This window comes from Gigantopelta aegis, chromosome 8 (assembly GCF_016097555.1).
Source record: "Gigantopelta aegis isolate Gae_Host chromosome 8, Gae_host_genome, whole genome shotgun sequence".
In the NCBI taxonomy this organism is placed as follows: domain Eukaryota; kingdom Metazoa; phylum Mollusca; class Gastropoda; order Neomphalida; family Peltospiridae; genus Gigantopelta; species Gigantopelta aegis.
The window spans coordinates 64,317,613-64,389,701 of NC_054706.1; the positions used below are offsets into that span (position 1 = coordinate 64,317,613).

General features: G+C 40.0%; 3 protein-coding genes across 5 annotated transcripts in view; 2 read left to right on the plus strand and 1 right to left on the minus strand.

Annotated features, from left to right (window-relative positions):
* Window positions 1-15,992: 15,992 nt before the first annotated feature.
* On the minus strand, window positions 15,993-40,981 carry LOC121380175 (protein singed-like). Its single transcript, XM_041508979.1, has 4 exons — window positions 39,974-40,981; window positions 22,122-22,281; window positions 20,737-21,035; window positions 15,993-19,167 (listed from the first exon to the last, which is right to left on the minus strand). The coding sequence occupies exons 1-4, from the start codon at window positions 40,824-40,826 to the stop codon at window positions 18,941-18,943; spliced, it is 1,539 nt and encodes a 512-aa protein (XP_041364913.1). The 5' UTR covers window positions 40,827-40,981; the 3' UTR covers window positions 15,993-18,940.
* Window positions 40,982-48,753: 7,772 nt separating this feature from the next.
* LOC121380212 (RNA demethylase ALKBH5-like) lies at window positions 48,754-54,555 on the plus strand. The gene is made up of 3 exons (XM_041509030.1): window positions 48,754-49,451; window positions 51,220-51,300; window positions 52,235-54,555. The coding sequence occupies exons 1-3, from the start codon at window positions 48,754-48,756 to the stop codon at window positions 52,488-52,490; spliced, it is 1,035 nt and encodes a 344-aa protein (XP_041364964.1). The 3' UTR covers window positions 52,491-54,555.
* An 8,950-nt stretch (window positions 54,556-63,505) lies between these two features.
* Window positions 63,506-72,089, plus strand: part of LOC121378300 — an 11,286-nt gene continuing 2,702 nt past the window's right edge. For 2 of the 3 annotated variants that reach the window (XM_041506408.1, XM_041506409.1), the window contains exons 1-2: window positions 64,430-65,120; window positions 69,662-69,989. In XM_041506408.1, the coding sequence (XP_041362342.1) occupies window positions 65,082-65,120; window positions 69,662-69,989 (367 nt within the window). In that variant the 5' untranslated portion in view covers window positions 64,430-65,081. Of the gene's footprint in view, window positions 63,630-64,429; window positions 65,121-69,661 lie in introns of those variants that run through there. The other variant, XR_005958702.1, reaches the window with a different exon arrangement.

Below are 72,089 nucleotides of genomic sequence, written 5' to 3' on the forward strand. Positions count from 1 at the left end.
ATGGGTGGTCTTCGTTTGGATTTGCCCCCTCTGTCGTTTGTCTTGTATAAACAGGCTTATAACGACCTTTTCTGGTGATTATACTCCTTCGTTTCAAAATATTGTTTTCTTGTCTGGCGCCTTATTGTCTCATCCCTTCTAACAGGCAGGGGGCTGGGGGCTCTAGTCTACCCCCACCCACAATAATTCTGAATACTATTGGTAATAAATCTTAAGGCAGAGATGAATTTCACTTGTAGAATGCAGGACATTGCACTTCAGGACATCTAGTTTCTAAAATTTTACGGGGGACAATACCCCCGAACCCAATAGAAACTTTTCTTTGTGCCCTCGGTCTCAATCAGCATCCACCCCACCCAGTGTCTACTTGATTCCACCGTGCCTGTCTAACACTAACATTTATTGTAAATGGGTTGAAAAGAAAAAAAACACTAGTCATTGGAGAGGTTTTGTTGTCCAGACCGAGAACCCATCTAACGAGAAATAACCGACTTTGGTGGTCTACGTCATCAGTTCAGACGTACTGATTTTCGTTCTCGTAGTCGGCTTACGAAAAGGCCACAGACCACGATTATATATGCTATATTTAGTTCTATATGAAATAATCAGTCAAACAGCAGACTACTTGTGCGGATATATTTCCGAATTTTGGTCAACTAAATTGGAAGATAACTCTGATCTTTAGCCAGAATCGGGATCTGGATCTCGGTTGAGTCTCAGAATTTCATTCTGACACGATGTTCAACATTTTATTACAACTAAGCTTATTTATTTAGTATTCCATGCGAACTCGACCACCAGACCTACTATCGTTTTTAGGGCTTACGGATTGTATTTGAAATGGGGGTGGGGGTGGGGGGGTGGGGGTGGGGGTGGGGGGGGGTGGGGGTGGGGGTGGGGGGTAGAGAGAGCCATTATTGAAATTTAAGGACTCAAAGACGTACTTCCCTGAGAAAATATTGGATTTCAAATTTTCAAATAAGGCATTTCCAGCATTATAAGTACAACAAATGGGAAAATGGGGTGGGAATTTGGCCCCGCAGTCTCCTTGTTCCGCGGCCTCTGGGTTTTTAAAAGCATTCTTCGACGGTCCTTTCGCCGTTGACATTGCACTTGGTTCTGGTTCCCAATCTAAAGTGCTTCGAAACAACCTTCTGTACTACGAGTGCGAGAACCGAAACGGATAAGTTCTCAGGCGGGATAACGAAACCCGTCTAATATGAGAGTGAACAAGAGTTTGATTGAATATAACCAGAGGCGGATCTAGGGGGTGGGGGGGGGGGCGGGCCCCCCTAAATTTTGCGACAGTTATAATTTTATTATATATTAATTTTCATTTTTTTACGATCCCCTCCAAACTTCTCCCAAAGTTCCATTGGCAGTCCGCCTCATGTCATTGAGGACCCCCCTAAATGGATTTTCTGGATCCGCCACTGATAATGCACGCTACAGTCACATAGTTGAGAGTTTCTAAGCATACATCATATGCATAACATAAATACGAATTGATTAGTGACATACACATATTTTTCATACTAGGCTAATTCGCAAGCTCATTTATCGGGTCAAACCTAGTTGTGGGCTTAAAACCTTTCTAGAGCGAAAACACAGATTGAAACAACCCAGTATTTATAGTATGCACCATATAGATTTTGACCATGCACCTGAAAGTAAAAAAAAAGAAGAGAAAATAGTACATTTTCGTTCTCAAATGGGTGGGAGTGGGGGGGGGGGAGACTACCCTGATTCCTACGGGCCTGGGTTCTACAAATCTGATTAAAATTAGCTCTACTGCTTTCGCCAGTAGATCTAACAGCATTGCATGGAGTCCCATGTCCAGGTGACATTTCATCTATAAATAACAATTTAAATATCGACCAATTACACTTCGCCTTTTATAACGTTGTTCGGGAGCATACAAATTCTAAAAATATCGGTCGAGACTATTTATGCAATAGGCGAACTTGTTGGTCTATTTCAACATTGAAAAACCTGGGGGAAAAGTGCAGTAATAAACTCTGGATTGTATACTAGTATAAACAGATTTTATGGCTATACCATCACGGGGTTTTTGTTCGTCTTGAAACGAATTTTATATAAAATTTTATATTGAAATTCACCCGAATCATTTCGTATACCCTCGGCATAAACCCGAATGTTTTCAAATTCTTTTCAAATCACTGGCATGATTTTGCAAGTAAGATTTTGATTGGTCGAATGAAAGGTCAACTGGACATGAGCTCCAACGGGCTGCTGTTAGATCCACATGTAATAGTGGAGCTAATTTTAATTAGATTGAGGTTCTACCAGATAACATTAGCTAGTGAGGCTTTATTTGACGTAGTTGGGGAATGGAGGAGTGTGCAAAAATATTGGTGGCCTAGGGTCGCCAAATACTCCAATACGTCTCTGACGATAGTACGTTCAACCATAACTTGCTGGTTTATTTTATGAAGGTATTTCTACTAAATGACTATTTTGAAGAAAAGATAACAACTGTTAAAATAACAACAAGCAAGACGTCGCCATGAAGTATGGCGTGAGGACTATTTGCTGTCGTATTCTAACAGTTCCCAAATGAACAACTTGGAACCAAATAAAGTTAATTGGATCTACAAATGCACAAACACACCGATGTATAAATAATCCAGTATTTCTGACGACTATTTAGCAATAAGTATTGTACAAATATGACTTTACTGCATATCCCTTGTGGCTGGTAGCCAGCTATTGGAAATGACCTACGGTAATTATTCTACCGTGTGGAAATTGTTTTTATGTGTTTTGACCTTTTGTGGAAGATATGGGTGGTCTTCGTTTGGATTTGCCCCCTCTGTCGTTTGTCTTGTATAAACAGGCTTATAACGACCTTTTCTGGTGATTATACTCCTTCATTTCAAAATATTGTTTTCTTGTCTGGCGCCTTATTGTCTCATCCCTTCTAACAGGCAGGGGGCTGGGGGCTCTAGTCTACCCCCACCCACAATAATTCTGAATACTATTGGTAATAAATCTTAAGGCAGAGATGAATTTCACTTGTAGAATGCAGGACATTGCACTTCAGGACATCTAGTTTCTAAAATTTTACGGGGGACAATACCCCCCGAACCCAATAGAAACTTTTCTTTGTGCCCTCGGTCTCAATCAGCATCCACCCCACCCAGTGTCTACTTGATTCCACCGTGCCTGTCTAACATTAACATTTATTGTAAATGGGTTGAAAAGAAAAAAAACACTAGTCATTGGAGAGGTTTTGTTGTCCAGACCGAGAACCCATCTAACGAGAAATAACCGACTTTGGTGGTCTACGTCATCAGTTCAGACGTACTGATTTTCGTTCTCGTAGTCGGCTTACGAAAAGGCCACAGACCACGATTATATATGCTATATTTAGTTCTATATGAAATAATCAGTCAAACAGCAGACTACTTGTGCGGATATATTTCCGAATTTTGGTCAACTAAATTGAAAGATAACTCTGATCTTTAGCCAGAATCGGGATCTGGATCTCGGTTGAGTCTCAGAATTTCATTCTGACACGATGTTCAACATTTTATCACAACTAAGCTTATTTATTTAGTATTCCATGCGAACTCGACCACCAGACCTACTATCGTTTTTAGGGCTTACGGAGTGTATTTGAAATGGGGGTGGGGGGTGGGGGGGGTGGGGGGTAGAGAGAGCCATTATTGAAATTTAAGGACTCAAAGACGTACTTCCCTGAGAAAATATTGGATTTCAAATTTTCAAATAAGGCATTTCCAGCATTATAAGTACAACAAATGGGAAAATGGGGTGGGAATTTGGCCCCGCAGTCTCCTTGTTCCGCGGCCTCTGGGTTTTTAAAAGCATTCTTCGACGGTCCTTTCGCCGTTGACATTGCACTTGGTTCTGGTTCCCAATCTAAAGTGCTTCGAAACAACCTTCTGTACTACGAGTGCGAGAACCGAAACGGATAAGTTCTCAGGCGGGATAACGAAACCCGTCTAATATGAGAGTGAACAAGAGTTTGATTGAATATAACCAGAGGCGGATCTAGGGGGTGGGGGGGGGGGGGGCGGGCCCCCCTAAATTTTGCGACAGTTATAATTTTATTATATATTAATTTTCATTTTTTTACGATCCCCTCCAAACTTCTCCCAAAGTTCCATTGGCAGTCCGCCTCATGTCATTGAGGACCCCCCTAAATGGATTTTCTGGATCCGCCACTGATAATGCACGCTACAGTCACATAGTTGAGAGTTTCTAAGCATACATCATATGCATAACATAAATACGAATTGATTAGTGACATACACATATTTTTCATACTAGGCTAATTCGCAAGCTCATTTATCGGGTCAAACCTAGTTGTGGGCTTAAAACCTTTCTAAAGCGAAAACACAGATTGAAACAACCCAGTATTTATAGTATGCACCATATAGATTTTGACCATGCACCTGAAAGTAAAAAAAAAGAAGAGAAAATAGTACATTTTCGTTCTCAAATGGGTGGGGTGGTGGTGGGAGTGTGGGGGGGGGGGGGAGACTACCCTGATTCTTACGGGCCTGGGTTCTACAAATCTGATTAAAATTAGCTCTACTGCTTTCGCCAGTAGATCTAACAGCATTGCATGGAGTCCCATGTCTAGTGACATTTCATCTATAAATAACAATTTAAATATCGACCAATTACACTTCGCCTTTTATAACGTTGTTCGGGAGCATACAAATTCTAAAAATATCGGTCGAGACTATTTATGCAATAGGCGAACTTGTTGGTCTATTTCAACATTGAAAAACCTGGGGGAAAAGTGCAGTAATAAACTCTGGATTGTATACTAGTATAAACAGATTTTATGGCTATACCATCACGGGGTTTTTGTTCGTCTTGAAACGAATTTTATATAAAATTTTATATTGAAATTCACCCGAATCATTTCGTATACCCTCGGCATAAACCCGAATGTTTTCAAATTCTTTTCAAATCACTGGCATGATTTTGCAAGTAAGATTTTGATTGGTCGAATGAAAGGTCAACTGGACATGAGCTCCAACGGGCTGCTGTTAGATCCACATGTAATAGTGGAGCTAATTTTAATTAGATTGAGGTTCTACCAGATAACATTAGCTAGTGAGGCTTTATTTTCAAGATGTTTAAAAATGCATTGTCGCCAGAGCTATTTTTACTTTATTGTTCTCATCGGAAAGGCTTTGCTGCTTCCCTTTCCGCCGTTGAATATAATAATATATACCCGGCTATCAACACCTATTACACACGGGTTTGATCTGCACCTCTACAAAGGTGTTATAATGAGTAATGAACGGATGAATCAGAAGAAGAAAATAGTGTTTGAACCCCATTCTTATGTCTTTCCTGTGAGACTCGCCTAATAACGGGAGTCATGCGCAACAGACCACGATGTTTTTTCAGCTTATTGTCCCGGGTAATCCGAGGGTGACGCTATCGTGATGTCTGAATCGGATACACGGAGTTAATGGGGGTGATACATTCTCTCTCGAAAATAGCATCCCATTAATCTGAGACCATGATCGCTTGAGCCTACAAATTAAGCCATGTCAAGGACTTCTTTGTCGGACATGACCGCGAAGAAATTACGATTCTCTGTAACTGATTATTCAAAGGCAAGGGTTCGGAACATCAAGTGTACGCGACGTACGGGGTGGGGAACTGAAGCAAATCCTCGAATTCGGCCAAAAACGATGGATATATTCGGGGAAAAACCTTTTTTTATCATGTATTTCCATAATTCTACTCACAATACGTGATTCGTTTGCAACCCTATACAGCCGTTTGATAGTAATCCTAATATTAATAAACGTTGTTATCCAGATTCAGGCATTTTCGTTTAATTCGTTTAATTCGGGCAAAAATCAGCCTACCTTCCCTTCCATATAAAAATGGAAGCCCGTACGCCCGTGGTTCTGAGAGTCCCAGTTGCCACACCATACACCGAATGTATTATCTGTTCGCCAAATAGTAACGGCCCTTTTTAGCAGCACCAATTTTTTTCAGAAATAAAAATTAAAGTTTGTTTTGTTTAACAACACCACTAGAGCACATTGTCTATGGCATGTCACATATTTGAATGCGTCCCCCGATGGGGATCGATCCCAGAACGACCGTACATCAGACGAGTGCTTTCATAAATAAATACTTGTTCAGGGTTAATATAAGCACCGGATCAGCCAGAGCCTTATGATGACCATAGTTTGAGTGAGGGAAGCATATTCCAGAATTTACATAAGAGCATTGTAACATGTTTACGACTAATAGATACTTTTTAATGACTAACGTGGCATATTAAAGATATATTCTCGCTCCAGCCAGTGCACCACGACTGGTACACCAAAGGCCGTGGTATGTGCTATCCTGTCTACGGGATGGTGCATATAAAAGATCCCTTGCCGCTAATCGAAAAGAGTAGCCCATGAAGTGGCGACAGCAAGTTTCCTCTCTCAATATCTGTGTGGTCCTTAACCATATGTCTGACGCCATATAACCATAAACAAAATGTGTTGAGTATGTCGGTAAATAAAACATGTCTTATATCTTGTTGAAGAAGTGGCTGAAGATTCAAAAACCAATTATAGTCAGGTTGTTGTCCTTGTAAGGCGTGTATTAGGCCTATCTCAAACCATGTTGTATTGCTAGTCTGAGCACTCTTTCAACTCGATTCTCGTCGTATGCAACTCCTACCACCGATCAGTTGTAATTCTGAGTGCACACGTCGTAAGTTGGGGGAATTACAACGCAACCAGCGAGTTGGCCAATTTCGTAGTGGTAGTTCACAGTCTGAGCCTAGCATTTCAAAAACGAAAATTAACATAAGCCGTTAAATTTTCACAAGTTGTAAAATTTGGAATTCATACAAGTTCAATCTCCGTGAATTCAGCTTTAAAGAAATCGTTGTTATTGTTCTTGTGTAGAAAACAGCTGACTTTCAAATGTTTTCCCCAAGTCGATGGACCGAGAAGTTAAAAAAGTATACAGTTACACAAACAACATACTTGGCCAGAAACTGATATTAAAATGATGAATTTCAGGTGTTCAAATAAGGCATTCCCAGCATTGTGAGTACAACTGCCTGGAAAAGCGGGATGATGGGGTAGGCTGTCATGTATTTGACAATTGATTGATTTCACCAAATATCCGATTATTTAGCGACGAGATTTCATCGTTCCAAGAAATGAAATGTCGACTGTTGAGTACTCACGCGCCCCATCTTCCGAAGAAGCGACAGGGTTAATTTTTGGTTGAAATATTGTATTCAAATACACTGTATGTAAAGTTTATTTTGTATAACGACACCACTAGAGCGCATTAAGTTATTAATCATCGGCTATTGGATGTCAAAAATTTAGTAATTTAGACATAGTCTTAGAGAGGAAACCCGCTACATTTTTCCATTAGTAGCAAGGGATGGGTTATATGCACCATCCCATAGACAAGATAGCACATGCCACGGCCTTTGATATACCAGTCGTGCTGCATTGGCTGAATCGAGAAATAGCCCAATGACGAGGGTTGATCCCAAATAGACTGCGTTAGTCTTGGGAGATAACCTGCTTCATTTTTCTGTTAGCAGCAATTGATCTTTCTCAGAAAAGATAGCACAAATCATGGCCATTGATATATCAGTGCATTGGTCGATCCCAGACAAACCGTGAATCAAGCGACCGCTTTACCACTGGGCTACGTCCCGCCCCCACAACATATGTAACCTAGAATAATATTGTGCAGCAAATGTCTGGCAGAAAATATATTATCTTCACAAAAGCCTTACATTATATTATTGCCTGGACAACGCACGCACGCACACACGCACGCACGCATATGCACAGATCTGCACGAATACGGACGTACAATGTATCATTGTATGTCGTGAATCTTGTCAACTTTATATTAAATCTTACCCACCTATTATTGGACATTTCCATACTGATTTTAGATTGCACAGATATGTTTTTGTTGTTTTAAAATTTCCTCCTCAACTCTTATATCAAATATAAGCAATAGCATCTTGGGAATAGAAGGGTGGATGCGTATGTGATACCCCTTTCAACATTAAATATACTTTGCACATGTCAAACATCGATTCCGTATTGACCGCCCCAGGCAGTAGAAGCCGGGGTGGAGGTGGGGGGGGGGGGGGGGGGGGGGGGGGGGGAGTTGTCTTACTATATATAAATAATGGTAAAATATGGCTTGTGTCCCCTCCCACTAGATTGTGCCCACTCCCCCTACTCCAGATATCGTTCCTACGTGTCTGCTACCTGCGTACAAGTAATGACGTGAAGCTACCTAATGTTTTAATAATTGTTTTACACTTCATTTCACCACGACTAGTAGATTAAAGGCCATGGTATATAGTGTATCCTGCCTGTGGGAAAGTACTGATAAAAATATCCCTTAATAGAAAGATGTGGCGGGAAGAACATGTTTTATTTAAAGACGCACTCAACACATTTTATTTACGGTTATATGGCTTCAGACATATGGTTAAGGACCACACAGATATTGAGAGATGAAACCCGCTTTCGCCACTTCATGGGCTACTCTTTTCGATTAGCATCCAGGGATCTTTTATATGCACCATCCCACACAGGATAGTATATACCACGGCCTTTGCTACACCAATTGTGGAGCACTGGCTGGAACGAGAAATAGCCCAATGGGGCTACCGACGGGGATCGATCCTAAACCGACCCCTACGTCCCGCCCCCGTTGTGGTGGGTATCCTCTGAAGACTGTAAACATTACCAAATGTCTGACATCCAATACCCTATGGTTAATAAATCAGTATGTTCTAGTGGTGTCGTTAATCAAACTTTTACACTGCATGTTCCCAGTCTGGTGTTCCTCTCTATAACTGAACTAATTCCCATAGGTCCCCACTACTTGCAAGGGGCCAGGACGTAGCCCAGTGGTAAAACGCTCATCTAGGATTGAATCCCGTCGGTGGACCCATTTCTGGTTCCAGCTAGTGCGCCTTACCTGGTGTAACAAAGGTCGTAGTACGAGTATGTACTACCCTATTTACGGGATTTAGAAAATTTGTTTCTAATTTTCATTATTATTCATACTACCTAGTACTAGCACAACAACTATGCTATACAACCTGAGTCATCTCCTCCACTGCAGAATTGTCTTCCCCTGCCGGATGTATATCCATATCCGCGCATGGGCAGACCATCGTCCGTAATGACCGAATTCAGGGAAGACCTCCTAGGGGCGGGTGGGAGGTTACCGTTGTTGTGCTAGTACTAGGTAAGTATGAATAATAATGAAAATTAGAAACAAATGTTCTAATAGTCTTATTCAACTTACTGTACTAGCACAACAACTAAGCTATAACGGATGTGATTTAACACCGTTAGAGCACGTTTATTCAGCATTAATGGGAGGAGGTAAGAAACATGAGGACTTACCCATTCGACCAACGTGAATCGTCTCAAGTAATGACAAGTTGTAAGACAACCAAGACATACGAGGTATAAAAGTCTAAGTGACTATTAAATATCAATACCCGAATTGATAAACATCTTCCACCCCCCGCGTGAGGCAAAACCATCTCACAAGTGAAAGGAAACCACTAGACTGCCCCAGATAGCAACCACACCCTTTCCCCAAAAAGGTGGCTCAACTATCTCCCGACACGACCTGTACGAGCTGCCTACCGGAATAGAGGTCTCCCTCGTCTCGTGGCTCGTTGTACAGAAATAACCTGCTGACCAGCAATCACCGACTGGATACGTCTAGTACTATCGGGACCAACTGCCATGTCCCGAAAATAGAAGCGGTCGAACGTATGTCGACCCTTCCACACTCCTGCATTCATCACCTTGATAATATCCAAGGAATCGTGAAAATTCAGGGAAGCCGAGATCGCTCGAATCTCATGAGGCCGAACTGAGAAGTTCCGCAGAACATGCTCTCCTGCCGTCTCATACGCCAGCTTGATAGTTGCAGCAATCCATCGAGACAATGCATTCTTAGTAATATCTCCCGGCTGTTTAGTGTAAGAAATAAACAGCCTCTTCTTCCCACCACGAAGAAGTGTAGTACGATGCAAATAATACTTTAATGCCCTGACCGGACAAAGAAGACGGTCAGAATTATCAGAAGGCAACGTACGAGACAAACTTTGAATGATTGCCGGAGGAAACTCCTCTCCTGGCACCTGGTTCTTAGCCACAAAGATGGGATCAGTTCGCAACGTAACCGACCCATCAGAGTTATAATCGACCAAGAAAAGAAATGTTTTTATTTAACGACGCACTCAACACATTTTATTTACGGTTATATGGCGTCAGACATATGGTTAAGGACCACACAAATTTTGAGAGGAAACCCGCTGTCGCCACTACATGGGCTACTCTTTCCGATTAGCAGCAAGGGATCTTTTATTTGCGCTTCCCACAGGCAGGATAGCACAAACCATGGCCTTTGTTGAACCAGTTATGGATCACTGGTCGGTGCAAGTGGTTTACACCTACCCATTGAGCCTTACGGAGCACTCACTCAGGGTTTGGAGTCGGTATCTGGATTAAAAATCCCATGCCTCGACTGGGATCCGAACCCAGTACCTACCAGCCTGTAGACCGATGGCCTACCACGACGCCACCAAGGCCGGTATATAATCGACCAAATCATGCAAGAAAGCATGAATCTCACTAATACGGCGACAAACCGCAAGAGAGACCAGGAAAAGTGTCTTCCAAGTCAAAAGTCGAAAAGTGGCAAACCGCAATGGCTCATAAGGCGGACCCTTGAGCGCATGAAGAACCAGAAAGACGTCACATTTTGGCAAAATGGAAGGCCTCTCAACCGTGGATTGCAAAGATTTGAGTAAATCATGCAATACGAGATTCGTGGAAAAGTCTGTCCGACCACACTGCCTGAGAGTAGTGAAGATGGAAGAACGATGAATTTTGACTGTCTGAACTTTAAGCTTCCTTTCCTGGACCAAGGCCAAAAAGTATTCAGCTAAGTCATTGACAGTAGGTGATAAGGGATCGAAATCCCGTTCACCTGCCCAACGAACCCAAGCACTCCCAGTGGCATTGGTAAACTCGCTCAGTTGACCGGCGCTTCGAAGAGGAGACGAGTTCAGCAATTCGTTCCGAAAAGCCTCTGCCTCGCAGGGAAAACTCGACAACCTCCACGCGTGAAGCCGGAAGACCTCCGACTTCCGGTGCCACACCGGCTGCTGCAGCCGCTGGCTGAGCAGATCCGGAAGGGGTGGCAAGAGCACCGGCTTCTGCACTAACAGTGACAGAAGCTGAGGAAACCATGGTTGGGCCGCCCAACCCGGCGCCACGAGCGTCACTCGACACGGTTGCATTCCGACCTTGGCCAGAACCTTGCTGAGTATGACTGGGGGCGGGAAGGCATACAGATCCAACCCCGTCCAGTCCATGCTCAACGCATCGTACTCCAGAGCCAGAGTATCGGGAACCGGTGACACAAACACCGGTAACTGGTGGTTCAGCCTGGTCGCGAACATATCCACTTGTGGACTCCCCCACAAAAGCAGAATCCTGCCCACAACCACCTTGTGCAACATCCACTCTGTTTGGACAGGTGAACGACGACTCAAGGCGTCCGCCAAGACGTTGACTGAAGAGGGAACGTGTTTTGCCGTCAACACAATCCCCCACTGATCGCACCATTCCTGGATCTCCAAGGCCCTGCGACTCACTGACTCGGACTTGGTGCCACCCCAACGATGTCGAATAATGCTCCGAAACTGGAGGCAAGCCCGGCGAACGGCTTCCATCTCCAGCAGATTGATATGGAGGCTCCTTTCGTAGGCACTCCACACACCTGACAGATGTTGATCCCCAAGATGCGCACAGTACCCCTCTAGGGAAGCATCGGTGAACAGGACCAACTCCGGAGCAAGAGGGTGAAAGGGAATGACCTGGGACAAGCTCTTGTCGACAAGACACTCTTGGATCGTCTGCACGAACCAAGGCCCCACCGGAATCAACGTATCTCAACAGCGGCCGTCCCACACACGTGAGAGATGCCACTGGAGAGGTCTCTTTAATCATCTGAACTGCACATTCAATGCAGCCAATGACTCGAGATTTCCCAACAACCCGTGCAGCGTGCGCACCGAAATACGCTGCTTCCGAGCAAGACGCTGAGCCAGCGCCGTGAATTTGTGGAGGCGTGCATCCGTCGGTCGAACGGATGCCTCCACAAAGTTGAAGACAACTCCGAGATACGTGAAAACCTGAGCTGGCACCAGCTCCGACTTCACCCAATTGGGAATAAATCCCAAGCGAAGTATCATGTCGATGACCAGACTCACGCCCGTCAGACATGCCTGCTGAGACGAAGCTGGAATCGACCAGTCGTCTAGGTAGTTGTGCATGCGAATGCCCAACAAATGTACACGGGCTACCACAGCCTTGACTACACGAGTAAAGGCATGAGGACTCGTGGCCAATCCGAACGGCAGCACTCGAAACTCGTAAGCTTTGCCGTCGAATAGGAAGCGCAGGAACTTCCAAAAATCCCGATGAATCGGAACATGCAGGTAGGCGTCTTTCAGGTCGATTGACGCCGCCCACTCCCCAACCTGGAGTAAAGCCCGGACAGACTACACCGTCTCCATTTTCATGGAAGGAACGACCACGAATGCATTTAGCGGCTTGAGGTTGAGAATCGGTCTCCACTCGCCATTTTTCTTTTTGGGCAAAGAACAAATGGGAGTAAAAACCCCGGGAGTCCAAATCCACCTGGTGGATGGCACCCTTGCCGAGAAACTCGGCAATCATCGTTTCCACCAGAACTCGCCTGTCGGAAGACGGCATCGGAGGCATCTGGGGAGAAGAAGTGAGAGGGGAGCCGAAGAAAAGGGAATCCGATATTCCTCCTTGACGACCGACAAAACCCATGGGTCCAGGTCTGGCAAGAGACGCCATTGTGGCAGAAAATGACGTAACCTGCCGCCCACGGGAACGTCTGCTAACGGCACCTCCGTTAACAGTTGCCGGTCGTCGCAACACCCTCACCCCGGCGGCTTACCACTCTTAGGTGCCGTGCCCTTAGCGGTAGCCCGAAAACGTGCTGCCCTCAGACGAGCATGATTCTGTTTGACGGGGGGTGGCGCCGTCCCAGATTGCCAAGTAGGAGCAGAAACCTTAGGATTCTGAACCCCCTCAAGAAAAGCTGGTTTCTTGGAGGAAAGCGGGCGAAACGCAGCAGCACCGGAACGGCGCTTCCGAGCGTTACCAGGCTTGGGCAGGGGAACGAACTTGATAGACTCCTTATCCATGACAAGGCTGAAGTCCGACCCAAACAGCAAGGCCTCCTTCACTGACCGGCTGCGAAAATACGTCTTCACAACACCGGTAGCCCGTAGCCCAGACAAGTAATGATCGCGTCGCAACAAAAGATTGTCTGCCCACAAACGCCCAGACATCTGGGCAATGTGATCCGACGCCTTCGCGGCAGCCGCCAAACAACCTCGAGCCATCGGAGGAAGACTCTCCACAGCCTTATCCAACCCAAAAAGGAAGGTACCTAGATGGTTGTTCACCTGAAAGAGAAGTTTCGATAACTTCTCCATCATCTCTAGGTCTCCGATGGCGACACGTACGAAAGACGCCGGACGACAATCAGTCTTAACCCAAGCAGAAACAACCGCAGCATGGTTCAGGAAAGATGCGCCCAACGTTTGGTACGAAGTGGGGGCCACCAGCTTCGTACCGGGTAAGAGTTTCCCGATGGCTAAAGCCGCCGGAAACTCTTCCACCACCGCTCCCATGATACGATCGGTGCCAGCGATCAAAGTATCATCTCCAGTAAGGATTCGTGTGCCTCCTGGGCAAGCGGAAAACCAAGCTCCGGCCGCGGAGCCTTCACCACCAGCGATCGATTTCCAAAAGAAACGCCCTGAATAGTGGGAACAGCCACCTCCGCTGGGAAAGCGTCAGCGCATACAAGTCGGACTTCGTTACTTACGAATTGCAGAACCGTTGCATAATCGAAATCTTCTGCAGGCGGGACAGAGGCATCGACTCCCGCCGCTCGGCAATCCGGATCATCCGAAACCTCTTCCGACTCCAAACCGGAACCAGAAGGCAAATCTTCCTCGGAAGAGACCTCCTCAAAACCGGCGGCACCGAAGACCGCGGCTGACCCTGAAGGGAAGGGACGGGAACAAACCTCCGTCCATGCGTCACCCCCGCATCGCCAAAACGATCATGGGTGGAAACAGGCACCGACCGCGCTGGAAAACCAGGCGGCGGCGGCGGAACAGCCGACACGGCTGGAGTCGAAGGCTGAGACACAAGTCCCACCTGCGGCGTAGCGCGGAGCCACAAGAGAAAGTTTTCAAACAAACTTTCTTGAAAACCTCTGGGCCGACCCTGAGAATCTACAGGAACCAAAGGCTCCTGCCACCTCTGCGAAGGGTACCGCCGTGAACCTCTACCTCGGCCGACGAGGTAGGCAAAGCAGCGCCTAAAAAAGCCGCCGTCTTCCGCACACCCGGCGTAGCCGATGGCGGAACCTCCGGAGCCGGAGGAACCAGCCCCTCCGGGTAAACATACACATAGGGAGGACTCAACGAGTCCTGCACCCAGTGTGCAACGTGAGGATCCGCCGCCCCCGACAGCATCCCGACGGCTTCACCCTGCAACGGGCGGAACGTCGGATTTCGTAAAAAAAACCGAACCGACCGAGGCTGACACGGCGCTAGCCAACGCAGGCCCCGTCAACCGAACACCCCCGTCCGAAACAGACGGGAGGGACGGCGCCCTCGAACCACTCGACTCACCAAACTGGAGCCGCTCCAGTCGGCTTCCATCCACAGGATGGGGAAAAAGGGAAACCGCGGCGGCAAAAGCCACCACAGCCTCCTTGCGCACAACCCGTGTTAACGCCACCTCCGCCGTCGGAGATACAGGTGCCTCCGTCGGAGCAGCCTCCCCGACAGGTAACCGATTCTCTGCTTCAGCCGAAACAGAGAACTTTAGTGAACCAGTGGCGCCGGCCGGCGTCACTGAACCACTAGCAACGCCATCCGAATGGCGGTGTGAAGAGGAAGCGTTCTTACGCCTACCACCCTTCTTCGCACGAACAGTGCCCCCGGACTTCACGGAAGCCGGCGGCACCTCCGATTGGAGGACAACCCCCGAGGTTGCCTCCTCGCTCTTCGCTCCCTTTCATTTACGTACATCCCTCTTCCTGTCCGCCTCCCGGACCTGGCGACGAAATTTCGTCCAAATGGATGAAGGCCATGTCGCGAAAACCTCGCACTGTTGGTTAAATGAACAGGCCCTACAGGACCGACACAACAAGTGCGAGTCGAACCGGGGAAGCCGCTTGGCACAGCCGGCTTCGGCACACACGGTGAGGCCGTGTCAGACATTATGAAAAATACGTAACCCCAATTATCCCAAAAACAACGTATGTCTTGGTAAGGGCTAAGGAAAATAAATAAACAAAAAAACACTTTAATGAAACGTTTCACATGAGACAATTAACGAAAAACCGAGCTCGTTAACAGAACATCCACAATGGAGGACTGCAGAATTGAGAACGATGGTCTGCCCATGCGCGGATATAGATATACATCCGGCAGGGGAAGACAATTCTGCAGTGGAGGAGATGACTCAGGTTGTATAGCATAGTTGTTGTGCTAGTACAGTAAGTCGAATAAGACTAAGTGCATATAAAAGATCCCTTTTTGCTAATAAACAAAGAAAAAAAAAAAAAAAAAAAAAAAAAAAAAAAAAAAAAAAAAAAAGAGTAGCCCATGAAGTGGCGGCAGTGGACTTCCTCTCTCATTATTTATGTGGTCCTTAACCGTATGTCCGACGCCATAATTTTATAAACTTAATTTAAAATGTGTTGAGTGCGTCTTTAAATAAAACGTCTCTTCATTGCTTTGCTTGAAGTGTTTCACTGTCATATATTGTAGTTGATCCAGTATTATTTACCGAATTAAAAAAAACTACAAACTCACTACAAATATTTAAGCAGTTTATTCACAAAATTATTTTAAACATGTACATGTATAATATTAATTGGTTTGGTATCACTGTAAAAAAAACTGACATCAAACTTGAGCAGCTAAGATACGTCACTTATCATTGGTCGTCTACATCCTAATCAGGATGTCAACCGCACGCTAATTGGACATCGAGTTCTCTATCATCATATTCCGCTTGATGACGATTCCGGAAATATCCGTCAAAACCCCGAAACAATTGTTTGAATTTATTATAATATAAAATACTGAAACATGAAGCAACTTCACACATCTCATTTTGCACATACTTAGCGATTTGAGTAAGCTACACTTTTAAATCTAATTGACAATAATTTCATATGGCAATATATACATGCAGAGCTACTTGTCACGTTAAATCATCTTAATTGGACATAGACGAACTGTGTGCTAACATTAGTTACGCCGATGGATTATGGCCCAGAGTGGAAGAACTAATATTGCCACAAGCAACTATGGCTTACGTATTTCACGAATGTAAATTTAAACACTTTAAGTTGTTAACCTGTCTAAGCCAGAAATTGCCGACCTGTGATATTCAAACACGACGAACAAAAGACATGGGATGGGGACGGTGAAATAATGGCTGGAAATGACGTCATTTCCTTTTTTTTAAAAGGAATTTCGGTCATCACTTTAAATCCCCGCCTTGGACAAATACTCTGGCAATGTGAGAGGTTGTGCCCACGACAGGCCTGCTTGAACAGTTCTCATATAAAAGCAAGTAAAAAATCACCCACAGCACTTTAAATACACTCTACAACCTGGTCCCTACTACACCTTTCTTTTGGATCCAAGGGGGTGGGGGGGGGGGGGTCACTGAGGTCCTTTGAGGCCCCCTTCTGCCAGTTTGAAGTGACCTTTTAATGACTAACTTCATAATCCAAAACTGATATACAGCACTAAATTTCCCTAATAATGAGTCTCTGGGAATCTTTCTTTCAACATTTCACTGGAAGCATGCTTCACCCCCACCCTTTTTAGAATGTTGTGACCCCACCCTTTACAAAATCCTCGATCCGTCCCTGTTCTGGCTTTGTGACAGCTATGTCACATATCGATCGATTCTCCCACATGAAAACTTTTAATAAACAGACTTAATAATAATAATAATAATAATAATAATAATATAATAATAAGACGGATCCCCGAAACAAAAATATATAACTCTGATATGACTGATTACTTTGAGAAGTAAGGAACACCAATAGAACTAAACATAATGAATATCAAACAAAAAAAATGGAACTAATGATAATGAAATATTGGAATTGTGTTTGCTCACTCAGTACAATAATTTTATAACTACTGTAGCTGTGGACATTGTTTCGTTTAGGACGAGCCCATATCTTAATAAATCATTATTCACTCAGTAGCCATTAGCACGTGTACACAGATTATGCTACTGCCTCTAACATCAATTCATCATTCAAAACCGAAGCACAACTTTAAGACAATCGTAGTAGGCAGTGTATGTTGCGCTTAAAAAGGCCAGTGATTGATCAATAATAATAATAATAATAATAATAAAAAAAAAAAAAAAAAAAAAAATAATAATAAACAAAATAATAATTTTAAAAAAAATATAGGTCACATTTTAATAATCATGATGCTGCAAAAATATCAAATCGTTTAGCACATACACCCCATACTATTTATCCTTGCAGTACAGTAATCTCATTTCGAAATGCATAGGTTCAAACGTGGTATTAGTTGGTCCACATCGATTACTATATGTTACGGTAATATAAACAATTTTCAAAATAACACATGTATTTCATGTATTGGTCCACTACATGATGAAAGAAGAAGAAAAAATATATATGGGTGACGTACTTTCGGGATTCATAATAAGCACCAATGAAGTAATTGCTAGCCCTGTCACGGGCGCGTGATCTAGATAGCAGACGTAACTGTCGTCATGCGTGGTCGAGGTAAGAACCAAGGACTCTGTTACTGAAAACATATTAATGACCTATAATATCATACAACCCTGTATAGTAACATCTATGGTGACAATGACACACGCTTTGAACATGTAATACAACAATGATTTACCATTTAGGATATACTGTGTATATATATTATATATGCATTTAGTCCTGGTATAATACTGCAGTGGTTGCGCGTGAACAACATGGCCGCTGGAATGTACAAATCGCCACCACTGATATCGGGTACATTCGAAATTATGCAACAGGAACACACAAGAAACCAATGTTTGACAAACATGTGGCCGGCTTATTACAGTAGCAGAGTCCTTAATACTATTCCCCTACACATCTTAACAAACGATGTGCATGTATCAAGAAATCAAACATACAAAAACAAAATCAGTAAATAAGAAAAATCATGTTCTGTATGCAAGTTCAAGGCTGGACATTTGCAGCAATCAAAGTCCATTCTTTATGAATGAGACCAATTTCGACCCATACGTACACCATTTTTTTTAAAGTCTGGACGACTCAAAAACTCTTGATTTATATGACATGAAAAATTCACATAGCGTTTTAGAGTCTCGACCTAACTCTTAACCCATAACGACATGACAAAATCGCAAGACATTTAAAAGTCTTGGCTCAAAACTTCTGAATCAGACGATGATGAAAATTCCCATAGCAATTACAGTCCTAACTCAAAACTCTAAAGTCTTGACCCAAAACTTAAAAGTTCTTACTCAAAACTCGAAGACCTGACTCAAACCTTAAAAGTTCTGACTCAAAACTTTAAGAGACATGATAAAAAAATTCCCATGACTCAAGTAGAGTTATTGACTCAAGTTAAGTATGATTCCAGACTGTAGGGTTATTGTTTTTTTGTTCTTTTTCTTTTCTTTTTGTTTTTTTCTTTCATAAACACATATATAGAGTGTGCAGTAAAAGCTTGACCAATGGCGGCTGGGACGGCTTAGTACTCCCAGATGAGTGACGAGTCCAGTTTGCCCGTCTCCTCGTCCACTTTACCGATAGCCTTGCACAGCCCGTTCTGGTGACTCTTGAGGTAACATCCGTTGGACGCCATGATGGTCATGACGGACAGGCCGCGGAATTCTAGAAGAAACCGCGTGTTTGGCTTGGCGCTGTCGGCCACTATCGAACTGTCGTCTGTTACGGACCAGTACTTCCCGTTCAGACCTGGCGAAAAGAAAAAAGAGAGAGAGAAATAAACGACACTCCAGTGTAATTATACCACAGCAGTAGGCTATTTGTGCAGAGTAATGCGTAGGTGTTATACACATAAATGTAAGAAGAATTGTTGCGCAAAAACCGGTGGAGAAAAGGTACTAAATCTAAAGCAATGTCCCGTGACTTGCAGAATAAAAAAATCAAAAAAATCCCACAGGATTGTTACAGGATACGATTTATGGTGCGTCTAAGTGCAACTCATAAACAACATCTTTCTATCAAGGAGTGGCGTCTGGGGGGTTTATCAGCGCTAGTTTGTCTATCTGTATCAATCCGTAAAAATTCGTGAGACCATAACGAACGGCGTTCAAATGACATATTTGCCCACGGGGACAGTTTTGCTTATGGGTTAACAAGATTTGCTCCAAACCAAGACTTGGGGAAAACTGCCTCCAAGGGGCTAATTTTCCCCCGGAAAAGGGCGATATTTAGCTCAGTCGGTTGAGCGCTCACTTCAAGTGCTTGCACCTCAGTGGATCCGTCCAAATGATTGTTTTTTTGTTTTTTTTCAACCAGTGCACCACAACTGGCCAAAGGCCGTGGTATGTGCTTTCCTGTCTGTGGGAAAGTGCATATAAAAGATCCCTTGTTGCATTAAGAAAATGTAGCGGGTTTCCTCTATTGACTACGAGTCAGAATTACCAAATGTTTGACACCCAATAGCCGATGATTAATATATCAATGTGCTCTAGTGGTGTCGTTAAACAAAACACCAAACTTTTCCCTCGGTGTAAATGCGATTACATGACAAATTTTACCTCCTAGGGGTACGTTTGCTCCAAAGGGTAAAGTTGCCCCAGAGGTAAATATGAGAACATGGCTTGTGAGACCCTCTCATTTCTCTTCCGCTCCGTCTACTACACCTAAAGCGCGGACATAGAGACGTTTGACAGTCATATGGATTGGTTGTTTATTGTTCAACAACGCCTAAACACACACACAAACACACACACACACACACACACACACACACACACACACACACAGGCTGCCAAATATAATGACATTCAACCCACATGAATGACATTGTTTACAATTGTCCCATATGAAAAGAATGATAATTATAATGGATGACAAAAAGAATATCCCCTCGTGTCTTGTGATATAATTTATCAGCACGAGTATAAGAATTTCATACTTTTATCAACTCGTGCTAATAAATTATGATATCACAAGACACTCGGGGAGTATCCTCTATTGCTCTAATGGTGTCGTTAAACAAAACAAACGTTTTAAATGTATCGGCCTGCCTGCCTACCTCTCTCTCTCTGTCTCTGTCTCTGCATCTCTCTCTGTCTCTGCATCTCTCTCTCTGTCTCTGCATCTCTCTCTCTGTCTCTGTCTCTACATCTCTCTCTCTGTATCTCTCTCTCTGTCTCTGCATATCTCGCTCTCTCTGTCTCTGTCTCTCTCTCTCTGTCTCTCTCTCTCTCTCTCTCTCTCTCTCTCTCTCTCTCTCTCTCTCTCTCTCTCTCTCTCTCTCTCTCTCTCACATATATATTTCCAAAACCCAGTTACCTCTGAGATGGTAATATCCGGTGTCGGTTCCCTCGAGGAATATCACCTGGTAGACGGACTTGTTGCACACGTACTCGCTGGAGCTGTTCGACTTGAAGCCGAGGAAGCCGTGCTCGCACCTGAGGATGAGGATGGGGCGGTTGACGATGCGCACGTAGAACGCCTCCTTGTCCGACACAGCGTCGCTCTTGGCCTCCAGGTGGCCCGTCTGTCTGTTCGCCAGGTACTTGCCGTTCGCAGCCTTCATCGTCATCGTGCCATCCCCGCACCATTGCACTTCAAACATCGTATTCTTTGAACTGTAGGTTGTAGAGTAGAGGATAATACAAATAATTATTTTTTTCATTATAAATGAGAAGTATACTAATACATTGCACAAATAAAATTTACTTTTTTTTTTTTAAGAATGAAATATTTCAACTATTTTAGTTAAACATGCAGTGTAGATATTTTATATTTTTTATATTTAAATTGTGATTTTTGGGGTAAAATATCAGTAGCACGGGTTACAAAATACATTTTTTAATTATTACATAGGTTGTTCTTAATGGAAAACGCATGTGCCATGTCATCCAATAATTAACTTGATTACAATAATTGATTGTCACTTATTAATCATTATTTGTCAGAGAACTATCGAACTTCGAAACCAATCTGATTTTAAAAAAACATGAGAGAGAGAGAGAGAGAGTAGAGAGAGAGAGAGAGAGAGGAGAGAGAGAGAGAGAGAGAGAGAGAGAGAGAGAGAGAGAGAGAGAGATGGAGAGAGAGAGAGGAGGAGGAGTAGTAGAGGGAGGGAGAGACAGACGGGGGAGAGAGAGAGAGAGAGAGGAAGAGGAGAGAGAAGGGGGGAGAGAGAGAGAGAGAGAGAGAGAGAGGAGAGGAGAGACAGACAGACACAGACGGGGAGAGAGAGAGAGAGAGAGAGAGAGAGAGAGAGAGAGAGAGAGAGTAGAGGGAGGGAGAGACAGACAGTAGGGAGGTGAGAGAGAGGAGAGTGGAGGAAGAGAGAGAGAGAAGGGGGGGAGGGAGGCGGGGCGGGACGGGGAGGGAGAGGAGAGAAGAGGGAGAGAGGGGGGGAGAGGAGAGAGAGAGATAGTAGAGGAGAAGAGGGAGATACAGAGAGAGACAGAGGGGGATTTAGAGAGAGAGGTAGAGAGGGAGAGAGAGAGAAAGAGAGAGAGAGATAGAGAGGAGGGAGAGGGAGTGGGAGGAAGGGAGGGAAGAGGACAAACAAAGAGAGAGAGAGATAGAGAGAGAGAGAGAGAGGGGGAGGGAGGGAGGATTGGAGAGAGACAGACAAAGAGAGAGAGAGAGAGAGAGAGAGAGAGAGAGAGAGAGAGAGAGAGAGAGAGAGAGAGAGAGAGGTAAGAGCTAATACATACAGCTCCTTGGCTCCCGCCTGTATCCCGCCGACTGCCTCCAGTCCCCACAGCGTGTTGTCAACACAGCGAATGGACCAGAGATCCATCTTCTTGTGGTACTCCAGCTGGAACACCTCCTTGTCGCCCTCCTCCTCCGTCTGGTTCGCCGACACGTCCTTCCCTGCAACGACAAGACAGTCAGCACGTGAGAAACAGCGACAAGCAGCTCAGCGGTAGTTTATTACGTAAACTGCAGACTGCACAAAACAAGAAAGACGTGGTTGAACAGTTCTTTGATGGAAGCATGCCAAACATTATCCAAACCAACCCCTACAAAATAAGATTTCTTGGAGCAGCCGAGTTGAGTACCTAGGATAGCGTGCTTGAACCTCATTACAATCATAAAGACCAAACTCGGGCTACATATTCATTACAGGTTGATTAATATAATAAAAGAGAGAAAAAAAGAGCGTACGGTATAACTATATACAATCAGCCTATTGTCCACCTAAACAAAACGGACATTTATTAAGTTAAAAGGAGCATAAGGCCCCTCCGCTAGGTACAACCCTGCATTAATGGTTCTCTGTACTCCGCATCAGTTTTGTTTTATTTAACGACACCACTAGAGCACATTGATTTATTTTTCATCGGCTATTTGATGTCAAACATGGTCATTTCTTTTTAATACAGTTATAGAGAGGAAACCTGCTACATTTTCCCCATTAGTAGCAAGGGATCTTTTATATGCACTATAATCACACACAGGACAGCACATACCACGGCCTTTGATATACCAGTCGTGGTGCACTGGCTGGAACGAGAAATAGCCCAATGGGCCCACCGACGGGGATCGATCCTAGACCGACTGCGCATCAGGCGTGCGCCTTACCACTGGGTTACGTCCCGCACCAAAGCGTTTAACGAACGCATGTTCTTAAAAAATAGACATAAAACCCCCCCCCCCCAAAAAAAAAAACCCCTAAACAAAAGAAGACTCATTAATTACTGTTCTGAGTGTTCAATAACTGCAAGAACTGGTCTTTGTAGTACGTCATTACCGATCTCTGGCCAATAACATTTCGAGCACCTGTAGGCCCGTGGAGATAAATATGATGGGGATGGTCTAAACCCAACGCAAACGCCCGAGCAAATCATGTGTATGGGATTACCATGGGATTAGCGTGACCGCACGATACGGCTACGTTCAAGGGTAGTGTCAAGCGCGTGTCGGGAATGGTGGGGATGCGTTCATATTGAACAAACACATTGGGTCATCACCGAAATGAAAGTTACCAACGGGAACACGTTAACCGGACTTAGAGATTCCCCTTGGGCTCTGTCCTGGCATGTGCAGCGAGAGATGGTGTCAACGAGTACAGTTATTATTGGAGAGTAGTTAGGTTCTTGGACTCATCTAGGTGTCGGATATCTGAGATGAATCGGTAAATATGGTAGTCCATATACAACAAGAACGTGATCATAGTGGCGTTAGAATACGTCCTACGTGTGTTTGCATCAGTGTCATTAATTACAATATTATGAGCATGCATATCATCACTTCAACACACTACTACCTGTAATGTACAATTACAGATTTCAGTAAGTTACTGTGCGTTTCAGACTGCCAAAGATTGGTCGCTAGAACCAAACGCACAAAATTATCTACTTTAGAATTTGAAGCTTGAATTTGGCTTTCAAAAGTTTATAGACTAGGGTTAGGCCTACTCAGGGTAACGCCATAAAATTCAGACTTTATATTCATTGTAACGCCATGCAGTTCAGACTTTAGGTCAACTCATGGTAACGCAATACATTTCAGACTTTAGTTCAACTCAAGGTAACGCAATACATTTCAGACTTTAGTTCAACTCATGGTAACGCAATACATTTCAGACTTTAATTCAACTCAAGGTAACGCAATACAGTTCAGATTTTAGTTCAACTCATGGTAACGCAATACAGTTCAGACTTTAGTTCAACTCATGGTAACGCAATACAGTTCAGACTTTAGGTCAACTCGTCGTAACGCAATACAGTTCAGACTTTAGTTCAGCTCATGGTAACGCAATACAGTTCAGACTTTAGTTCAACTCATGGTAACGCAATACAGTTCAGACTTTAGGTCAACTCGTCGTAACGCAATACAGTTCAGACTTTAGTTCAGCTCATGGTAACGCAATACAGTTCAGACTTTAGTTCAACTCATGGTAACGCAATACAGTTCAGACTTTAGGTCAACTCGTCGTAACGCAATACAGTTCAGACTTTAGTTCAGCTCATGGTAACGCAATACAGTTCAGACTTTAGGTCAACTCGTCGTAACGCAATACAGTTCAGACTTTAGTTCAGCTCATGGTAACGCAATACGTTTGGTCTATTCATGGTAAAGCAACACAGTTCAGACTTTAGGCCTACTCATAGAATCATGGTAATGCAATGCAGTTCAGACTTTAACCCTACCCACGGGCTATTATGCAACTAATAATCTTTAAACTTGACATTCTGCCATTGCTATGTTCTCCACATTCTACGAAATCGCAGTTAAGACCACCAAAAGGTGTAAATATCGCAATGAATACCTGTAACCTGTAAACAACCTCTGTTTTCCCCATTTCAAATATCTTTCCTTTTGTGGCCCTGCTACACTGAATACAGCTATTCACTACAGGGGTCCATGGCCCTTATGGGATACAATAACATGACGTCTTGTTAGGAGGTAGCCTACTTGACATATATCCGGAGTAGCAAAAGGAATAACAGGTGTGCATAGAATGCCATTATGTCAATGAGAAGAAGTAAATCGACAGATTAAGGTGCTAAATTATTCATCAAGTCGTAGCAACACGGATATGTTCAGGAGGGCGAGTGTTCGCAGTCGCTCGCTAGACTGGGTTTTTTGTGCGTAATCGAGATATGATGATAGAAGACTATGGTGTCAGTCAAACTGTCCGCGTGCGCTTGCCCTCTTTAGCACGCTACTGGACAACTCTGTGCGAGAATTATGTGGGTCAGTAAATGGTTTCCACACGTTTAGAACCATAGTAGTAGCTTGAGGTATAACAATAAGGCGATATAGTACCGTATCGCGATACAGTGTCCACGATACGATACATCGGTTTATGGCAGCTGTATAGCGATGCATACGATATATGCATGTCTTAAAGTTACCGACCTTGTTTTTGCATAAAATGAATTCTGAGCACTACAGATATCAGGAAAACAGTTTGTTTAGTTTAACGACACCACTGGAGCACATTGATTTATTAATCATCGGCTATTGGATGTCAAACATTTGATAATTTTGACGTCTAGTCTTACAGAGGAAACCCGCCACATTTTCTTAATTAGTAGCAAGGAATTCTTTTATATGCACCATCCCACGGGCTGGATACCATGGCCTTTGATATATCAGTCATGGTGAACTGGCTGGAACGAGAAATAGTCCAATGGGCCCACCGACGAGGATCGGTCCTAGGCAGACCACGCATCAAGCGAACGCTTTACCACTGGGCTCCGGCAGTACGACCAGAAACACATTGGCTTTGTTAAAACTGATAACTTAAAAGCCACAGATCCTGGTTTTCAGGCCGTGAATTCTCAGAGGTACAGTCTGCGTTTTTGGAATTATGGAAAAGCATTTCGCGATATTACAAAGACCACGATAACCAGAAACACTAGGATATACGGAAATGGATAATCTAAACAATAAAATATAAATAATGTCAGTTATCAAAAACGGATCTAACGGTGAAAAAATACGCAGTAATGTTTTTAAAAATAGGGTCTGTCACTTTAAACTAGACGTTGTAAGTACTATAGTAATTTAGTGGTAATATTTTTTGTATAATTATTTTATTATAAATATTTTACACTGCCCAATAACCAGGCTCAGTGTCATTAAAGGGACAGACCCTAGTTTCAACCCGTGAAAATTAACACTAAGTTTAGTTAATCTACACATCTGTAACGCATTTGGATAAAGTTACAACTGAGCGAAACGTGAGTCTGTGACTTTGAAATGGTGAAATACCCTCTAAAAATAGACTAAAACACGACTCCATAACTGTTACTTCTCAGACGCACGTGCGTTTTTAAAAATATGAGAAATGCATTTTGTGATATTAAAAACAACAGGATGACCAAAAAAACTTCGAATGTACGGAAATTGATAATCTAAACCATAACATCTTAGTAAAGTATGATTTTAGTTATCAAAAACAGCTATAATAGTCAAACATATGCCTTAGTGTTAAAAAACTAGGGTATGTCCCTTTAAGTATGACAATACGTACGTATCGCATTGTAACCCACGTATCGAAGTGCGTATCACATCACGACATATCCGTATCATTACACCTTTAGTTGACGCTATGAAAAAAAAGGTCGTTAGGTTCGTTGCAATTTTTTGAATGCATCTCTTGCATCAACATCCGTATACTTGTACTAGTATGAAGTGCTCGTTTGTCCGTGTTTTTGACCGAAAACCCCCCAACAACAACAACAACCCCAGAACGACCATTCGTGCGTATCAGAAATCCTACTGTAAATCTCGCTTCGTCAGGAATGTCAGACGACTTCATTTCATACCACCAAAACTAACTTCCATCACCCATGCAGATTTACACCGCAAATATTGTTTTATATCTTGATGGGTGTTCAAAGACGAAAGTTGGCAAAATGTTCCGAAAATCATATTGGCACAGCACGGACGAACATGGAGATCATAGGAGAGGTAATATGAGAGAAAGGGCGCACGTGTGAAATATGTGAAAGCGAACCATTGTAGATGTGGCGGCGGATTATCATTCTTCGGATTATCCGACACGCCATTTTTATTTAAAGTGAATGCTCCGTGCCTTTTTAACGCGCATGCGCCACAACTCCTTCACAAAGCATCCATGTTCAAACGTGTAAATGCCGCAGCGGCTTACGTGATTATATCTTTAAATATGTACATAAATAGGTATATATGACAGGATATATACTTATTTTAAATGCAATATTTGTTTTTCTCTCTTAATACCTCACAGAACGTGATTTTCAAGGGAAATATATATTAAATATCTTTGACGATTGGAGGCTTACAGTCAGGTTTTATAAAAACAAACGAGGATTTATTAAAATAAATATGCAATTTCCACATATGCAATATAAATATTGTTTTACATTTTTCTAAACCTGGCATAATGTTTACAATATGCCAACTTAAACATATGGACCGACATTTAACTCTTTTTGGGGGGGGGGGGGGGGGGGGGGGGGGGGGGGGGGGGGGGGGGGGGGGTCCTACTACAATATAAATCTTTGAAACAGTGTCACCCAAAGATTAAAATGTCGTACGGAAGCAATCAACTGCGTCCCCAAAACTATCTGTTACTACTATTAAAAATCTTCTAGATTTCATCACGGCCTTTCGCTTTCCCAATGATAATGCAGACTCGTGTATAGGAAATTGTGCAGAGAGGTTTGGTTTAGACTGGCGAGAAAATGTTTAGGGGGTGTGGGATGGGGGAGAGTGCAGCGCGGATCATGCTCGGCCGGAAAATATTTTTATTAAAAAGTGTTGCTTGGAGCAGGGAATTTCGACCCACCACCCCACCACCCTCTGCGCACGCTCCTGTAATGATAGACTGCCTGGGTGTATTTTATCTTATTTTTGTGCTTATATCCAATTACAGTTCAGGTACGCTGTCCTGTGCACACACCTCAGCTATTTCGGCTGTCTGTCCAGGACAGTGGGTTAGTGGTTACCGATACAGAAGTCGGTGTAATGACCGTACATCTACCCACCGAGACGTTAAACTCACTCTGTGTGGGAGAGCCTGTACCGGGATACGAACCCAGTAGACTACCAAATTTAAATCGAGTGATGCAACCCAGGATTTTATATTGGGGGAGGCGGGAGGGGTGGGGTGTGTGTGTGACGCACACTATATACATGTATGTATGACATTTAGTACAGTAAAAAAAAAAACAAAAAAACGCGCCCCGCCCGCCTCCTCGCTACGCCGATGGCTTAAAACCACAACAGCACCGAGGGCTGTTGCCTGAGTGTAATGGTGTGCTGGACGTATTTTAAATAATCATCGATCGTTGCGAAGAAAAGACTTCAGGACGGAATACAGCGCCTCCTGGGCGACGGGGCAGACGTACGTGTTTGCCGTAACCTCTGGTGTTTTGAAATAACAAACATCTCGCGAGATTTGCAGACGTCGTTTTTGGAAACACATTCGACTTTATTCTGCCCTCTTTATTTCTCGATCTGCCCGACTCCGCTGTTGATATACGCAGGGTGAAGGTACACAGCGGGCGTGATCGAATTTTCACTTTGGACGTTCGCCTCCTCGCATTGATTGACATTTCGAAAGGAAACATTGGAACGGGAGTGTGAAGTGACCGTGGCAAGCGCGTGGCTTGACCATTGGCCCACACCAAAAGAAATATTTCACAGAGATCAATAGATCATGGAAAATGCAAATGCAACCAGTGTGCGGGACCGGCGTAGGGTGTCCTGTTAAGACATAATCGGGGATTATAACACGGTTATATGGCGTCAGACATATGGTTAAGGACGACACAGATATTGAGAGAGGAAACCCGCTGTCGCCACTTCATAGGCTACTCTTTCCGATTAGCAGCAAGGGATCTTTTATATGCACCATCCCACATGTACATACCACGGCCTTTGATATACCAGTCGTGGTGCACTGGCTGGAACGAGAAATAGGCCAATGGGCCCACCGACGGGGATCGATCCCACACCGACCGCGCATCTAGCGAACGCTGTACCACTGGGCTACGTCCCGCCCATTTTTTATATTTTTTTTTGTCTATAAAGGCAACTTCTAGTATACAGTAGCCACTGGTAGGAAGGCACACATTAAGCTGTATTTCGACCTCTATATAATAGTCACCTCGGCATAAAATATGTTTTTAATATTACAGTGGCGGATCCAGAAAATCCATTGGGGGGGGGGGGGGGGGGGGGGGGGGGGGGGGGGGGGGGGGGGGGTCGAATGACATGAGGCCAAAGGCTACAAACGTTCCCGAAGGGATTCCTCGGATACTCAAACGTATATATACATGTATGTATATATTTTAAATACAACAAAAATATAAATGTCGTAAAATTTGATGGAGGGGGGCGGGGGCGGTCCCCTGGGGCTCCCCTTAAATCCGCCATTGGACTAGACTCCAAAAAATCCATATTGTGAGGTTGTGGTGTAGCTTATGGTGAATGTAGTCGGTATCTGAACTTTTCAGACAAAGCACTGACAAAAATGTTCATGTTTATGTTAGATCCGCATAAAACAAATACCGAAGAATTTCTGAAACTTATCGGGGATTTACCTTTTCCTACAAAAGGCCCCCCCTCGTCGCAAATCTCGAAAATAACAGGACTAACTAAACACGGAGTAACCACTCGCCGACATACTTCCTTTAAAAGATCAACCGGATTCCGGTCTTGTAGTCTACATTTCGCCACCAATGTAACATGACCCGTTCGTCGTGACCTGAGCCCGTCAATGTTGCTTATTGTAGAACGAGAATCGCCGATGTGTTTTCCAGAAGCGACCGACGAGCTGAACTTCCAGAAGGCATAACAATCTGACATCTGTCATATTATGTTACCTACAGTAGCCAGCAATACATACAGTGGCATGAAAACACATAGTCCTCCCCAGCCTCCGTGAACGTTATACTTTTGTAAATGATTTCACTTTGATTGACAGAAGAAAAGTAAAAGTGTTTTGAAAATAACAAAAATACACTACAGTGGCGGATACAGAAATTCCATTTGGGGGGGGAGGGGGGGCAATGACATGAGGCGGAACGACAAAGGAACTTTGGGGGAGGTTTGGAAGGGGATCGTAAAAAATGCTTAAATTAATATATAACAAAATTATAACTGTCGCAAAATTTAGGGGGGGGGGGACACGGCCCCCCTCCCTAGATCCGCCTCTGCACTATTTCTGTGTGCAATTTAGAAAACAATCGGTCCATAAATAAATAACTTGTGGTACATACTATATGAACTATAGGTTGTTTTCTTGTTTTGTAAAATAAGAAGACGCGTGTGTGTGTGGGTGAGTTTTGTCTGAGGGTTGAAAACCCGCTCCAAACGAATATTAAAAAAGAAGAAGTTTCTTCCAGAGGAGTATGACCTGAACCTTCCTAGAAACTCCGCTCGCCAGTCAAGACCCACCACCATTTGCACAATTTCTTGCAGCACACTCCTAATGAGACACAAACGCCCGTCAATGTCAAACTGTATTGCTGTTATTTGCTAATAGTACCATTTGTAAATCGACGTTTTGTGAAGAAAAAAAAAATCAGTAAATTATTTTAGGTGCATTCTCCTGTCAGCTGAGGTATGATTTGCCCATTACGGAGGATCCATCTTAGGTATCCAGGGTATCAGCTCTTGTTTATTTTATTTATTTGTTTATGTTCTGGTTCATGTCGTAAAAGAAACATACCCAGATGCGTGTAGGAATTTTAACAAGGTGGGGTCTAGACTGTGGCAACCAAAGTTTATAGGGGTTCGATCATGCTCCGTCGAAAAATACATTGAGAAAAAAGAAAATATGCTTGACCAGGGAGAATTTTCGACCACCGAAACACCAGCATGCCCTTCCTTCCCTTTACACTTCATTCGGTGTACATACCGATTACAAACTAGATGTGTTAGAAAGTTGCCGTTGCATTCACTGATCCACTAGTATATCAAAAGCTTTCTCGAGTACAGCCCTGTTTGGAAGGAAATTACACTTAAAACCACCCATGCTTGTAACACGCGTCGTGATGGTGTGTTCTTCTCTCATTCTCTAAGCCACGATTACCTTGTGAAAACAGCTACATATTCATACTAAGATTTCTACCTTGCATTTAATCTGCATTTATGGAAGTGTGAAGACTCTGGTTTTAAGATATCTTTGGATGCTTGTGTTAAGTCTAATACATAGCACTGGCATCCAGAAGCTTATCGGTATGTAACTGTACCATTGGCTATTTCAATTTGTGCAAAATGTCCATTACATATCCATTCAAGTATACAAATATGTTATACAAAACTTCTTGGCGACTAGTGTTGGAAATCAGTTGGAAATCAGTTGGAATTTCATTATCGGTCAAATGCCGATTACACAATGGGTTAGAATTATGTGAACAGAAGGATTTGAGTTATAAGGATCATGCACCATTTTCACCACGATCTACACCTTAAAAATGGTTACGTTTACCTGTTATAACTATTTAATATTTTCTCCTCTTTTTTTTTTATGTCCACATGAAAACAAACTCCAGGCCCAATATATTTACATCAATTCCTCATCTAAACTTGTTTAATTAGTTAACAGTTTCCCACACAATCAATTATTGCTTTTTGTAATTGATCATCACATCAGCAGAGCTAAACTGATCAATGTTCGATTATAATCGATCATTTGAACATAACTATTGGCGACTACAAATATTTTTTCTTAAAACTGAAACAAACATTCCACGATCCTGTCATTCGCAATACCATCGCATTTGTGTTGTTCAGTTCATGAAATATTCATGTGATCGTTATGTACATAATCTGTTATTAAATTGTTAATTTTACTTGATAGAAAACTCCCACTTTAAAAAAAAATTATAATAATTTTTAAAATCAACAAACACTTCATAATCCTTGTCAGTCATCAATGACAACATAGTGATATTTTTATTGTTCTTGAAAGTCGCGACTCTAGCAAACGAATTCGAGACATTTCTTTGTGAAATAATTCTTGCGACAATATGGCGTCCAAACGCGGCAAAAGCGTCGGATTGTCCGAATTAGTGCGCGAGCCTTTGGTGCACAAAGCGGTGATTAGAGCGTTTGGCGAACAAACCGTTCAAGTTTACAGTGACATTCGGCACCATAGTGCTTTGTGTCTGTCCTGCGTGGTGTACACAAGTCACCCAGTCCGCATCGCGAGTCTAAACAACAAAATTGCCAATCCATCTGCCAGTTTCGGCAATTACCGCCAATTACATGCACCGCGAAACAGTATTGGTCAACTACGGTAATTTCCGTTAATTGCAACGCAAAACGCTATTGGTCAGATCATCTGACGCTACATGCCGTAATAACGGTCAGCTAAAACGCGAACATATACTTGTCTTAAATCACCATCAAAAGTCTATAGAAGAAAACAAAAGTGTTGAGCAACTTAATAACCTAACTGATTGGTTGTATTCTAGCACGATATTCCAGCATAAATTACTAGTTTGCCTTTTGAAAATAAACAGGCTATATACACGCAAATATGCACTGATCAGTTCACAAAATGAAAAACAACAACATATGCAGCATATTTCTGACAAAAGTGTTCACGGTGAGCTAAATACTGACGCACAGTTATTAGTCAACCATTACGTTATTTTGCTGAATAAATAGCACGAGATTTCAGCATAAAATACTGGTGGGTATTTTGGAAATAAGCAAATAAAAGTTAAGGCTTATTTGAACAAATATAAAACTAGCCCCATTCCAGAAAAAGTGAACTATAAAACCAATAGCATATTGAAGCTCGAACCTTTACACAAGACAGAGTCCAAATAGTGTTTTGACAAGACCACTTTTCTGCTCCCTCAATACACCTCCAAACTCTTCAAGAAGACTACCAGTCCCAGGACAATATACATTCTTACCACTTCGTCTGGAGGAGATTTGTCACCACAAGAGAGGTTTGATAAATTTTAATCTAGACGAAGAATATGGAACGTGTATCAAGGCTTATTTCCAAGTGGCCGTCTTCATGTTGGTGTGACTGATGCAAAACTGATCCAAGAGTTAATACCGCGCTATCTGTTACATATCTGGGTTCGTTTAACAAATCAGTCTTAGCGCTAAGGTCATCTTAAGTGCATAATAACTACCTAATGAACTTAAGATGATCTCGGCGTTAAGATCATCTCGTAAAAAAGGGCCTTTATGATCTGAAACTTGTTTTATGATCTGTAACATTTTTATGATCAGTAACATTTTTATGATCTGTAACATATGGCTTACGTATTCACAAATGCCGTTTACAGGCCTCACACACTGGTGCGATGTTTGGTTTAGCCAATTTTGAAGTATCTGATGTATTTCCTTGAACATTATTGAAATGTGGTTAATTTTATTAGCCAAATACTAAATAGTGTAGCCATTTTGTTTTAAAATTAGCAATTAGCTAATTTTGCAATGGACACAATCAGCCTTTCAATTGAATACAATTCGACAACTGAAGGAGGACCAGGGGGTGGGATGGGTGGGGTGGTGTGGCGGGTAATCCCAGCTTGAAACCATGAATTCGTACTATAAGTCTCGCATGGTGAAATATTTCGCCCAACGCGTAATTATACCAGAAAGCCACAGAATAACCTTTAAGCCTGACCTTTTCTCCTAATCGAGAGTAACTTTTCTAAAATGATTACTTGCGTTTAGGAACAGCCAAATAAACTATAGGCTACTGGAAGTCAACATCCCGCAACCACTTTCTTTCGCTTATTGATTGGTTCATTTACTGCCTGACATCCTTAAGGTAGAACCCCCCCCCCCAAAAAAAAAAACCCAAAAAAACCCAAACCATAAATAAATTTAAAAAAAGTAATTGACCTCTTAACATTTTAATACTGTAAACAAACAATTTTTATTTATTTTTTATCAAGTTATTGAAATTCTTTGCCACACTGTAAAAACAAGTAATTAGCAGGAACAACAAAATAATGAAAACCATCTAGGAAAATTCGGCTATACTTCCTGCTTGCTGTGAGTCTGAAGAAAAAAAAATAACCCCACACAAATACATACAATTGCACAGCATATGCTAAACTAAGAAACCCGAATGAAGTGCAAAGAATTAAAATTCTTTGTCAGTATTTACTCGTATTCCTGGAAAATACTCAGATTGCCAATGGACAATCAAACAAAGCAGTATAATGCGTATTTGATATCGTTTTGTGTGTGTGGATAGGTGGGTTTTTTAAAAGAAAATAAATACGGTAACCTAAATATCGAAAGTATTGTTTGTCATTCAATCAAAGGTAGTTGCTTTAACAACATTATTTTATTTAATCAATAAGACGTACATCTTTAACAAATAGCTGCCAAGAGAATTAAAAAAAACCCAACCCAACATTACATCAATCGTTATATGCCATCTTCTCGTATTAGGTTTATCATCCAATAGCCGACAGATTTTTCATGCTAGTGTTAATTTATCCATTTACCCATTCGCCCAATTCTTTCAGTCTCGAATTTAAAATACAGTATTATTTATACCTATACATATTTATAAATAAAAAAAAAAAAAAATCGAGTTTTAGGCCATCTGCGAGTGTACATAGAATGACGTAGCCCACTGGTAAAGCGCTCGACTGATGAACGGTCGGTTTAATATCGAACCCCGTCGGCCCATTGACATTATTCTCGTTCTAGCCAGTGCACCCCGACTGGTTTTTATATCATAGGCCGTGGTATGTGCTATCTATCCTGCATGTGGGATAGTGCATATAAAAGATCCTTTGCTACTAATGAAAATGTTTTTTTTTTACCGGGTTTCTTCTCTAAGACTAGATCTCAAAATGACCAAATGTTTGACATCCAATAACCGATGATTAATAAATCAGTGTGCTCTATAATTTTAACTTGGCTCCCTAGCGACCTAAATAGCTAGCAACACCAAACCCGATCTTAAAGAATAATATTTAAGTGATCTCCAAGAATAATAGCTACGGGTTTACCATATCGAAGGTATGGAGTTGGGAAGGTAAGACTACCTGTAATCTGTTGACATAATGATTCATGACGGAATTTAAGGAAGCGCTTTCCCTCGACTGCTCAGTAATCGGATTCCATTCTTTTGCTGAACGGAAGTTCATGATCAGTAAAGTCTACCAGGGTCCCGTTCCACTAAGCGATCTTAGCTCTAAGATAACCTCAAATGCAATGCTACCTTATGCACTTAAGGTGATCTTAGGGCTAAGATCGCTTCGTGGAACGGGCCCCTGGTAGACTTTACTGATCATGTATGTTCTCGAGTGAAGACTCCCAAATAAAAGTGTGAACAGTTTTGACAAATACATGTCATATCATTGACACCAGTCCAGAACGTTGTCGATAAAATAAGTTGGTCAAAACATAATTAACAATGTATAGTATAACCTTCCAATTTACATAATTCGAAAATGTTGAAGATCTATCCAAACCTCAACCGGCTTTTATAATAATAATAATGATAATACTATTTACAGTCAGTTCAGATACGGTCTGTATATTTATTCGAGCCGTTTCTATTTGTTTGTTTGTTTTTCCGTTTTATTTTGTTGATTGTCGTATTTATATCCAGTTAAAGTTCTACCACACTGTCCTGTCTCAGTGTGTACACACCTCAGCTATTTGGGCCGTGTCCAGAACAGTGAGGTAATTGTTTGTCGTTAGTAGTTATTAGGAGCTAAGCCGATATACTGGCCTTAAAAACTCACACTGAGAAAGAGGTAGTATCGGGATGCGAACCAGGTACGTGCCAGACTTAAGTCCAATGGCTTAATCTCAACAGCTTCGAGGCAAATCGAAAGCCGGAGTCCTGACTGAGTCTAATAAAAGTTTATTTTGATTAGCGTCACCACTAGAGCACATTGAATGATTGATTTATTAATTATCGGTTATTGGATGTCAACCATTTTGTAATTTTTGACACGATGTCTTAAGAGGGAAGCCATTGCATTTTTCCATTAGCAGCAAGGGATCTTTTATACGCACTATTTCACAGACACGACATCACATACCACGGAATTTGATATACCAGCCATAAGGCACTGATTGGAACACGGGGGGGGGGGGGGGGGCACAATCAAAGAATTAATCCACTGGGATGGTTCGATCCTACGACTCAAACACCACCGGGTTGGTTCGATTCTATAACGCAAGCACCACTGGGGTGGTTCGATCCTGTGGTTCGATCCTGTGGTTCGATCCTGCGACCCATGCACCACAGGCGAGCGCTTTATCAGTAACAGCTCAGACAGGACAAATATGTGCGTTTCCTAACTTGTTCCATCTAAAAAAACACCTCACATAACTGTTTATCTGTCCAATCAATGAGCATTCCTGCAAGAAAGCAGGTCACCTTGATCTATAACTTGGTCAGTCGGTGAAAACAGATAATGGATGTTCGCTAAACTCTTTTCAACGGCTGGTATTGGTGGCATATTATAATGCTCGTGTTGGAGTGCCGTTACATATTCATTTTAGTTTCTTTGTTAAACCTTTAGCTGTTTTGTCAGTTTGAAAAAATACCGTAACGTATACTATAAGTATAAGAATGGGGTTTGAAAAGGAAACAAGTCTATTTGAAACTTCATTATTGATAGCAGACGTTTTAGGGTTAATTAACCAGTCATCATTTTAGAATAACTCAATCTGATTAAAATTAGCTCCACTGGTTAATAACTACCGTAATAACCAGTAGAGCTAATTTTAATCAGGTTGAGAATAACTAACCTTTTCATCCTCGTACTTTCTCTTTCTTCTATTTGTTAGTACTTTGAAAATAGATAAGTTATTAAATATTACGTTTCTGTCACCTTGTTTACATACAATGAGAAAACTGGAGTAAAATGCAGGGAGAAGTTACAGTATAGGCTTTTGCCTGTTGGACAATCCTAAAACCACTTTATTTTGCAAATGAACATTGGTTTAAGCAACATTGCTGAGCACTACCGGCCTCGATGGCGCAGTGGTTAAGCCATCAGACTACAGGCTGGTAGGTACAGGGTTCACAGCCTGGTACCGGCTCGAACCCAGAGCGAGATCTTAAGGGCTCAAAGGGTAGGTGTAAGGCCACTACACCCTCTTCTCTCTCACCAACCACTAAACAACTAACCCACTGTCCTGGACAGACAGCCCAGATAGCTGAGGTGTGTGACCAGGACAGCGTTCTTGAACCTTAATTGGATATAAGCACGAAAATAAAATTGAAATGAAAATGAAATGTTGAGCACTAGCTCGGCCATTTACCTTTCGACCGACCGTTCAAAATTGCGCCAAAATTTCCTCAACAAAATTGCGCACCACTTTCTCTTTGGCATTAACGGCTCCATTCAAATTCCATAGCACCACCCCCACCAGCCTGCTACCGATTCAATCGGGCTGCTGGTGATCCCTTGCACCTGCCAGTGCAGGCGGTCCCTCCTTCCCCTCCCCCACCTTTCCTGTCATGGACGGAAGAGCCGGCCAAGGCCGGCTCTTGCGCCCACGACAGGTGTGCGCTACAACAGCTTGCTCTGAATGTGCACGTAAAACCCTATGACATGACATGACATGAGCACTAGTTTAAAACGGTTTTCTTCTGTCCAAGAAATTGATTTGGCAAAATCTGCTTATAAAAGGCCAATATGCATGATTATACTTGACCCAGTGATACACTGACAGGCATTCTCTACAGACAAATAGAGCTAACCAAAAACTCAGACAACTTATACGGATTTGCAAATGAAATTTGAGTCTTAGTTGGTTGTCCTTTCTGGAGCCAGCGAGCCAGCAGCAGACGTGCAAATCCCTGTCTCGAGTATCTACTCATGCATATCGATTCCCAGGATGGATCTCGGCGGTTTTCATGAATGAAGACAGTTTCAATTAGCGGTCATGCGTGTACAAAGTTCCCTCACAGTTGTCGTACGGTGCTTTTTAATATTTTATCTCTCCAAGTATGAACGCATTCAACGAAACGCTAACGTGACTGTAGACGATACCGAATTCCTGTGCGGATAGTATTCAATAAATAATGACACAAAGGATTAAAAAAATATATATGAAGGAAAATCATTCTCTTAACCTTAACCACAAAGCCATTGACATTTTTCAAGCTCGTATAACCGCGCAAGATAAAGACACAACAAGTAAAGTGTGTTTTGTTTAACAACACCACAAGAGCACAATGAATTAATTAATCATCGGCTATTTAACATTTGGTTACTGTAAAACAAGTCTTTAGAGGAAAGTCCTTACATTTTCCGATTAGTACTAATAGTAGCAAATGATCTTTTTATAAGCACTTTCCCACAGATAGGACAGCACATACCATGGCCTCTGATATACCAATCGTGTAGCACTGGTTGGGATGGGAAAAAAACAATATGATAATACGTCCAACGAGAGGGTTCGTTCCTACATCAAAGCACCTCAAACGAGCACTCAACCGAGCTAAATTTCACCCAAGACATAACATCATCACCACGTGGTTCGTGATCAATTATGTCGTCATTCACATAACAGCTTGGTAGTTGGAATACATGTGCATTACCGTTAAGAATTTTACCTTTTGGCTGTTTCGGTCAACTCGTAGGTAAAGAGCACACTGATTTATTAATCATCAGTTATTGCATGTCAAACGCTTGGTACTTACGACATAGTCTTAAAGAGGAAATACGCTAAATTTTTCTATAAGTTGCGAGGGATCTTTTATATGCACCATCCCACAGACATGATAGCACATACCACGGCCTTTGATATACCAGTCAAGATGCACTGGCTGGAACGAGAAATAGACCAGTGGACTCGTAGGTAAAATGAAGCTCACTTGCAATAAATAACGTGGTCATTCTTTGGTGATGTTTTACTCTTTCATATGAATACGCTTTATGTTATGCACAAACACTTCTTAAAATGACATACAGCTGATGAACCTACCACCCACCAACACATTTAATGGAAACAAATATTGTTTAATGTTCAACCAGGGCTCACGCTACATCTCGTTAGCCAACTCAGTCAGATTATTAGTAAAAATAGATAATACACTGTACATAGAGAATAATACACGAGTGACCGTTAGATACTATTTATCTCACAACGAGTTGTTTTAAAATGAATCTAATGAGCGAAAGCGAGTTTGATACGTTTTTAAACAACGAGTTGTAAGATAAATGGCATCAAACGAACACGAATGTATTATTTTATTTCTTACATATCCTCAAAAACCCAAGTTTTAAGCAAATTTTACCATCTTTTTCGACTAAAAGTTATTTACAGCCGTTACACTTGTAGCTAACTTACGCGTCACAGACACATGATTGCCAGGTTAACTATACGTCACAGTGTAATCGATTTCAATCATGTAGTTTTTCATTGGATGTATGGCATTGGTGACCTGATCATCACCTAGGAGCAGCCAGTCGTACGTCTTGAAATTGTTAACACACCGTACATGTGTAAACAACAATGTGTTATCAAAAAATAACGCATGGTGTTCTCACCAACGGGTGTGTAAGAAAATAAATTAAACCAAAGACTAAGGTATCCTTGTTTTTGTTGCAATGTTCGTCTAAAACAAGAAAAAAAAAAGAAAGAAAGAAAAAAAAAAAAAAGTGAAACTGAATGGTATGATTGAATGAATGAATGAATGATCGTGCATATTAAACCACATTCCACGGGTGTCTAGACTGTGGCCAACAAACTTTATGGTGGCTTCAAGTCATACTCATCTGAAAATTATTATTTAAAAAAGAAGAAAATTCGCTTTGAACAGGGGTCGATTTTGAATCCCTACCACCGTCACCTAACGCCTGCTCCAAAATGTACAAGGAAGTAAAACTGATCATACTACCTCATTTTTTCCTTACCTGACGTGTTGCCGACCCATAAAATATGGAAAACTGTTTTAGTTTTAAAAATACCCCCACCTTTTCCTTTTTGTTATGCTGGAGATTGCCCTGTATTACTATGTAGGCCCTACTGGACATTTTTTTTTAAATGCATACCCCACCCACCATTAATGTTTGCAAGCTACGGCTCTGCTATTATTTGTTATACTAGTATCAGCATTTGATAAACGTGTCATCATCAATGTACTGCATACCTTGTCTGATGGAGACCTTCTTGCCCGTGTGTGCCGTGATGACGACTTGGGGGTGGCTGTCCGCCAGGGTGAACAGTTCGTCCTTCGTTACAGTCTTGTTCCTCCCCTTCATGGTGGCGGTCGCCCCGACCGCGGTCAGGTAATGGCCCATGCGGTCCTTGAAACACATGCCGCTGGTGGAACCGGACCTCACCTCGAGAGAGAACTTCGTGTCCTCATCCATCTCACTCACCAAGGTACCGTTCCTGTGGAGGAAGCGATTGTCACACGTTTTGAACGAATACTTGCCCTCGTGGAAGTGCAGTATGATGAGGGCGTCCTGACCCCAGGGGATTATTTCCGTTACCTGTATCTCATCGTCGCAGAGATGGGCGTAGCGCTTGCGGTTGACGTTGCGAAGGTTCACCTGCGGGTGGATGGAAAGCTGTACGTCCCACATTTGTTTCGGGCCCATTGTCTTTTCGAAACACTTCACATTGTCATCCTGGGCTAATCCGAGATAATTTCCATGCAACTGATTTCGAAATCCCCATTTGCCAGTCTCGTCTTTAGAGTATTCCACGACGAATTTTTCCGACCCGTCAAGTTCATCTGCGGTTCTATCGCACGTGAGGTTTCCGTATTTGTCTGCCGACATGTAACAGTTTAGGTGACTTTTAATATAAATAACATCTTCCACCAAATCCTGTTCCAATGTCCATGTTTGCTTCTTCTTCAAGGTCGTCCCCGCAGCATTGATTTTATGGCCAAATGTTTCAGCTGTCAAATATTTTTTATCCTTCGTGATTAAACCAACTTTCCATTGCCACAAATCCTTACTGTTGGTGCCATTAACTCCATTAACCGCCGCCATACTGGACAAGCTTTTAATTTTATACGTTGATTATAACTTTCATTAATAAACAGAAAAATAACTAACAAAAATCCTATCGCTTTTTTCCTCCAAGTCACACGCCAAAGCAAACCCTTCTTTCTTCTGTCAACCCTTTTCCACTGTGAAAAGCTTTAACGTTGAGTTTCAGAGCCATGACGTCACCAGCTTAGACATTCGCCGATTGGTTACTCATCAGGCGCCGGTCTCCGATACCTCAGCCTGACCTGTTCACAAATGTCATTGCACGCTACGGCAATAAGGATTGATATAGAACACATTTTGTTAGGCTATTTCTTTGTCGCCAAACATTATGAAGTGAGATGTAATCGTATTTACAAGTATTTCACGCTTCTTCCTGAGCAGTTATCCGTGACTTTCTCCTGTCGTGACTGAAGCTGTATTATGTTAATGTCATTTCACCCCTTAAACGTACACATTTAATTTCACTCGACTTTCTAAAATAACATTTAACAAAGAAAACATTACCCCCTACCCCCCACCAAAAAACAAAACAACAAAAAAGGAAAAAAAGAAAAAGAAGAAGCACCCCCCCCCCCCCACAACAACAACAACCAACAAACCCCAAACAAATAAACAACACAATTTATAGACGCACTTGCAGTAATATTTATATACCAGTAGGACCTACATACCTTCTTATTTGATTTTAAAAGAGATTAAAAATTAAAAGGTATCATTTTTCAATATGCATCATGCATATATACATGTATGTATTCATGTATGTATTGTGTGCGTGCGTGTCTGGCGCGTACGTGCATTGTGTTAAACCCTTGCGTGTGTAGGCCTATAGGTTATTGTTGTGACACGAAACGGGACAAACTGTGTTAAAACATTGAGAGAGGAATTCACATTAAAAGTACTATTTGCTCTACAATAACATAATGAATATGTTAAATTTATGAAGATGTTTGTAAATCCAGTGGCGCATCCAGGAATTAATATGGGAGGTTCAAAAGTAAGTTGTAACAGTACCGACCCTAGTTATTAGGTAGTGTAAACATGTACAGCTGTTACAACATTTTTACAATTAAATTACTTATAATGCTTACTTAAAAGTTATTAATCTAGACAAAATCAGACACTATTAGAGAACATTGATTTATTAATCATCGGCTAGTAGATGTCAACCATTTGATAATTTTGATATAGTCTTAGAGAGGAAACCTGCTAAACCTTTCCATTGGCAGCAAAGGATATTTTATATACACCACCCCACAGACAGGATAGCACATACCACGGCCTTTGATATATCAGTCGTGGTGCACTGGCTGGAACGTGAAATAACCCAATGGGGATCGATCCCAAACCGACCGCGCATCAAGCGAGCGCTTTACCACTGGGCTACGTCACGCCGACCCCTCCCCCTTAGACAAAATTAATACATATATTTAGATTTCCTGCTGTTTATAGTAGCCTAGCTCCAAATTCATTTTATGCGAAATCTCCCCCCCCCCCCCAAAAAAAAAAAAATCCAAAATAATAATTTGTTTTTACTTACCTCAAAAACTGGAATTAGTGACTAACATTTAACAAGAGGCTCTTGAAGATTGGAGAGAGAGAGAGAGAGAGAGAGAGAGAGAGAGTGTGTGTGTGTGTATGTGGGATGGTGCGGGGGGTTGGGGGGGGGGTGTGTGTGGGGGTGGGGGGGGGGGTCGCGGGCATGTTATCCCGACAAATGGGCATTCTTGTGAAAAAAAGAAAGAAAACAAATTATGGTCATATAAGGTGTCCAAACACATACCCTACCCTATCCGTCGTATCCACGCTTAGAATGAAGGTTTTTGTTACCACATAAAATGTTCTACAATGGTGTCATTAAATCCACGCTGAAATAGCTACCGTACACTTATAACTTAGTTTTTTGTTTGTTTACCACTAAAACATATTGATTTGTTAAACATCAGCTAAGAGTATTTGATACTAAGACCATAAGCACCTCGGGCGAGCACTCTAGACGGGTAGATCCCGCTCCCTACCATACAGTTTGCTTTGTTTACCATTAGAACATTGATTTGTTAAACATCAGCTAAGAGTATTTGATACTAAGACCATAAGCACCTCGGGCGAGCACTCTAGACAGGTAGATCCCGCTCCCTACCATACAGTTTGCTTTGTTTACCATTAGAACATATTGATTTGTTAAACATCAGCTAAGAGTATTTGATACTAAGACCATAAGCACCTCGGGCGAGCACTCTAGACAGGTAGATCCCGCTCCCTACCATACAGTTTGCTTTGTTTACCATTAGAACATATTGATTTGTTAAACATCAGCTAAGAGTATTTGATACTAAGACCATAAGCACCTCGGGCGAGCACTCTAGACAGGTAGATCCCGCTCCCTACCATACAGTTTGCTTTGTTTACCACTAGAATATATTGATTTGTTAAACATCAGCTAAGAGTATTTGATACTAAGACCATAAGCACCTCGGGCGAGCACTCTAGACAGGTAGATCCCGCTCCCTACCATACAGTTTGCTTTGTTTACCATTAGAACATATTGATTTGTTAAACATCAGCTAAGAGTATTTGATACTAAGACCATAAGCACCTCGGGCGAGCACTCTAGACAGGTAGATCCCGCTCCCTACCATACAGTTTGCTTTGTTTACCATTAGAACATATTGATTTGTTAAACATCAGCTAAGAGTATTTGATACTAAGACCATAAGCACCTCGGGCGAGCACTCTAGACAGGTAGATCCCGCTCCCTACCATACAGTTTGCTTTGTTTACCATTAGAACATTGATTTGTTAAACATCAGCTAAGAGTATTTGATACTAAGACCATAAGCACCTCGGGCGAGCACTCTAGACAGGTAGATCCCGCTCCCTACCATACAGTTTGCTTTGTTTACCATTAGAACATATTGATTTGTTAAACATCAGCTAAGAGTATTTGATACTAAGACCATAAGCACCTCGGGCGAGCACTCTAGACAGGTAGATCCCGCTCCCTACCATACAGTTTGCTTTGTTTACCACTAGAACATTGATTTGTTAAACATCAGCTAAGAGTATTTGATACTAAGACCATAAGCACCTCGGGCGAGCACTCTAGACAGGTAGATCCCGCTCCCTATCATACAGTTTGCTTTGTTTACCACTAGAATATATTGATTTGTTAAACATCAGCTAAGAGTATTTGATACTAAGACCATAAGCACCTCGGGCGAGCACTCTAGACGGGTAGATCCCGCTCCCTACCATACAGTTTGCTTTGTTTACCACTAGAACATATTGATTTGTTAAACATCAGCTAAGAGTATTTGATACTAAGACCATAAGCACCTCGGGCGAGCACTCTAGACAGGTAGATCCCGTTCCCTACCATACAGTTTGCTTTGTTTACCATTAGAACATTGATTTGTTAAACATCAGCTAAGAGTATTTGATATTAAGACCATAAGCACCTCGGGCGAGCACTCTAGACAGGTAGATCCCGCTCCCTACCATACAGTTTGCTTTGTTTACCATTAGAACATATTGATTTGTTAAACATCAGCTAAGAGTATTTGATACTAAGACCATAAGCACCTCGGGCGAGCACTCTAGACAGGTAGATCCCGCTCCCTACCATACAGTTTGCTTTGTTTACCATTAGAACATATTGATTTGTTAAACATCAGCTAAGAGTATTTGATACTAAGACCATAAGCACCTCGGGCGAGCACTCTAGACAGGTAGATCCCGCTCCCTACCATACAGTTTGCTTTGTTTACCACTAGAATATATTGATTTGTTAAACATCAGCTAAGAGTATTTGATACTAAGACCATAAGCACCTCGGGCGAGCACTCTAGACAGGTAGATCCCGCTCCCTACCATACAGTTTGCTTTGTTTACCATTAGAACATATTGATTTGTTAAACATCAGCTAAGAGTATTTGATACTAAGACCATAAGCACCTCGGGCGAGCACTCTAGACAGGTAGATCCCGCTCCCTACCATACAGTTTGCTTTGTTTACCATTAGAACATATTGATTTGTTAAACATCAGCTAAGAGTATTTGATACTAAGACCATAAGCACCTCGGGCGAGCACTCTAGACAGGTAGATCCCGCTCCCTACCATACAGTTTGCTTTGTTTACCATTAGAACATTGATTTGTTAAACATCAGCTAAGAGTATTTGATACTAAGACCATAAGCACCTCGGGCGAGCACTCTAGACAGGTAGATCCCGCTCCCTACCATACAGTTTGCTTTGTTTACCATTAGAACATATTGATTTGTTAAACATCAGCTAAGAGTATTTGATACTAAGACCATAAGCACCTCGGGCGAGCACTCTAGACAGGTAGATCCCGCTCCCTACCATACAGTTTGCTTTGTTTACCACTAGAACATTGATTTGTTAAACATCAGCTAAGAGTATTTGATACTAAGACCATAAGCACCTCGGGCGAGCACTCTAGACAGGTAGATCCCGCTCCCTATCATACAGTTTGCTTTGTTTACCACTAGAATATATTGATTTGTTAAACATCAGCTAAGAGTATTTGATACTAAGACCATAAGCACCTCGGGCGAGCACTCTAGACGGGTAGATCCCGCTCCCTACCATACAGTTTGCTTTGTTTACCACTAGAACATATTGATTTGTTAAACATCAGCTAAGAGTATTTGATACTAAGACCATAAGCACCTCGGGCGAGCACTCTAGACAGGTAGATCCCGTTCCCTACCATACAGTTTGCTTTGTTTACCATTAGAACATTGATTTGTTAAACATCAGCTAAGAGTATTTGATATTAAGACCATAAGCACCTCGGGCGAGCACTCTAGACAGGTAGATCCCGCTCCCTACCATACAGTTTGCTTTGTTTAACCACACCACCAAAGCACATATTATTAATCATCTTCTGTTGGATCTTAAACATTTGATTATTATAGCGGGTTTTCTCTGACAACGTGTCATAATAATAATATGACACGTTGTCAGAGAAACACCGCTACATATTTCCATCAGTAGCAAGATACCTTTTATATGCTCTTCCCCACAGGTAGGACAACACATACAACGGCTTTTGATATACCTGTCGTAGAGCACTGGTTGGGATGGGGGAAAAAACGATCGGAAATGAATCCACCGATGGGATTTGATCCTTCAACCCAAGCACCTCAGGCGAGCGTCTATCGACTGAGTTAGATCCCTTCCCATTAAACAGCGTTAGAATTGAAATACATAAGGGAAATAACAACTAATTGTGAACATTGTATCAAGTGGATCAGAGTTCTCTTTTTTCTTCTGAAATAAAAGCTGTATTTCTCAAATTAAGATAATAAATAGATAACACAAATAATCCCCCCAAAAAGGGCAGAATGGACAGTTTTACTTTTTATAATACTAGTAATTTATAGTTGACAGTGTTTCTGCCAGAAATAAATTTGTAAGTATGGCGCTGAGGAATTGAATGCAACCACAATCAACAGGGAGTATAGGGGAACTTCTCCTAGAAAGAAAATGGGTTACGTTTAAGGTTAGGGTTGAGAAAATCATACAGTAGTGATAAGAGTTATCAGGCGCGGATTTAGTGGGGGCCCAAAGGGCCCGCCCGCCCCCCTATTTTTGGGGTCAAGTTATTATTATTTTTTAACTATAGCATACACTAGAGTGGAATTACACAAAAATGCACTTATTTCCCAAGAGACTTTAAATTATATTTTGTTCATGAAAATCGTCTTAAAGGGACATTCCTGAGTTTGCTGCAATTTTTAAGATGGTATCGACCAACAGAGACTTTTTAATGATTGTAATTACATAACAAATATATGTTTCTGCATAAAATGTTACTGACTGTATATTAAACATGTTTCTGACTGCTTTAATATATTACTGAAACAACTGTTTCGATATTTCTTCCCATTTACCGGCAGCCGCAGTCAACGGAAAGCCAGCCTAATATGGGAAGGAGAGATGACCACTTTAACTTTAAAAAAAAGAAGAGACCAGAGTTTATGAAATTTTGAAGATAACAAAAACAGTATGACGATACCAAAAACATACGTTAATATAGCTATTTTGTTACTCAGATGCGAGGAAATCGCTTTTCAGGCCAGTTAAATTTCAAAATTTCGCGGGGAAGCATGCCCCCGGACCCCTCTAGGAATCTCGGGCGCTTCGCGCCCTCGGGCTCCCCCCTATTTAAAAATCCTGGTTTCGCGCCTGGTTATTAATTTTGTCAAAAGGTTAACTTAAAAAATAAAAAATCTGCAACAAAAATTTGGGTATAGCGCAATACCCGTTTTACCCTCTGACAGAAACCCTGGTTGATGAGAAAAACTAATCTTCAACACTAAATTACTGATTTGGAAGTAAAAGGAATTTTGTCTAAAGTTATTACGATGATAGTTTTAATATTCCCAAATTCTTGATTTAAAAGTGATATCTATTTGTCCTTGAACATGGCCGCAGCAATGCAAAAACAATTTAAACAGTAAACCTTTGGATTTTGTTTTAGCATAATTTTAACACGCCAGATGCAGATTTAAGACAGAGGTCCTAGGTGTCCGGACCGTATCAGTGGCGGATCCAGAAAATCCTTCTTCTTTTTTTTTAGGGGGGGGGGGGGGGGGGGGGGGGGGGGGGGCAAAGACATGAGGCGGAATGCCAATGGAACTTTGGGGAAGTTTTGGAGGGGATCGTGAAAAAATTAGAATTAATATATAATAAAATTATAACTGTCGCAAAATTTAGTTTAATATAACTGTGTTGTCATTTATAGGTTTTATATGATTTTTGTTGTCATCTGATGTTTAATATCTGTATTAAAGTATTTAATTTTAAATTGTGTATTTTAATTTAACCAAATCTATGTTTTAATCTTATTTGAATGTTTAGCCTAATATCCTTGGATCTACCTGTTAACGTAAAGTTACAACTAACCATGGCAATCTTTCCACAAATTTCTGCTGAAATGGCAATTTACGGCTTAAAGACTGGAATGGAGTCTTAAGTACATATAATTTTTTTGTTTTGGCTGCCCGCTCCAATTGCGACTAATTCATTTGATATTTAGGCCTGACGAAAACATTTTTTTTTTTTAAATTTAGTTATTATGATGCATTAAAAGTAATAGGTGTTTTTTTGTTGTTGTTTTTTGGGGTGGTGGGGTGGTGGGGTGGTGGTGTGGTGGGGGTGGTGGTGGTGGTGGTGGTGTTTGTTTGTTTTTGTTAGTTTGTTTAGCTTTTGTCATTCTCTTCTAATTCAAATTGTAAATTACATAGCCTTATTACCCCACCAACCCCCTTGTCTTGTGTGTCCATCCACTGGGGAATCTCGGATGATGTGCCCAAGACAGTCGTGCTTGAACCTTCATTGGATGTAAGCATGAGACAAATGATTGATTGGTGTCCGCGCTCCCATGTTTGGTCAAGTAATTAATTTTGCGTTTGTGTATTAACACGAGGAATCTTGTATATCAACACGCCAAACTCCATTACGTTAGTATTAATAAGTACGACCTCCACCCTCCACCCCAAAAAACAACAACACAAAAAAAAAAAAAAAAAAAAAAAAAAAAAAAAAAAAAACAACAACAACAACAAAAAACCCAACACCCATCCTTTTCTTCTTACGTCAAATCAAACTAAAATTATTTTTAAAAACCCAACAAGGACTGGGAAGGACTATAGTAATGCTTTGATACGACCTAGCACTTCACTACAGTGATAGCATTGCTCAAAGTGCGTTATGTACACCACAGGTACTTAGAATTCTGTCACAATTTCTCCTTTTTCCCCCTCTTTTTTCTTCTTCTTTTTTTCTTGATTTTTTCTTGCTTTCTTTTTCATTTTCTTTTTATAAAATAGAGGTTCACAGGGAAAGGTGAAAATTACAGAACAAGTAATACTGAAGAATTGTGGGTAATATGCAACATGGCTGTCGACAGTACTGATTTGCGATATAAAATAAAAACGTCAAGCAGATATGACAAACCCTGGCGAAAACGACGTTCATCTGGTGAAAAATATGACACGCTATATTCCGATTTTTATCAGCGTGCATCCAGGTATGATCAACAAACCGAAGAAGACCGCAAAGACCAATTGAGGAAGATTAACTCTGGAATCGTACAGCGTCGTCTCTTTACGTCAAGTCAGTGCGACGACATCGAAAAGAAGATCGACGATGTTGTCAGAGAAGCAGACGATGGCGCCTTCAAAGAACACACGGTGGACAGAACCCCGCTGAGAAACAAGTACTTCTTTGGCGAAGGTTATACCTATGGAACTCAAATGGCAAAGAAAGGTCCACGACAGGAAAGACTGTATCCTAAAGGGGACGTCGATGACGTCCCAGAGTGGATAGAAAAATTGGTTATTGAGCCACTCTGCGATGCAGACATTATTCCACGTGGGTTTGTGAACAGTGCCGTTATCAATGACTACAAGCCTGGAGGTTGCATTGTCTCACACATCGATCCTATCCATATTTTTGACCGCCCAATTATCTCAGTTTCGTTTTTCAGTGACAGTGCATTGAGCTTTGGATGCAGATTTACCTTCAAGCCTATTAGAGTCTCCCGTCCAGTTCTGACACTCCCAATAACACGTGGGTGTGTTACACTGCTAAGGTACTCTATATTACTTGTACCTGTAAAATGACACAAACATACACATAGACTTAGACAGATGTGTTGGGAGTTTGTGTATGAGAGTCACTGAGAATTCAGCATTTTTTCAAAGCAGAGAACTATTATCATGGAAAACAACAAATTGTACTTAAAAAAAAAAATTGGTCATTTTGCTTTTTTTATGGAATGCCGTGTATTAGCCAACTCCTTGGATAAGCCGACCTCTTTGTTTGACCCTAAATATCTAGTACAAAATCATCGGCCTTGTGTATAAGCTGAAGTCATCTTTTTTCCAGCTGTATCTTGTATTGATTTCAATCATACTGTCAACAAATAGACTTCTGCTTTTCTTGTTCATTATATTTGTTTTCCCTTTAATTATTACAAACACGGTAATCGCGATCGCAATCAATGCGGCAATGCTAACATCTACCATGCTGTGAAAAATAATTTAGAACTGATAAAGCATAACAGAAAAATAAATAATTCAAGCTGTAACAACATGTTACATATCACTGCACACAAGTAATTAATTTATTCACTGGACAGCAAAAAGTAAAATCATTGAGGCATGTTTAATCCCCCACCGCACAGAAACAAAAGGTCATGTGGTCCGTGACTGCAGCTGTTCACTGTATATGGTATGGTCATGTGACAATAGTGGGAGTAATTATCGTCCTGAAATTCATGTTATGTTTTTTCAGTCGGTAATGTTAATAATAAGCTTAATTTATTTATGGCATTACTTTACAGTGTAATGCATCCTCCCAACAAAACAATAATATTAGAAATATAATACTTGTTTGAAGAAAAAACACTGTTTTGTATCTTAAATTTGCTATATGAAAGACTGGTCCCAGCACAGGTCAAACAAAGATGGCGGACAGTTGTAAAGAATACGTTTTTACCATTGAAATGACAATAAAACAAGTAATTTTTATTATTATTCATCAAACTTATAATGCATTCGACAACAAAAAACTGCATAATATTGCATGATGGGGAGATTTATTTATACTGTGCACAAATTATTGTTACATAATCAGTGAAAGGCTAAGTGTCTGATCAAAATTTATAAGTCACGGACGGAAGTATTTTCGATCGGAATTTTATGCTCCAATTTGTTGTCTCCGTGTATAAGCCAACTCTCTTCTTTTGGAAAGTGTTTCTAGACTTCAAAAGTCGGCTAATACATGGCAATATACGGTACTATTCAAGAGGGGTGTAAGTTTTCAAAGTATATAATGTAATGGATCTGACACCAGGGATTGATCCAGGCATTCTGTGGTACCAAACATAGGCTCCTTCCCAAAAGCAAGTGGCACTGAAAATTCCAAGTTTGACACTAGTGCATTGCATCATTCAGTGGCTTACAAATGTCCCAGTTATGAATAAATTAGGCTTTTTTTCCCTATTCCATTGGACATAATAAACTTTGAACGTGTACATTAAACTAAAGTGGGATTGGGGCGTGTTGAACTGCTGAGCTCCCCGTCATTCAATTGTAATGTTTATTCACTATTTTTGTCGGAACAAAATGTGGAGGAGTAATTTCTTCTTGTTAACAATGTGGTTCAGAATTCAGAAACGTCCCTGGAACTTGGTGAAAGATATATTTTTTTCTACTAAAGGTCCTCTTGAGTTCGTTAAAAGAAAAATCATGCACAGCCCTTCCGAAAATTCATGTTTTATACAATGGTAGAATCTGTTAATTTTCTGAATAATCTATTTTTCATTATTTGTATTTAAGTAAATATTCTATTTTCAGTGGCTATGCTGCAGACGAAATAACTCACTGCATTCGACCACAGGATGTTGTTAAAAGAAGGGCTGTCATCATTTTAAGAAGGTTAGTGTCAGCATTCATCAAATTATCAACTCCACTTTTATCTTTTTACTAGCAGTGATATGTTATTACCTTTTATTACATACTCTGTCTTCATAAATGCATTACACCTCATTGATAAAATGGTTAAACTTGGAACGAACAAAGCTTGATGAAAAGTATTGAAATAATTGTATTTTACATACACATGTATATATTATATGTACCAAACAGGCACTAAATACATGTATGACTTTTGTTTTCTAAAATTGTAAATTATGAATGTTACATGTTGTATATATGGGGTGTGGAAGATTAGAAGTAAACAATAATTCAAGGGAAATAACACTTCGGCCTGTTTTCAGAATTCATTGTGTGCCTTACTGATTTAAAAAACACTATGCAGTTTGAACACTGCATGATACATTTCCACTACTCCTGTAAATGTGTTTCGCTTACTACTCACTATGTTTAAATTATTAGTCCCCTACTGGACCAACTGAAGGGTACTATAGGTTTCGTCTTTGCTCATCTGTCCCACATATAGTTTTCCAGACTTTTTTATTTCACAAAGCCTCAAGATATTGAGCTGAAATTTTGTGTATAGTCTTAACATGTACAATACTTTACAGATATACTCTGTTTTTTGGGACAGAGTTATTGCCCTTGAACTTTGTAGATATGAAACAAAGTAGGACCCGGTAGTGGACATGCATTGTTTTAACAGTACACTCAGAATGCTTGTTAAATAATAACTTTCCATCATGGTTGAATATATGCAGAGTACTAGACAACACTCCAAGACTGGAACCTGTTTACCCCCATTTTGACAGAGTTATGGCCCTTGTACTTGGTAGGTATGAAACGATGTTGGACCTGGTAGGGGACACGTATTGCTTTAACAGTACTTTCAAAATGCTTGTTTTAATAGCTTTCCATGATGATTAATGATTTCCAGAGTACAAGACGACGCTCCGAGACTGGAAGCCAGCCACTTACTTGTCAGCAAGCGAAGATACTCCACAGACAGGTCCTCCGACAGCGATGACGAAAGTGTGAAAAGACAAAAGGCAAATGACAGAGATGTATTGCCGCACTCAGGACAGCAAGAAACACTTAAAGGTGAACTCCAAAGTAATTGCCATAACTCCAGCTGGTGGAGATGGTGGGAAAACCCCAGAAAGAAAGTAGTGCCAAAAGCTAAATGGACCTGAGGGAAAGGACACGGGTACATAGGATTACAGCCTAATCCTCAAGATGTACAGAACATGTTTAAAAACTGTATTTTCTGATAATTGTAAAGAAATTTTAGTCTTAATCAAATGGATCCCAGTTTCTGCATTTAGGACTTTTGTACATGTATATGTACATTTGTTTTAGCTCCTAGTGAATTTAAGAAGAGCACCTGTGATAAGTTACAACAATGAAACATTACATGTTATGATGATGATTATTATGATTATTATACATGTATGCAGAGTGTTAAGAATCATAGTATTATAGTATCAGGGCATTAACTCCACTTTTGGTTTGGGGAATTCCTCGTTTTGGAATTGGGCATTCCGAAAAATATGCTGCAAACCGAAGATGTTATGAAACATACAGATTTCTATGTTTTTACTTATTTATCTTTCTCAGTTACTGCATTTCACGTAAATTGCACTCTAGTCATTATGCCTAACAAGTATATACTACACTTAATCAATTCCAGTTTGCACGTATCCCTGATTTTGTTTTCTTTTTTAAATTTCAAAATTCAATTGTTTTCGCAAGTACTAATTTACTTTGCCGACTGAACCCCCCCCCCCCCAACATTTTTCAGCATTTATTTTCAATATATATATATTTATTATAAATAATTTTTAATATTTTTTTTTTACTACTCACCCACTTTGAAATGGCAAGTCTTTGCAGCAAATCGTTTATTTTTATTTGAATAAGGAATTTACATTAATAGAATTTACTTGCTCTATTTGCCACTTGGAAACAGAACACTACACAATATAGCGCCTACCTAAAATTTAAATGAACTCGACTGGCTGTTTTTCCTGTCACTATATATCATTGGGTAGATTCTATTTTGTTACTGTAAATTAGAATAAGTACAAATGGTAAGAGGAGGCGAAATGCAGACATACGTCGGTAAAATGCAGACATACGTCGGTAAAATGCGGACATGGTCAGTGGACACAATTTTCTTTTAATCCACAGCATTTTAAACATTTATTTTGTTACAAAATATAAATAATTAAACTTTTAAATCTCTAAAATTATCTTTTATCATCTTCTGAAGAAATAAACCGAGTAAAACGGTAATTATATGCAATTAGGTTGAAGTTATTTTCTGATCCCAAGTGTTTCTCTTTTGTGCCTTTCAAACCACATTGATCCACATGTTGCTATTTTAAACACAATTGAAATGAAATAAAAATTTATTATTATATTTATTATTATATAAAAAAATACTGATTTAGAATACCCTCGACCATCCCTGCAGTATACTTATTATGTTGTCCGCAATTAAACTGCTCTAGTTTTATATAGTCATTCAACTACGGACAAGTTTATTCGTTTAATTTTATCAAACAATTATTATTGTTAATATGATTGTTTTTTGTTTTTTTAAATTAAGTTATGTATCATATTATAAAAGATTCTTAAAATACACAAATTTATTCTCTCATTCTGAAACATTTTACTAAAAATGTGGTAGACGTATCTGATGAAAACGTTTGATGAAATAAATTATAACACGTGACCAATGCCATAGTGCATGTGACGTGAAATACTAGTTTTGTGAGTGTTGTTTGTTTTTGTTTTTAAAGTGACACCTGGATAAAAATAGAAACATGGATTTTCAAGAACTAGCCTATCTGTAGTCTCATTATCAATTTGCAGACAATCAAATGAAATATTTAATGTATGGAAATGGAATGTAGTGGCAGTGTGGTCTAGATTGTCTGCATTTTGCCGATTTCTGCAATTACCCAAATCTCCCCTATACACAGTAAAACCTGCACCCATGGGATGAATTATGTGAATTGCATTTATATGTATGAGGAGTACATGTAGCACAGTTATTGTTTTAAGACTGTCAAATCCTTGACAATATTTTTTGTCACTGTACTGTAGAAATATTTTAAAGTTTGTTGTTTGATAATAATGGATTGTTCTATCACTTTATTTCACTGACAAGTGTGTTGGGTGTTGAGAGTTCATAATTCAGACAGATTTGGTAGGTGGATGTTATAAAACAATAAAATAATACACTCAACTGTCTTTGAGGTGTTTCTGTTTGAAATATTGCATCATGTTAAAAGTATTTCTTTTTTCTTAAAAAGAAACCCAAGAAAAAGGAACCTGCCAAAATAGTTTTATTTTTGAAAATAAAATGACTTGGCTATTACTAGTTGATTTCCATCATGGGTTGTTGCCCTTCAACCAGTCTTTGACGACTGTTAGATGAACACTAAAAATATGCATGTTTGTTGGGTTCAAATATGCAAAGAGTCCAGGGCTAGCTCTGCCACTCGCCATTTGTGAATTTTAGGCACAATTTGCGACTTTTATTTTTATTTTTATTTGACGAAAGAAAAATGTTTTATTTAACGACGCACTCAACACATTTTATTTACGGTTATATGGCGTCAGACATATGGTTAAGGACCACACAGATTTTGAGAGGAAACCCGCTGTTGCCACTACATGGGATTAACAGCAAGGGATCTTTTATTTGCGCTTCCCACAGGCAGAATAGCACAAACCATGGCCTTTGTTGAACTGGTCGGTGCAAGTGGTTTACATTGAGCCTTGTGGAGCACTCACTCAGGGTTTGGAGTCGGTATCTGGATTAAAAATCCCATGCCTTGACTGGGATCTGAACCCATTACCTACCAGCCTGTAGACAGATGGCCTAACCACGATGCCACTGAGGCCGGTTTTAATTTGACGAAAACAATTTGTGTAATAATTGATATTTTGTTGGAAAATAGCTATAGGTTTTACTTTTTTTTATAATTCGTCAAAATTTTCTGATCTCCCAGAGCTAGCCCTGCAAAGACTTATAAAATTACCACAGATGCATTTATTATGTATACTAAAATAAAGTACATACATGTATGCACACTAATAATCTAATAATGACCAAAATGGTTTTAAAAAAGCGAGAAATTAATAAGTGGAAACCTTGTTTTAACTGTAATTGTTGCAGTTCAAAAGTCGTATTTAATTTAGTATTAATGCTAGTGTGTTGAACAATAACTGAGTTAATAATATACATTGTACATACAGTTAAGAAAGATACTCTAAGGTTTGAAGATATATCAAAGGCTCGAAAATCATTTTGTTGAGTGTCGAACAATCTTTGCTTCTTAAATTTTAACTTTTAAGCAAATGTTACAGAGATAATGCTTGACTTTGGAAACAAATGAAGAGTAGGCGCAAAACGCGAGATATCCATTTTTTATTTTCAGTAAAAGTGATTTTTGTTATTGGCGTATATCATGTTTTGACAAGAAAAAATGGGATTTACCCAATACAGTTTCATAAGGATCAATCGCGTTTTGCGGCAAATCAACGGGCCTACAATTAGCCCTTACTGACATACAATGATGGCTTTAAATAAAAACAAGAAAGAAAATGGTTTATATCACGTATTGCGCTTGAACTCTTCAAATATATTTATTACAACTGAGATCTTGTAGCACAGACTTCATTTGATAACTTTATTTAGAGACTTTTATTTTTGTTAATGATAATATTCAGTATTAGATCTCAAATTACCAAATTCACCAATTGTGAATTTTATAAACAATTGGCAAATTTTATTTTAATTTAAAATTTCATGTAATAATTGAAATTTTATTTAAAAACAACAACAACATTGCATTTTGTGCTGGTTTTGAAGTTCAACAGATAATTTGGCAAAATGTTTTGCTCACCCAGACTACCCCAGATATACAAGCCTGGTTCGTGTTCTGGCTGTACTGTTTAGTCAAATACTTGAGTTAAAAACTGTTAATAAATTATTATTTCTGCCATGGATATATGTTTCTGCCTATTAAGCATATTTTTTTATGCACTCAAATGGTGTTTAAGATAACGAGGAAACTCAAATATGACCTGCATGCAGCTGAGATTGTTAACGAGCTGTATCAGAGCTTAACAGAAAAAGCATTTTGTTTCAGCCATTTCTCAAAAACTTTGTAATGTTTCTAGATTTTTTTTTTTTTAAAAGCTAAATTAAGTAGTTTTATAAAGAAAATATTAGTTTGTATCCAGTAAATGAATATGTTGACAGTTTGATCAAAATGAGTCAAAAATTAAACATTAACTAAGGCATTCAGTTTATATATATTTTCTTTTCTTTTTTAAATTATATGATTAATAATAATGTGTTTAAACTAATTTATTATTAAATTAACATATATTGTTAAACACTATTATAATGTGTAATTGTTATATTTCAGTAATTATTGATTATTAATTTAATTTATATATTAATATTATTAATTAGTTACTAAATGTAATAGTATCAGACTGCATTTATGAGCATCTATGCTTAAACATCTTAACATTGGCTGCATGCCCTAAGGGTCCTTTATAGTTTGGAGTCCTACAGTGTAGTTTCAACATTATTAATTATTTGCACTCTAATGAGGCTGCTCAGTGTATCATTTGTGAGAATGGACATTTCATTTTGCAAGCTGGTTGTATCAATCAGACATATTTTTTTATTTTTTATTCCTTTATGTATATAGACAAGAGGCTTTTTTTTTATATTAAGTAGGATATTAAAAATTTACATTAAAACTTTTATTAGCTATTACTCCAGATCTGATGTAACAGTGTCTTTTATCATTTATTTCATCATGGCAATAACAGGCTTCTGCAAATTGCGAGAGCTATTTGAATTTGTTTTTGTGTAACCCATAAATGGCTTATGTAAATTGTCAGTTCTCAGAGACCCACGATAACTAATGTTCCAGATATTTAGTCACTTTCTGATGATATTATTTACAGTTCATTTTATGCTCCCTTGTTTTAATGTAGGAATGTTATGGTGTTAATAAAATGTCATGTTTGTTAAAAAAAAGTTTTAGTATTATATGTAGAAATGGCATAATTAGTGGGCATTGCCCACATGGAAACATCCAAACAGGTCTGTGGCTGAGGTGTTTTATAATGTTGAATTTTTTTTTTTTATTGTTATTTGTTGGTACCCAAGTTTATAAAGACATCATTTCCTACTGAATTTGCCAGCAGTATTGTTAGTATTGAGGTGTATTTGAGATGTTTTCTTTAAAAAAAATAAAGCAGTGGAGACAATGTCTTCATGTGCACTATGTCAAAATGTTATCAGAAATATATTGCATTTTGTTTTGTTCGTTGTCTGTCTTGTTTTTTTCTTGTCTAGTACTACTGTGGTAGAAGGTGTATATTGCTTGGGACATGGGTGCGTCCTTAAAACATATTAAAACATACCGAGAACAATCGATCCTGACACCCAACCCACCTCGGACGAGCGATCTTTTGCTTTAGTGATGGAAACGACATGATATTAAAGAGGCGTCCATAAAGTACGTATATCTGGATGAGGTAGGTTCGGTCACGATGTACACAGAGCATACAAACAGAAGGGGGTCGCTGACATTCCAAGTGTGTACCAGCATTATAAGACGTACTGGATCGTATAAAATAAATGTTGATTGTTACAGGTCAAATTTCGTGGTATCTAGCTCGGTCGGTCGGGCGCTCGTCTGACATACTGGCGTCGTAGGATTGTTTTTTTTCTTCTTCCTAACCAGTACACCACGACTGGTATATCAAAGACCATGGCATGTGTTGTCCTGTCTGTGGGAAAGTGCATGTAAAAGAAAAAAAATGTTGCGGATTTTCTCAAGACTACCGAGTCAAAATTATCACCTGAATTACATGTCCACCCACATTTAAAATAAATAAATAAACATAAGAAACAAAACAAAACAAAACAAAACACATTTTTAATAATGCATATTATTGAAACATCCAGTAATAAGATGTGACGCTACATTTTAAATCTTTACAAGAACTGGTTATTTTAATGCATGAATGTTTTTAATGCACTTATTTTTTCATCATGAATCCTGCCGTAGACGGACAATGGATTATTAATATATAGGAGAAGCCATGTGTTTAGGGAAGTGACGTCACGTATCAGCATGCGCGCGCATCTGGTAGGCAGAAGTCTATCATAATGGACATTAGTAACAAAGCGAAGTAGCGTAGCGTGAATAGCAAAGAATGGCCAACACGTGCTTAAATTACCGCTTGTAGCACGGGAACGCTATTCTACATAGCTCCTGTATGGAGGAGATACATGTACTCTTTCCACCCATAAAATTTGACGATTGACCGAGTTCAAAACTATAGCAAGCTTCCTTTTTTTTCTTTTTCTTTTCACCTGAATAAATATTTTTAGTCCATGTATTTTTAAAGCGTCTGGTCCATATTTCAAGTAAAGCATTACAAACGAGCGCGCGCACACACAAATAAAAATAATAAAATAAAACGAGTAGGCCTATATTTTTTATTTAAAACTGTTTAAAAGAAATAATTGGCCTACACTTTGTTAAAGGAAATTATTTCTTTAAACAATTTTAAATAACCCATATATATATATATGTATACATATATATATATATATATATATATATATATATATATATATATATATATATATATATATATATATATACTCTTCAAAAAAAGAAACGCAAAAGGGTACAAATGGGTTATAACTCCGATTTTATGTTTCCTACCGGTTCATGCTTTGTGAATATAAGGTCATTGCATGTCCCAAACACATTCCCACGGTTACATTCGATAAAACGCAGCTACTGTGCAATAAAGTTCCAAAATGTGAATATTCGCAAAAACGCAGCCACCTGCAAACCATGTCACCACTGCACGTGCGTTGTCTGCACGTGCAACATGAACACCGACAGTATAAAAGTGCAGGGTGTTCGCTTGCCTGGCCTCTGTATCTGGCCGACAGTTGACAATCCAGGACATGCCACGTCTCAGTGAACCGCAGAGAAACAATGCCATCGGCCGACTAGACGCAGGCGAATCCAGAACGGCCGTTGTCAGGGCATTCCATGTGTCCCCAAGCACCATCTCCAGACTGTGGGACCGTTACCAGCAACATGGATCAACACGTGACCTCCCTAGATCCGGTCGACCACGGGTCACTACCCGCAGGCAGGACCGCTACATCCGGGTACGCCACCTTCGGGAACGATTGACTACTGCCACCTCCACAGCCGCAGCAATACCAGGTTTGCGCAGGATATCCGACCAGACCGTACGGAACCGCCTACGTGAGGTAGGAATTCGTGCCAGACGTCCAGTTCGAGGTGTCATCTTAACACCACAACACCGTCGACTCCGACTGCAGTGGTGCCAGATTCATCGACAATGGCCTCAACTGCGATGGAGACAGGTGTGGTTCAGTGACGAGTCCCGATTTCTGCTCCGACGTCATGATGGAATATGTCGCGTGTATAGGCGTCGTGGTGAACGTTATGCGGCAAACTGCGTGCAGGAAGTGGACAGATTCGGCTGGGGTAGTGTCATGGTGTGGGCAGCCATCTCACACACTGGCAGAACTGACCTGGTCCACGTGCAGGGCAACCTGAATGCACAGGGCTACATTGACCAGATCCTCCGGCCACACATCGTTCCAGTTATGGCCAACGCCAACGCAGTGTTCCAACATGACAACGCCAGGCCTCACACAGCACGTCTCACAACGGCTTTCCTACAGAACAACAACATTAATGTCCTTCCTTGGCCATCGATATCACCGGATTTGAACCCAATTGAGCATCTATGGGACGAGTTGGACCGACGCCTCCGACAGCGACAACCACAGCCCCAGACCCTGCCCGAGCTGGCAGCAGCCTTGCAGGCCGAGTGGGCCACCATCCCCCGGGACGTCATCCGTACTCTGGTTGCTTCAATGGGCAGGCGGTGCCAGGCAGTTGTCAACACACGCGGAGGCCACACGCGGTATTGACTCCAGATGACCTTGACCTTGGTGGTGTGTCCTATCACTTACTCACAATGGACTAGAGTGAATTGTGAACAATCCTGCAACATTTGGTAATTATCGGACTCACCATTCAATAATTAAATCAATTCTCCAAATGTTACGACAATGTGGTTTTGCGTTTCTTCTTTTGAAGAGTATATATATATATATATATATATATATATATATATATATATACATATACATATACATATATATGTACATATAGATACACATACACATACACACACACACACACACACACACATATATATATATATATATATATATATATATATATATATATATATATATGAACATTTGTTACAAATGAACAACCAGTAGACAATATATAGACAGTAGTTATATATATATAACACATCAGACTTGTCTACTGGTTCATTTGTAAGGCTTTTCATCAACAATAAATTTAAGCAAGTATCTTATTAGAAAACTTTACAAAAACTTTAAAACTATTAATTTTATCAAGTCCTTTTTTATTCCTTAAACTTGCTGATATCGGATACATATTAACACATTGTATTAAAATGGAGGAACCTAAATTTAGTTTCCATACATGTTCCATGACCACATTGCTCCCTCTAGCTACAGCGTCCCTTTTTAAATATTAGTACAGAACTTAGCCTTTTAAACCGGATACATCTCAAATTTACTTGGTCCCTCACCTTTGTGGTTCCATCTTCAGAACATTTTGTAGCATTATTTATTATATATATATATATACATAAAAATTGCCATTAATATTTTAATTGCCTAATCCCATGCAGGCCAGGACATAGTTTAATACGCAGTCGATCTAGGATTGATTCCTGCTGGTGGTCCTATAGGGCTGTTTCTCATTCCAGCCAGTGCTCTACAACTGGTGTAACAAAGGCTACACTATTTATTATCCTGTCTGTGGGCTGATGCATATAAAAGGTCCCTTATTGTTAATCGGAAAGAGTAATCCATTGTGTGACAGCAGCAGGTTTCCTCCCTAATATTGTCTGTGTGATCCCTAAACATGTCCGACTCTATATATCCGTAATTAAAATGACTTGAGTGCATTGTTAAATAAAAGATTCCTTCCTTTCAAATCTAAAACAGTGTCAGTTACCTTTGACAAGAGGCACAGTTTCAAAGGCTATCACTTTCAACCTGATTAATAAACCAGTTAAAACAACAAATTACTGTAAATGGTAACAATACAATGTTTTAATGTAAGACACACATTAACACAATGCAAATATCATTTGATCATTGGTTTATAATGATAATAGAAAAAGAAAATAATAAATATGTGTTGTCTATTGTTTCTCGATATAATTTTATTGATTTTGTAAAGTCTGTTTTATTAGAAAATATAGATCCTGGTAAAAAAAGATTAAATCCAAGTGTTATCAATGTCATCATCACATACTGAATAGCCCCAATAATATTGCATATGGTAGTTTGGAAAGTCAGTGAAAAAGGTTCTGGTATCCTTCTTATGCACAGAAACATGAGATACTGTAGAAAAGAATCGCTGAATCTAATACCAGTGTTCTCCTTAGCATCCCTTAATTCACCCTAAAACTTAAACGCCCTTAATTCATCGTGAAAGGCCCATTTTTCATCCAAGAGTTGCCGGTTCTCTTTTTGTCCATAAACAGGGATCACTGATACCTAGAAAAAAATAAGAAAATTGGTAAATTTCTATGATATATAAGTATGAAAGTTTTATATTGTGTATATTGAATATTATTGAAATATTTGAATACACATAAATGTATTTGTGAAGACATATTGACATCTGTCACTGATGACAATAATACTTATAAATACAATCAGCTCCCCTTTTCTTTCTTTATTTGCTGCAAACAAATTCAGATAACTTATATAATAAAGGCATGTAACATAATTTATGTTTTTAATAAAATATGGTGGCTATCACCAACTTGTGGATCAATATCCAGTTTTATTATTAGTATTTATTTATTTTTAATCCCAAAAAAATGATTTAATACATCTGATATCCCACCCTGAAATGTTTATACCTTTTATTTTATTATTAAAAAATCAACTTACACATTACAAATACACCTGTGGATCACTTCTTCAATAAAAAAAAAGTAAAACATTATAATTAACATATAATATAATTAATAAATGGAAATATTTCAGAACCATTTTCATATGAAACAATATATATATGCTTGATTGCACACACACACGCACAGCTCCCTGTTATTTAATTAAAAATATAAATACTTCAGCCACCTACATATTTTATGGCATAATACAATATAAAATATATTAAGATTTTTGTTTTACCCACTATAATGGATCTGTCAATACAAACAAAAAGTTACATAAAACGTTGTTTGTCGATTGACTGGGTAGGCCTACTGTTCACAGAGTATCTTTGTTTCCATGTCAGTTTGGTGGGGCTTTTATTATTATTATTTTTTATTTTATTATCTTTTCAATTTTCATTTCAATAAATACTGACGTGTATTAGTATTACGAATGAATAACATACAACAAACCTTGTATAAAATGACGATCTCCGTTGTGGGATGGGCAAAGTTGATTGTTGTCAGCTTTAACTGTTCAACGTTTCGCTTCCACTGTATTTGATGAAACTAATTTCATAATCCTTATTACGGTGACTTGTGCATCTAACAACAACGTATGAAATTACCATGACAAAATACCATTCATCAAAACTAGTCTACACTGATTTAATTGACGGAAAAACATTCGATTGTTCATTACTACTAATGCCAGTATTGTCAACTGGTTTCTTGCCTACCAGTGCTCACGCGGTACCACGTGATCAAAACATGTGACGTCACCGTGGCTTCTCCTATACATAAACGTATTAATCCTACGCTACCTTTATTAATTGCCAGGCGCGGTTCCAGGGGTGGTGGTGTTGGGTGTGCGCATGTTATTGTTATTTCGACATTTCCCGTTAAGTTACGAAAAGTACGGGAAAGGTAACCATATAAACGTCAACAATCCTTTACTATGACGTCAACAATACTCTGACTTTTTAATTAATATGATTATTCATGTCGAAGCGATAGGTAGGCCTACTACGTACATTTTTCGAACTTTTGAAATGTGCGAACAGAATCGCTGTTGGCATTTATGAGCATATTTATTTCAAATGTGTATAAATGTAAAATATCTGTTCATGGATTAAATATCACCTAATGACGACAACAAACTACTGTGCTGTTCTGTTGCAATATTTTCTACAAGTGTTGAACGGATATATAGGGCCTAAGTAGAGGTAAGTGTTTGTTTCATTGATTGTTTATCATGACCGTTGGAGTCGGAGGTGGGGGTGCGTAGGTGTTGGTGTTGTTGGCGTAGCCCCCCCCCCCCCCCCCCCCCCCACCCCTGAATAATTAAACTCAAACAGTGTGGATAGCCCCCTTCCACTATATAACATCTCGGCAACGCTAATGCGAGCGGGTAAAAAAAAGCATGGATTGTCCGGTGAATCCATTCAGTGGATTGCTTTTTCTCGTTCCAACCAGTACACCACAACTGGACAAAGGCCGTGGTATGTTTTACCCTGTCTGTGGGGAAAGTGCATATAAAAGATCCCTTGCTGCATTAGAAAACATGTAGCGGGTTTCCTCTGATGACTACGAGTCAGAATTATCAAATGTTTGACATCCAATAGCCGTTGATTCAGTAGCGTAGGCAGGATTTTGTATTGGGGGTGGGGGGGGGGGGGGGGGGGGCACCTGGCATCCAAGCAAACAATGATATCGAATAGTGGGATATGACACAGGAACCTTTTTAATGTTATTAATAAGCAAAAAGGTAAAAATTTCCCGGGATTCGGGAGTGGTCATGACCCCCCTGGCAACGCCACTGCGTTGATTAATTAATCGATGTGCTCCAGTGGTATCGTTAAACAAAACAAATAAACCATTGCATGCATCTGGAGCAATCTTGACAGTAGTCTATTGAAACTCGAAATTGTTTGTTGTGGGTTTTTTCCATAAAATAACACAAACATATGACAAAGCAATGTTCACAATGCACAATATTTTATTAATAAACACTCATTACAAAACAAAACTCATATAAATCACGATAAAAATGGCTAAATTTCATATACAATGATGTAAATAGTATTTTGGTGTTTTAAAAACAAAGTGTGATTAGTATTAAAGATAAAGATAAAGATAAAGATAAAAACTTTATTGCATATAAACATTCCACATACGGAACTGGATGCAAAACATATGCATAAACAAGAAACAAACAAAATGACTAAATAAGGACTAATTATGGGCAATACATGTATAATCGTGAACAAATTTGCATACCGACCAGCACAGGCTGGACTTTTGGATTTGCATAATATATATACATTTTTCTTGCATACTCATACTTTTAAATAGGTAATTATGGAAAGTTAGATATGCATATAATTTGACACGTTGACTATTATATTTCTTACATATTGTGATATGATGGTATTGATCTTCAATTACATTGCAGTGGTCACATAAACGTTTGACACGTTGACTATTATATTTCTTACATATTGTGATATGATGGTATTCATCTTCGATTACTTTGCAGTGGTCACATAAACGTTCTTCCACTGGAGTGAAGGGTATTATGATTGTTAAAAATATCAGCTGGAGCGAACTGATGTTACCCGTAACGATGATTTATCAGCACATTAAATGTACTATCCTGTGTTTGCTGCGACTGTAAGATGGCCGACAAAAACAGCCATTTCATCGACAACTTAAATGTATGTTCTTGTTCTAAATATTAGTGTTTCTGAGCCCGTGCCTGTCCAGACTCAATCTCAAATGACGTCACATGTATGCAATTTGTATGACGTCAAAGGCTCAGGGGCCCTATTTTCGAAGCCATCTTAGCCCTACGAAATCGTAAAACCGTCGTATGTTGTGACGTCACTACAGCGCACGCCATAGTGACGTCATAGCTTACGATGATTTCACGATTTCGTAGGCTAAGATAGCTTCGAAAATATGGGCCCTGGGCCAATTTCACTAAACATCGTAAGCTACGTTTTGCACGTAAACGTAAATCTACGACTGAAGAGCATTTCACAAAGAAGTGTATACGTAAGTTACAGTAAAGTTAGATGTAAATCTAAGAGTGCCCTCGACCGCAACTAGTCGCACACGTAAACTGCTACATCCACTTCGATAATTCATAAAATGGTGACACTTTTGGTTTTTGTAAAGTGTTTAACAAATTAACTCCCTTTATTAATCCAGTGATAGTCAGTTTTGTTACCTGTGTCATTTGATCCACTTAGGGCGGGATTTAGCTCAGTCGGCTGAGTGCTCACTTGAGGTGCCATCGTCACAGGATCGAACCACCTCGGTGGATCCATTCAACTGATTTGTTTTTCTTCTGGTTCCAACCAGTGCATCACAGCTGGTCAAAGGCTGTGGTATGTGCTTTCCTGTCTGTGGGAAAGCGGATATAAAAGATCCCTTGCTGCATTAGGAAACAAATGTAGCGGGTTTCCTCAAACAACTACTTGTCAGAATTACCAAATGTTTGACATCGAATAGCCAATGAATAATAAATCAATGTGTTTTAGTGGTGTCGTTAAACAAAAACCTTTCTTGTTTTTAATCCACTCTATTTTAAAAAAAAAAATTCAAATAGGTTAATAGCGTTCTATTAAGACGAGTCTGCATATTTTTTGATATATGCAAATGTATGCCGAAAAAAACAGACGATATTTTCCCCCAGTACCTATTTCATGTACCAGCTCCCATTAAACGCAGGGCCGTACCGTGGTCTGGACATGGGGGTGTGGTAAACTGTCCTGAAAACGCGTCTCTTCTTGTCTTCATTACGAATTCGGACCTCGGCTCATTTGCCTTGCATAAACTCAACTTGCTCCTATTACAATTCTGTGACACCCCTCTCCCCTTTACAAATGTCTGGTCAACTGACTATTATTTGATTGGGGTGAAAGTTGTCTAGACCAAAACCCCCCACAAAAACAACCACTAAAAACACACACACACACACACTCCCAAAGCAAATATAGGGAATTGGCCCATAATACAGTGTTTTCAACTATATAGGTTAACATTGTCGCCTATAGGAGTTTATTTGGTACAGTACAACCGTGTGTCGGTATACCGGAAACGGTGGTTTCCAAACTTTATTAAGTTTATTCGTTCTTTCTTTTAAAAGTTATGTTTGTTTTGTTTAACGATAGTACTAGATCACATTGATTATTAATAATCGGCTTTAGATGTCAAATTTCTGCTAAATGAGCTGCAAAAGAAACAGACGTAGATTTACGTGCAAAGTAAGTTAGTAGTATTTCTACGACCGGCTTCGTGAAATGGAGTAAACGTACACGTAGAGGTAGACGTACGACAGGTGTAAGTTTTACACGTAAACGTAAATTTACGATTTTTAGTGAATAGGCCCCTGGGCCCATATTTTCGAAGCAATCTTAGCCTACGAAATCGTAAAATTATCGTAAGCTATGAAGTCACTATGGCGTATGCTGTAGTGACGTCACACCCTACTAAGAGAGCTTCGAAAATATGGACCCTGGACCCATATTCACAAAAAAGGTGTAAATGTACGTCTACGACCAGCACTTACGTCTGCCGTAGATTTACGTTTACGTACAAAAAGCACCTTATTCTCAAAGACGGTCGTAAATGTAAACGTAACTTAGTTGGACGTAAATCTACGATTTAACACTCTCACCGGGAAATAATAAAAAAAAACACCATTAGAAAGGATGGCTACCGGATAATAACAAATGCGCAAAACGCAATTTCGTTTGCTAACAATAACATCGCGAACGGCGAACCATAGCATTTTGTTTAGGATCCGCGTTTTGGTACGAATTTGAGGACGTTTCTTAAAAAGGAAAAGATAACTCAGGAGAAATTGGCCGAGTCGAAAACATCCGTTCGATCACCAACCTGGCACTTGATGACAGGATAATGTAAATATTGTCAACATACCACAATATACCCCTCAAAAAACCCACTTAGCACGCACTAGCCTACATATAAACCCCTAAAAATATTGCTGTTGTCAAAGAGGAAGAGAAAAAAAAGAAGAAGAAAAAAAAAAAATAATGATAACCACTAACACGTAGCCTATGTTGTTACAAGGCTTAACAAGCGTTTTCCCTACACTGAACGCAAAAATATAAATTTGAAAACTGACTTGAAATAATTAAACATTTTAAATCTCTGAACTGGTTTATGAAGTTGCAATAAAATGTCAAATGTAGATGTTATACAAAGTAATTAAAGAACTTACATTTTCAAAGTCTAATATATAATAATAGAAAAGGCATGCAACTTGTTACTCATCTAGGACGGTAGTGACCTTTTATATTCCAGGTCAACCAAAGGGATAATTTTGTGTTAGCACCGTCAGATCAACGTAAAGATGAGTAATGAACAAGCGGTACATTTGTTTTTCATTATCTAATGTCATGGTATTTGGTGAACAATAGAATTATTTCATAACGTGTTGCTTTATAGCCTAATTTAGTCTACATTTTTATACTGGTGTTTTTTTTTTTTATAGCCCGAGTACTCTGACTGTAAGAGAGCTAGACGGACATTTGGAGTTATACGCTCTCATAACTGTCCAAATGTCCGTCTAGCTATCTTACAGTCAGAGTACTCGAGCTAGTTTTTTTGCTGCAAGGAAATACCTTGAAATGCCACAACCGCGTTAATTGATTTTCAGTAGCGTACTCCGCGTTAATTAATTTGTAGTTTACTTTGTTATTTCTTTATTTGAAAGTGTGTGTGTGTGTGTGTGTGTGTGTGTGTGTCACTGCAAAAATTATCATTATCATTTCCATTAGTATTATTAGCATTTATTCAAAACGGTCCCGTTTTACGTCCTCGTAAGGCAGTGTTAGAAACAATTATACCACGTATATTTGTTTATATTTTTATGTTAATATTTACTTTTGTGCTAGGCCAAAGAAATAAAATTATAAAAAGTAAATAAAATACATTTTAAAAATGTGTGTGTGTGTGTGAATGTGTAAAAACTTCATATTTTTTGCATACGTACTTTATGGATGGCCCCAGAATGGAAAACTTGTTTAATGCATTAGTGTAGTACCATGAACATATTCAGTAGCTTTTATAATTTTTTATAATGTTACACTTTTCGAAATTTCCATGAACATTACATAATTGTGTCATGTGCATATTGACATTTATTTACATTCTCATTTATACGTTATTTAATACATAATTATTCAAATTTTTTGTTTGTTTTTAATTCAATTTTTGTTTGTTTATTTCTGCATTGAAATAATTTATTTATATATATTTAATCATTAATATCATTATCGCACATCGAATTCACTGGAAGTTATGCCTAAAGTCAAGCAAGATACCGAAACACATTTGTGTTTATGGTATTATTTTTACCTTGTGTAGTGTGAATAAATTATTGTATGAATAAGAATATATATATATTACAAGGTCTGATTAAGGATTTTTAACAGGGTTGGGTTCCATAATTATAAAAAGGGCAACTGAAGGGAGCGACATATCTTGGGGGGGGGGGGGAGGGGGAGGGGGTCTGGGGCCATATAACCGTAAAATAAAATGTGTTGAGTGCGTCGTTAAATAAGACATTTCTTTCTTTCATGTACAGTGGGGGTACACATGGCAATGGTCGTGTCACTTCGTACAATTATGAGTTGCAGCGCAACATTGATTTTGAACATAATCAGATTGCACATAATTTGCAACTGCTGTACCAAGGTGCACCAGTCTGACATGTACAGTGGCAGTACACTTGGGAGTGGTCGTGTCACTTTGTACAATTATGAGTTACAGTGCAAGTTTGGCTTCGAATAGGGTTCAGAATGGACATGGATTTACGAGTTGCAAAACAGGTCAGGCTTTGATCATGTTTCAGAGTACGAGTGATTTCCAACTGCTGTACGAGGTGCACCAGTCACATGTTCAGTGGTGGTAGGTGTGTCCATGGTCGTGTCACTTTCTACAATTACGAGTTGCAGCACTGGGTTAAAGTGTGCTCGAAACACTATAGGTCGTTTGTGTTCTTGTTTTCTAGCCAAAAACATGAGCTTGATTATATGGTATTTGTTTGCATCGGTCTCGTGCTCAGATTGTACATGCATACTGGAACACAAAATTGATTATATAGTACTTTGGGTGTGTTAGTAAAGATATACTGTCTGGTTAGTAGAGGAAGGAATGTTTATTGCCATCTCCTTATTTATATTTTGTATTAAATTAATTCGCTGTATACTTTCTACATTATTAGACATATGCCATGGCACCTAAGCAAAGACCTGTACCTCCCAAAAAATCGAAAAGGTTACAACTGCGTTGTGAGAAGGCTTCAAGGAGTCCAGAGGCTACCAGTTCATCTAGTACATCAGGTTATGCAACGGGTGGCAATGTGGAAACAGCAGCAGGTAACCTAGCACAGCAAATTAAATTGCAGATCACAGCAGCTATACCTGAAATAGCACATGCCGTGGCTAACACTTTAAAAAATTATGGTTTGACCGTGAACTTGCAGAGCAAGCAGAACAATCCAAGGCCAGATGAGCAGCTGGAATCGTTCCTGTTGTCAACATGCCCACAAGGTAATGGTGAAGCATCAACCATACTGAATCCAGGTTTAAGTATGGTGGGTGCTGCAGGATTTGACAACCATAGCATGTCATTGGGGTTGGGGGTTGATGCTAAAACTAAGGCAAAGATTTGGGCCAACTAATACATAGACTTTGGCATACTCGTTAATCAGGCTAACCTGAAAGAGAAATTTACTGTAGTTGAGCAGGACGGTCAAATGGCCTTTGTCAAACAATCCCCATCACAGTTTAAGTTTGTCTCAGTGATGCAGTGGATTTTTGCATTTTATGTGTTTGTTGGCATTTACTGTCAGAAACATCCTCAAGAAGCTTGTGCTTTAATGAATTACGGTTATCCATTCAAACGCTTGCGAAGCAAACGTGTGACTATGCAGCCTTGCAGTATGACAGGAAATTTTGACAGTGGCGTGAATCATGCCCTGATCAACTGCTCTGGGATCAATTGAATCCTGAGTTATACCAAGAGGCTTTAGCAAATGGCATTAATCATAAATTGCGGCGTGACTGGCAGATCCGCGATAACAATCACAAACGGTCCCACTAGGCATCACAGGTTTGTTTTCGCTACAACAGTTCCAACAGTTGCACCAAAGGTCGGCTCTGTTCCTTTCAACACGTCTGCCAAAAGTGTGGTGGCCAGCACCCAAAATCTTCCTGCTCAAACAATGGCCAACCACGAGGTCAGCCCAGAAAAGCAACTCTGCCAGTCAGTCAGCAATAGCAACCACCCATTGGCCCCTATCAAAGTGGATAGGTTACAGTTTTGGCTAGATGGATATCCCATCAGTAAAAAACTCTTCATTGTCAATGGTTTCATTTTGTGTTTTGTATTCCGTACAGAAGTAACAGACAACATAGATTATCAAAAAACCTTAGATCAGCTCAGGTAAACTTAGATATTTCAGAAGAAGAGATTAAACAAGAATCTCAACTAGGACGCATAGAAGGTCCATTTTCAGATATCCCCTTTCCAAGTCTTCAAGTTTCACCACTTGGCTTAGTTCCCAAAAAACAACCTGGGGAATATAGGGTCATCCACCATCTATCATATCCTGAAGGTAATTCTATTAATGACGGTATCCCTAAAGACCTATGTTCAGTGCAATACCAAACCATAGAAGATGCACTAAAATTGATCAAGCATTTTGGTCCCGGGTGTTTACTGGCTAAAACTGACATCGAGAATGCCTTTAGGATTATCCCCATCCATCCTAGGGATTATGACCTCCTGGGTTTTTCCATTAAGGGACAATTTTTCTATGACAAGATGCTTCTGATGGGTTTCAGTTACTCTTGTTGTCTTTTTGAATGTGTTAGCTGTGCCTTACATTGGATTATGGAAACTAAATTACTATCAAAAGGTTGTGTTCATGTGTTAGATGATTTTCTCTTTATTGGTCCACAGTGTTAGTTGTCAGAAAAGTCTGGATGCTGTTTTACATCTTTCTCGAGATCTGGGGGTTCCTATAAAATCGGAGAAAACAGTTCTACCTACTACTACCATTACTTTTCTGGGGTTAGAATTGGACACTCTGGCTATGGAGATAAGACTTCCAACAGAAAAAGTCTGCAAACTTAGGATGGCATTGTCAGAATTCAAAAGAAAGAAAAATGTCTGCAAACTTAGGATGGCATTGTCAGAATTCAAAAGAAAGAAAAAAGCTTCGCCTTTCGAATTACAGTCCCGCATTGGGTTACTCAATTTTGCCTGTTCAGTGGTTACTCCTGGTCGGGCATTCTTGAGGCGAATCATTGACGTTACAATTGGTTTTTAAAAAACCTTACCACGGGAGGAGAATAAATAAAGAGGCCAGAGCTGATTTTCAGACTTGGTCATCTTTTATTGATGAGTTTAATGGGAGAGCAGTTCTTTTGAATGGTGTTTTTGAAACCTCAGATACATTGTGTGTATATACTGATGCAAGTAATTTGGGCTTTGGAGGAACCTTCCAAACCAAATGGTTCTTTCATCATGGGGAAAGTGATTGGGTGTTTTATCACATAACAGTTAGGGTACTTTTTCCTATCGTTGTAGCTGTAGAGTTATGGGCCCATGAGTTGAAGGATAAATGTTATGTTTTACTCTGAAAA

Excerpts from the sequence above, each read along its gene's own strand:
- LOC121380175 (XM_041508979.1), bottom strand. The coding sequence starts at position 40,826 with ATGGCGGCGGTTAATGGAGTTAATGGCACCAACAGTAAGGATTTGTGG. Across the intron at positions 22,282-39,973 it reads GAAGGTCTCCATCAGACAAG|GGAAGGACGTGTCGGCGAAC; the intron begins GTATGCAGTACA and ends TTGTCGTTGCAG. Across the intron at positions 21,036-22,121 it reads CAGGCGGGAGCCAAGGAGCT|TTCAAAGAATACGATGTTTG; the intron begins GTATGTATTAGC and ends TACAACCTACAG.
- LOC121380212 (XM_041509030.1), top strand. The coding sequence starts at position 48,754 with ATGGCTGTCGACAGTACTGATTTGCGATATAAAATAAAAACGTCAAGC. Across the intron at positions 49,452-51,219 it reads GGGTGTGTTACACTGCTAAG|TGGCTATGCTGCAGACGAAA; the intron begins GTACTCTATATT and ends TTCTATTTTCAG. Across the intron at positions 51,301-52,234 it reads GCTGTCATCATTTTAAGAAG|AGTACAAGACGACGCTCCGA; the intron begins GTTAGTGTCAGC and ends AATGATTTCCAG.